General features: G+C 35.4%; 1 pseudogene; it reads left to right on the forward strand.

Moving 5' to 3' along the window:
- Positions 1-24,410: 24,410 nt before the first annotated feature.
- Positions 24,411-55,493, forward strand: LOC143683062 (protein TFG-like; annotated as a pseudogene).
- The last annotated feature ends 16,596 nt before the right edge of the window (positions 55,494-72,089 follow it).

Consider the following 72,089-nt stretch of genomic DNA (forward strand, 5'->3'; position numbering starts at 1 on the left):
CATCCCACTCATCATACAACTCCCAGGTATTATTTAATATTCCATTATTTCCCCACTGGTTAGACTGTCAATTTTGTTACATAGTAAACTCCCATTATACATGTCATCATCTCTGGGTTGCTGTTCTACTCTACTGATCTATTTGAAATATTTCCTTCCATAATACAGTATTTAAAAATAGCTGTATAGACACTCTTACCATTAAACAAAATATTCACTCCCTTTTCCCTCCTCTTCCCCCTCCCCCTTCTTAGCACCACCTTTCTCCCCTTTTCCTTCAAATCTGGCTACATTAGCATTAGTTCCTTATAACTCTGTATTTAGGGCTCAGCTTGTCAGTGCCATGAAACACCCTGTTATCATTTTGATTCTTACTACGATGAATGTGCAGATATACATATAGAGAGAAGTCATGTTTTGCACGTAATTTCTGTTAGGTAGTATACCTCTCCATTTATTTAGGCTTTCTTTTATTATCTCTTTTAACAAAGTGCAATGATTTCCTTTGAAATCCATGCACATTTTTGGCTATATTTATTCCAAGGTGCCTTATAATTTCATTTGTTCTGATAAATTCTATCAATTAAAATTTGTTTTCTAATTATTTCTTGATGGTGTAAATGATTAGGTTAAGTTCACTGAAATCTTCATACTAATAATTTATCTACACTTTCTCTTAGTTTTTCTATGTAGGTAATAATGTCATGTTTTCTGCACATGGCAATTTGCTTCTTGCTTTCCTTTCTTATAACTTTAAAAACACACATTCTTTGTATCAATATATTTATCAGGACCTCCAAAACAATGTTGAAAAGAAGTATTGATATTGCAAACCTTTGTTTTCTTTCTGGTTTTTGGTACAATGCTCATAAGGCTGCATCATTAGGGTGTGATGTTTTATGCAAGATTTTTATTCATATACTATCTGGCTAAGAAAATTCCCATTTAGCATTTTATGTTTGGGATGCAGGGGCCTGAAACCAGATCCATATAGCCTCAATTTGTTCATTTTTTAAAAATTTTTATTTGATTTTAAGACAAATTGATTTTAACTTTTATCAAAACCTCTTTCTCTCTGAATTGTTAAGATGAAAATATAATATTTGTCTTTATTCTATTTAATATGATGAAATACATGATTATATATTCCAGTGTTTGCTAATCTTAAATTATTCCTTTGTCATTGATTGTATTAAGGAGATGTTATGTATTCTGTTTATTGCTGCACTTGGTTTGCCACTGGTAGTTTTTATATACTGTTTCCATTTTCTTAATGGCTCTAAATTGGAATTTTCCATTTCTTCTAGTTTGGGTAAATAATACTTTTCTGAATATTGTTCATTTCAACAAAGTTTTACAATTAATAAACATTAGTGGTTCGTAGTACATATTTAAAAAATATAAACCAATCTTTCTGTAATTTTGTCTCCTTTGTCATTTCTAAATTTATTACTATTTATTATTTCCCTTTTTTTCCATAGGTTTTACCTGAGGAGCATGTATTTTACAAGTCTTTCCAAAGAAATAATTGCGGCTCCTTTGATCCTTTTTATTTTTTGTTTTCCATTCTAGTTTTTATAAAAGGAACTTATTAAGTTTCAAGTCTGTGGCTCTAAGGCTATAAAAAATGTCTAAAATATGGCATCCAGAGATAGATCCCTTAACTCAAGAAAACCTCTGTTTTCTGAGGTAACATCTGCTCTTCCTTTGGCTTCTGGTTTCAAACAGCTTCCCCAGGAACATTTTCTTTCTGCATTTCCAAACGTCTGGGAATCTTGATGGATCTGTTGCTTCTGAATTCTCTAAAATATTTCCCCTGTTAAAGGACCCCAGTAAACTAATCAAGACACACCTTAAGTGGGCAGAGTCAGAGCTCCAACTAATCAAAAGGTTGCACACACAATTGAGTGGATTATGTCTTCATATAAACAATAATCAAAAAGTTCCACCCTAACCAATATTGAATGAGGATTAAGAGAACATGGCTTTTCTGGATTACATAACATTTTCAATTCAGCACAATTTGGTTTTGTTTTTACTTAACTTACTTGTAGGTCATTGTGCTTATGAAACTGAGAATTAATATATTTTATCAACTCCGATAAATCCTCAGCTTTCACTTCATTAACCACAACTCTCGTCTCTTTTTCTCTATTTTCCCCTCCTGAAATTCCAATTTGATGGATGTTAGCCTTGTTATATACTTTCCCGTTTCTCTTAACCTCACATTCATATTTTCTTTGCACACTCTGCATTTCATTCTAGGCAATTTTCCCCGATATATACTATAACTTTTAATTTCTGTCTTCGTCATTGTTCAATTTTCTCTTTAATTTATACATTTATTTTTTATGTCTTTAACCTATTTTTATTTCTAGAATTTTCGTATTCTTGTATCATAATCTCTTGTTCTTTTCTTACTGTATCAATTGCTTTTTAAAAAATAATCATCTAACCCCATTGGTTTCATATTTTCTTTCAGATTGTCATTCATTCATCTCACATATTTGTTATTCTTATATGCTGTCTGCTGTTTCTTTGGGTTTCCTCATTATGGATTTATATATTTCGTCAAATCTAAAATGTCCTCAATTGTTAAGCCCGAACTTCTCTGTATAACTCCACCATCACCTTTTATCTTTTATTTTTAAACTTTTATTGTATAGTATAACATATACACAAAGCAAAGAAATAAAAAAAGCAGTAGTTTTAAAAGCACTCTTCAACAAGTATTTGAGTATGAGTAGTTGACTATGAGTAGTTGAATATGAGTCCTGGATTATTATACTGATATTTCGTTTAGCCTCCAGAACCTTAGAGCAATTAGAAATAAAAATGTAAAATTGTGGAACTGTAACTGATACCAAACTCTGAAATTGGTCTACAGCTAATTGTGGTGATGTACCTTGGCACTAATTGCTTTTATGCATATATGTTATTAAAAGAGAAGGAGGAGTATAACAGAGAAGATAGGATTTGACAAATGAGTATGACTGCTGAGTATTGATATTTCTGTTAGTCTCCAGTGTTTTAGAACAGCTAGAAGAAAAAGCAAAAAATCATGGAACTATAACCATACCAAGCTTTAAAATCTGTTTCATAACTACTTGCTAAATGTACTTGGAAATGTATTGCTTTTTTATATATATATGTTATATTTCACGATAAAAAAGTTTAAAAAAGTCAACAACTGTAAGATGAAACCGATCTTTCTGTATCCATAAGAGAAAAAAACCTGCTCATTATAATTTTAATACTCCATTGGTTCAGATATCAACAAATGTGAAAATGCATCTAAATGTGAATAAAGATGGACCAAACACATCTTATTTAGTTTTATACTTTTAATTTGGATTTATCTTTATGGAAGTTGTGTGTGTGTGTGTGTCTTTGTTTGTGCGAGTGACAATCATTGTGACTACTTTTTATGAGCATCTTTTCCAGAGTAGTTTTGTATATGCTTGTACCCAAATTTTCTGGAGCAATGCTGGTTAAAGGTAAATTTAAATTTCTGTGCTTGAATATTCTTAGGTCATGCAGGTGTCATAATTTAACCCTGAACTGGTAACGGTACACTTCCTCTCCAAGTCTCTTATTGTTCAGAATTCTCAGGGAGCAGAATCATCTCATCCTTCTGAGAACCAGATGTAGAGATAAACAAAATTACACATCGTCACTCTTCACACAAACCCCATGTCTTGTTTCTGTCCCTAGCGGGAATTGAAATCAATGCCCATTACTCTCCAGAGCATCAACAGCCTCAAGTAATCATTCTTAGTTCTTTTTAACAACTACCTCTTGAAGTCCAGCTTCCAGGTATTTACTTTATTATCTGTGAATTCAACAATGTGGAATATTGCCACTTTAATTGTCACTTCTTATGGATTGTTGATTCACTTTTAGGTAAACAATACCAGCCAACTCATTTTTAATTTTTATTTATTTGTTTATTTCACAGTACATTCTAAAGTACTAGTCAGAGTAATATTAGTGAGTTATTTCATACCTGAAGTGTTTTTTATTATTTGAACTATTAATTATTGCTTTGAAAGAATTTATAGACATAATTCCCTATTGAAATTCTCCTCTGCATTTTTCCTTACAATAAAACCTTCTTATTTCAGAAAATGCTTCTTTACATCTTTGTAATATTGTTTTATTTCATTGCCCTCTTTTTCTTACTCCCAGTGACAATAATGCAAATAGAAAGTATATTTTAGGTCTCATTTTTGGTTTGGTAAACATTTTTTCCTTTTTTAAAGATCTTTTGTGATTAGTCAAAATTTTATCGGTCATGTGTGTATGTATGTATTTTATTAAAGAAGTTGCAGATTTTCGGGGCAATCATGCATAAAATACAGGATTCCCATTCATCACCTCACACCAACACCATACATGGGGATGGGGCATCTGTTACAATGGATGGTAGCACATTTTAATAATTGAATTATTAACTATAGTCAATGGTCTGGTTAACGGTACACTGTGTAATGTGTCCATAGATTTTTTAATCTAAAATTTCCCCTTTTAATCACATATGGATATTTCAGGGCTGTTAATTGCCTTCATAGCATTGTGCTACCAACACCTCTGTCCATTTACCAAAACATCTCCATCATCCCAAATAAGAACCCTGTACATTTTAAGCCTTAACTCCCCTTTGCCTATTCCCACCCCATCCCCTGGGAACCCATATTCTAGAGTTTGACACTATGAGTTTGTTATTTTAATGGTTTCAAGTCAGTGAGATCATAAAGTATTTGTCTTTGTGTATGACTTATTTCACTTAACGTGCTGTCTTCAGGTTCATACGTGTTGTTGCATGGATTAGGACTTATTAATTTTTTACAGCTATATAACATTCCATTATATGAATATACCAAATTTTATGTATCCATTCAGTGGTTTATGGGCACTTGGTTTGCTTCCATCATTTGTCAATTGTGAACAATGCTCTATGATCATTGGTGTGCAAATACGTTTGAATTCCTGTTTTCAATTCTTCTGGGTTTATACTAAGGAGTGGAATAGCCAGGCACTTGCCACCAGAATAGATGAGTATTCCTATTTCTCTAAGTCTTTCCAAAACTTATTTTCTATTTTTTTTAAAATAGCAGCAATTCTAATGGGTGTGAAATGGTATCTCATTGTGTGTGAGGGTTGATTTCTGAGCCCTCAGTTAGATTCCATTGGTCTATATGTGTGTTCTTGTGCTGGTACCATGCTGTTTTGATTACTGCAGCTTTCTAATAGGTTTTAAGATCAAGAAGTGTGAGTCCTCCAAATTCATTCCTCTTTTTCAAGATGGCTTTAGCGATTCCGGGCCCCTTGCCCCTCCATATACATTTGCTGATTGGCTGTATCTTTGTCTCTTGTCTTTCTTTCTTAATTCCCCATTGCCTCCCTTCAGTCCGGACACTGAGCCATGCTAGTTGCAGCATTTCTAATGAGGGTTATGTTAGCCTTGTAGAATTAATTAGGGAGAATTAGCTCTTTAATTATTTTGGAAAAGTTTGAGCATGATTGAAGTTAAATCTTGGGATATTTGGTAGCATTCCCCTGTGAAGCCATCTAATCCTGAGCTTTGCATTGTTGGGAGGTTTATGATTACTGATCCATTCTCTTTATAAATAATTGGTTTGTTGCAATCTTCTATATCTTGAGTCAGCGCAGGTAGTTTGCATGGTTCTAAGAAGTTTCCATTTCATCTAGATTGTCTCATTTTTGGCATACAGATGTTCATACTATCCACTTATAGACCTTTTTATTTCAGCAGGATCAGTAGTAATTTCTCACTTTTCAGTTCGGATTTTCATTATTTATATCCTCTCTATTTTTATCTTTGTCAACTTAGCTAAAGGTTTGGCAATATTGATCCTTTCAAAGAATCAACTTTTGGTTTGGTTGATTCCCTCTATTGTTTTTTATTCATTTTCTATTTCATTTATGTGTGCTATAATCTTTGTTATTTCTTTTCTTCTGTTTGCAGTGGGATTAATTTACTTTTCTTTCTCTAGTTCTTCCAGTTTTGGGTTTGGTCTCTGAAATGAAGTCTTGATTTTTTTTTTTTAGAGTAATTATTTAGATCTGTACATTTCCCTCTCAGCACTGACTTCACTGCATCCTATAAGTATGGATATGTTGTGTTTTCATTTTCAGTCACCTCACGATACTTACTAATTTCACTTCAGATTTCCTTTTTAACCATTAGTTGCATAAAAGTATGTTTTTTGTTAATTTACATGTTTGTGAATTTCCAATTTCTCCCTCTGTTATTGATTTCTAGCTTCATTCCATTTTGGGTGGATAATATGCATTGCATAATTTCAATTTTTTTGAGTTTACTAAGACTTTTTTCTGACCCAACATTTGGTCTATCTTGGCGAATGTGCACCCCAAAAATATGTATTCTGCTTTCCTTGGATGAAGTTTTCTATACAAGTCTCATTGGGTGAAGTGCTCTATAGAAATCTAACAGGTTAGTTGGCTTAGTGTATTATTCAATTCCTTTATGTCTCTTTTGTTCTTCTGACTAGATGTCCTATCCATTACAGAGAGTGGTGTTTTAAAATTGCCTACTAATAATATAAGCCATTGGCTTCTCCCTTCAGTTCATGCTTCATGTATTTTTGGGCCTTGTTATTAGATAATACATATTTATGAGTATTACATCTTGTTCAGTTGTGCCCTTTATCAGTATCCAATAACTATTTTTGTCCCTCATAACTGTTTTTAACTTAAAGTCAGTTTTACCTGATATTAGTATAACTGTCCCAGCTCTCTTTTGGTTCCTGCTTACATGGTATATTTTTCCAGCCTATCACCTACAACTTTCTTGGATCTTTGAACTTAAGGTGAGTCCTTTGCAGACAGTATATAGTTCGGTCATGCTTTTTTTTTTTTTTTATTAATTAAAAAAAAATTAACAAAACATTTAGAAATCATTCCATTCTACATGTACAATCAGTAATTTTTAATATCATCACATACTTGCATATTCATCATTTCTTAGTACATTTGCATCAATTTAGAAAAAGAAACAAAAAGACAACAGAATAAGAATTAAAACGATAATAGAGAGAAAAAAAAAAAACCTATACCTCACATGCCGCTTCATTCAATGTTTTAACATAATTGCATTAAAATTAGGTAGTATTGTGCTGTCCATTTCTGAGTTTTTATATCCAGTCCTGTTGCACAGTCTGTATCCCTTCAGCTCCAATTACCCCTTCTCTTCTTTTTTCTTTTTTTAATTAACGGAAAAAATGAAATTAACCCAACATTTAGAAATCATACCATTCTACATATGCAATCAGTAATTCTTAACCTCATCACATAGATGCATGATCACCGTTTCTTAGTACATTTGCATCGGTTTAGAAGAACTAGTAACACAACCGAAAAAGATATAGAATGTTAATATAGAGAAAAAAATAAAAGTAATAATAGTAAAAACAAAACAAAACAAAACAAAAACCTATAGCTCAGATGCAGCTTCATTCAGTGTTTTAACAAGATTACTTTACAATTAGGTATTATTGTGCTGTCCATTTTTGAGTTTTTGTATCTAGTCCTGTTGCACAGTCTGTATCTCTTCAGCTCCAGTTACCCATTATCTTACCCTGTTTCTAACTCCTGATGGACTCTGTTACCAATGACATATTCCAGGTTTATTCTCGAATGTCGGTTCACATCAGTGGGACCATACAGTATTTGTCCTTTAGTTTTTGGCTAGAATCACTCAGCATAATGTTCTCTACGTCCATCCATGTTATTACATGCTTCATAAGTTTATCCTGTCTTAAAGCTGCATAATATTCCATCGTATGTATATACCACAGTTTGTTTAGCCACTCTTCTGTTGATGGAGATTTTGGCTGTTTCCATCTCTTTGCAATTGTAAATAATCCTGCTATAAACATTGGTGTACAAATGTCCGTTTGTGTCTTTGCCCTTAAGTCCTTTGAGTAGATTCCCAGCAATGGAATTGCTGGGTCGTATGGCAATTCTATATTCAGCTTTTTGAGGAACCGCCAAACTGCCTTCCACAGTGGTTGCACCATTTGACATTCCCACCAACAGTGGATAAGTGTGCCTCTTTCTCCGCATCCTCTCCAGCACTTGTCATTTTCTGTTTTGTTGATAATGGCCATTCTGGTGGGTGTGAGATGATATCTCATTGTGGTTTTGATTTGCATTTCTCTAATGGCCAGGGACATTGAGCATCTCTTCATGTGCCTTTTGGCCATTTGTATTTCCTCTTCTGATAGGTGTCTGTTCAAGTCTTTTTCCCATTTTGTAATTGGGTTGGCTGTCTTTTTGTTGTTGAGTTGAACAATCTCTTTCTAAATTCTGGATACTAGACCTTTATCTGATATGTCATTTCCAAATATTGTCTCCCATTGTGTAGGCTGTCTTTCTACTTTCTTGATGAAGTTCTTTGATGCACAAAAGTGTTTAATTTTGAGGAGCTCCCATTTATTTATTTCCTTCTTCAGTGTTCTTGCTTTAGGTTTAAGGTCCATAAAACCGCCTCCAGTTGTAAGATTCATAAGATATCACCCATCATTTTCCTCTAACTGTTTTATGGTCTTAGACCTAATGTTTAGATCTTTGATCCATTTTGAGTTAACTTTTGCATAGGGTGTGAGAGATGGGTCTTCTTTCATTCTTTTGCATATGGATATCCAGTTCTCTAGGCACCATTTATTGAAGAGACTGTTCTGTCCCAGGTGAGTTGGCTTGACTGCCCTATCAAAGATCAAATGTCCATAGATGAGAGGGTCTATATCTGAGCACTCTATTTGATTCCATTGGTCGATATATCTATCTTTATGCCAATACCATGCTGTTTTGACCACTGTGGCTTCACAATATGCCTTAAAGTCAGGCAGCGCGAGACCTCCAGCTTCGTTTTTTTCCTCAAGATATTTTTAGCAATTCAGGGCACCCTGCCCTTCCAGATAAATTTGCTTATTGGTTTTTCTATTTCTGAAAAATAAGTTGTTGGGATTTTGATTGGTATTGCATTGAATCTGTAAATCAGTTTAGGTAGGATTGACATCTTAACTATATTTAGTCTTCCAATCCATGAACACGGTATGCCCTTCCATCTATTTAGGTCTTCTGTGATTTCTTTTAGCAGTTTTTTGTAGTTTTCTTTATATAGGTTTTTTGTCTCTTTAGTTAAATTTATTCCTAGGTATTTTATTCTTTTAGTTGCAATTGTAAATGGGATTCGTTTCTTGATTTCCCCCTCAGCTTGTTCATTACTAGTGTATAGAAATGCTACAGATTTTTGAATGTTGATCTTGTAACCTGCTACTTTGCTGTACTCATTTATTAGCTCTAGTAGTTTTGTTGTGGATTTTTCCGGGTTTTCGACGTATAGTATCATATCGTCTGCAAACAGTGATAGTTTTCCTTCTTCCTTTCCAATTTTGATGCCTTGTATTTCTTTTTCTTGTCTAATTGCTCTGGCTAGAACCTCCAACACAATGTTGAATAATAGTGGTGATAGTGGACATCCTTGTCTTGTTCCTGATCTTAGGGGGAAAGTTTTCAATTTTTCCCCATTGAGGATGATATTAGCTGTGGGTTTTTCATATATTCCCTCTATCATTTTAAGAAAGTTCCCTTGTATTTCTATCTTTTGAAGTGTTTTCAACAGGAAAGGATGTTGAATCTTGTCAAATGCCTTCTCTGCATCAATTGAGATGATCATGTGATTTTTCTGCTTTGATTTGTTGATATGGTGTATTACATTAATTGATTTTCTTATGTTGAACCATCCTTGCATACCTCGGATGAATCCTTCTTGGTCATGATGTATAATTCTTTTAATGTGTTGTTGGATACAATTTGCTAGAATTTTATTGAGGATTTTTGCATCTATATTCATTAGAGAGATTGGTCTGTAGTTTTCTTTTTTTGTAATATCTTTGCCTGGTTTTGGTATGAGGGTGATGTTGGCTTCATAGAATGAATTAGGTAGTTTTCCCTCCACTTCGATTATTTTGAAGAGTTTGAGGAGAGCTGGTACTAATTCTTTCTGGAATGTTTGGTAGAATTCACATGTGAAGCCGTCTGGTCCTGGACTTTTCTTTTTAGGAAGCTTTTGAATGACTAATTCAATTTCTTTACTTGTGATTGGTTTGTTGAGGTCATCTATTTCTTCTTGAGTCAAAGTTGGTTGTTCATGTCTTTCCAGGAACCCGTCCATTTCATCTAAATTGTTGTATTTATTAGCGTAAAGTTGTTCATAGTATCCTGTTATTACCTCCTTTATTTCTGTGAGGTCAGTAGTTATGTCTCCTCTTCCATTTCTGATCTTATTTATTTGCATCCTCTCTCTTCTTCTTTTTGTCAATCTTGATAAGGGCCCATCAATCTTATTGATTTTCTCATAGAACCAACTTCTGGCCTTATTGATTTTCTCTATTGTTTTCGTGTTCTCAATTTCATTTATTTCTGCTCTAATCTTTGTTATTTCTTTCCTTTTGCTTGCTTTGGGATTAGTTTTCTGTTCTTTCTCCAGTTCTTCCAAGTGGACAGTTAATTCCTGCATTTTTGCCTTTTCTTCTTTTCTGATATAGGCATTTAGGGCAATAAATTTCCCTCTTAGCACTGCCTTTGCTGTATCCCATAAGTTTTGATATGTTGTGTTTTCATTTTCATTCGCCTCGAGGTATTTACTAATTTCTCTTGCAGTTTCTTCTTTAACCCACTCGTTGTTTAAGAGTGTGTTGTTGAGCCTCCACGTATTTGTGAATTTTCTGGCATTCCACCTATTATTTATTTCCAACTTCATTCCTTTATGATCTGAGAAAGTGTTGTGTATGATTTCAATCTTTTTAAATTTGTTAAGACTTGCTTTGTGACCCAGCATATGGTCTATCTTTGAGAATGATCCATGAGCACTTGAGAAAGAGGTGTATTCTGCTGTTGTGGGATGTAATGTCCTATAAATGTCTGTTAAGTCTAGCTCATTTATAGTAATATTCAGATTCTCTATTTCTTTATTGATCCTCTGTCTAGATGTTCTGTCCATTGATGAGAGTGGGGAATTGAAGTCTCCAACTATTATGGTATTTGTGTCTATTTCCCTTTTCAGTGTTTGCAGTGTATTCCTCACGTATTTTGGGGCATTCTGGTTCGGTGCGTAAATATTTATGATTGCTATGTCTTCTTGTTTAATTGTTCCTTTTATTAGTATATAGTGTCCTTCTTTGTCTCTTTTAACTGTTTTACATTTGAAGTCTAACTTGTTGGATATTAGTATAGCCACTCCTGCTCTTTTCTGGTTGTTATTTGCATGAAATATCTTTTCCCAACCTTTCACTTTCAACCTATGTTTATCTTTGGGTCTAAGATGTGTTTCCTGTAGACAAGCATATAGAAGGATCCTGTTTTTTAATCCATTCTGCCAGTCTATATCTTTTGATTGGGGAATTCAGTCCATTAACATTCAGTGTTATTACTGTTTGGATTATATTTTCTTCTACCATTTTGCCTTTTGTATTATATATATCATATCTGACTTTCTTTCTTTCTACACTCTTCTCCATACCTCTCTCTTCTGTCTTTTCGTTTCTGACTCTAGTGCTCCCTTTAGTATTTCTTGCAGAGCTGGTCTCTTGGTCACAAATTCTCTCAGTGACTTTTTGTCTGAGAATGTTTTAATTTCTCCCTCATTTTCGAAGGACAATTTTGCTGGATATAGGAGTCTTGGTTGTCAGTTTTTCTCTTTTAGTAATTTAAGTATAGCATCCCACTGTCTTCTAGCCTCCATGGTTTCTGCTGAGAAATCTACACATAGTCTTATTGGGTTTCCCTTGTATGTGATGGATTGTTTTTCTCTTGCTGCTTTCAAGATCCTCTCTTTCTCTTTGACCTCTGACATTCTAACTAGTAAGTGTCTTAGAGAACACCTATTTGGGTCTAATCTCTTTGGGGTGTGCTGCACTTCTTGGATCTGTAATTTCAGGTCTTTCATAAGAGTTGGAAAATTTTCAGTGATAATTTCTTCCATTAGTTTTTCTCCTCCTTTTCCCTTCTCTTCTCCTTCTGGGACACCCACAACACGTATATTTGTGCGGTTCATATTGTCCTTGAGTTCCCTGATACCCTGTTCAAATTTTTCCATTCTTTTCCCGATAGTTTCTGTTTCTTTTTGGAATTCAGATGTTCCATCCTCCAAATCACTAATTCTATCTTCTGTCTCTTTGAATCTATCATTGTAGGTATCCATTGTTTTTTCCATCTTTTCTACTTTGTCCTTCACTTCCATAAGTTCTGTGATTTGTTTTTTCAGTTTTTCTTTTTCTTCTTTATGTTCAGCCCATGTCTTCTTCATGTCCTCCCTCAATTTATCGATTTCGTTTTTGAAGAGGTTTTCCATTTCTGTTTTTATATTCAGCATTATTTGTCTCAGCTCCTGTATCTCATTTGAACTATTGGTTTGTTCCTTTGACTGGGCCATATTTTCAATTTTTTGAGCGGGATCCGTTATCTTCTGCTGGCGTCTGTGCATTTAGACAGATTTCCCTGGGTGTTGGATCCAAAAGTTTGGAAGATTTTTCTGTGAAATCTCTGGGTTCTGTTTTTCTTACCCTGCCCAGTAGGTGGCACTTGTGGCACATGTTTGTCTGCGGGTCCCACCAGTAAAAGGTGCTGTGGGTCCTTTAACTTTGGAAAACTCTCGCCCTGGGGGAGGTTCGCTAGCCGTAGCGGCTTGGAAGAGTGCCAGCCGGCCCAGGGTCCGAACGCGGGGAGGGTCACTGGCCGCGGCAGCCCAGGAAAGCACCCGTCAGAATTTCCTAGTCGGCCCAGGCGCAGGCATGGCGGGAGGGCGCCAGCCGCAGCGGCCCGCCCGGGAGAGTGCACGTTCCCGGGGAGTCGCGGGTTTGGAAGGGCCCCCCCCCATCACCGTTCTCTGCGGCATGGGGATTTCTGATCCAATTCTCTCAGTTGGTCTGGGGGGCTGCGTGTGGTGTGGATGCCAGCCGCCGCAGTTTGAGGGGACTGCCTGTCCAATTCTCCCAGCCGGCCCGGGAAGGGGGAAGGGAGTGACTCTGGCCGCTTGCCGCCACGCCCGGTGAAGCCCGCGCCCCTCGGCGATCTCACCAGAGAAGTTTCTCTCAGCCAGCCAGCCGTTCCAGGATGGGGTACGCTGTCTTTTTTATCTCTGTCGTGGCTTTGCGAGCTGTTCTGTATCGTTTCTACTTCCCTAGTAGCTGTTCTGCCATGCTGGAGATCTGGGTCCGATTCCTGGTGCCTGAGGCCTCACTTGAATCATCTTACAGGAGATCCCACTAGTGCAATATCCACGTGGCCCACGTACTCCACGAATTTTGAGCACCTCCTCTGTGGGTCCCACAGGAAGAAGTTGTTCCATGCTTTTTTATACATTCTGCCAATCTCTGCATTTTGACTGGAGTGTTTAATCTATTTGCATTTGAAGTCATTATTGATAATGCAGGACTCTCTTCTTCCATTTTGCTATTAAGCCTTTGTACATCTTTTAACTTTTTTATCCTTCAAATCTTCCACTGATGCCTATTTATATTTATTTGATTTCTTGTGTTGTACCATATTAAGTGCCTTCTTTTTTCTATCTGGATACATTTTTCATTTATTCTCCCTGTGGTTACCATGGGTTAACATGGAGATCGATTAGATTATCTCCACAGAGCTGTGACTCAATCAATTGTGGATATTAAACTTGATTAGATGAAGATATGTCTCCACCCATTCTATGTGGTCTTGATTACTGGAATTACTGGAATCCTATAAAAGAGGAGACATTTTGGAGAGCATTCCTTTGGAGAATAAGGAGAGAGCCACGGAACCATGACAGAACGATGAGCAAACTACAGAATCCACCAGCCAGCGACCTTTGGAGATGAAGAAAGAAAATGCCTCTCCAATAAGCTTTATGAAGCAAGAAGCCTGGAGAGAGAGCTAGCAGGCTGTCACTCTGTTCACCACGTGGCTTCCCAGCTGAGAGAGAAATGCCGAACTTATCGACCTTTCTTGAGTAAAGGTAACCACTTGATGGTGTCTTGGTTTGGGCATTTTTATAAACTTGCTTTAATTTGGACATTTTCATGGCCTTAGAACTATAAACTTATAACTTATTAAATTCCCCCTTTTTAAAAGCCATTCGGTTTCTGGTTTATTGCATTCCAGCAGCTAGCAAGCTAGAAAACTTCTAAGTATAAAACAATCATATTTGGTTTGATACTAAATTAACTTAAATAGTATGCACATATGCTTTTCCTAAACCCATCTGTCCCCCACTTTTTTTACTTATTAAAACTTATATCCATGTATATTGTATGTCCAAAAGCACAGATTTACTTTTTATGCATTTCTATTTTAGCACCTTTAAGAGAAGTGGAAAACTTGTAGCTTTCAGAACTCTTTCCTTGTCCTGTGCATATGACAGTGAGATTGACATATAACAGGATGGACTTTTCTTCTGTTAATCCTGTTTGGTGTTCTCTGGGCTTCTTGGATGTCCATTCATGTCCTTTGCTAAATTTGGAAAGTTGTCTGTCATAATTTCTTTGAATATCCCTTCTTCCCCTTTCTCTCTTCTCCTTCTGCAACTCCCATAAGACATTTATCAGTGAACTTGATGGTGTCTTAAGCTATTTTCAGTTCTAATTTTTCTTTTCTCTTTCTGCTCTTCATCTTGATTCATTGCAATTGTCTGTTCATCAAGGTTACTGACTTTTTTTTCTGACAGCTCTAATCTGCTTTTGAAACCCTCTTGGGAATTTTTCGTTTCAGTTATTGTTGTCTTCCTTTCCAGTAGTCCTGTTTGGTTCCTTTGTAAATTTCTCTGTCTTTAATTAGACGCTCATAATGCTCGTGCATTGTTTTTCTGATATTCTTTAGTTTTTTCTTATATTTTTCTTCATATTCTTGAGCTTTTTGAGGTAATTTTTCTTTGTAGGCTGTATGGTGGGGGTCACATTTCATTCTTTTTCCATTGGAAAAAATAATGCATTCCATTATTGGTGGCACCTTTTGTTGAATTTTTGTTTGTTTGTTTTTGTGAAGTGCGTGGGCCAGGAATCAAACTCGTGTCTTCTGCCTGGCGGGTGAGAATTCCACCACTGAGCTACTTTTGCACCTCCCCTGAGGTGAGTTTTTTTAAAGACTTTGTTCAGTAAGTTCACATTCTCAGCTTCTTCACTGGTGCTTCTGGGATTTCATCCTCTTCCTCTGAGCAGGTCAGCATATACTATTTCTCTGTTTGTCACATACTTCTGGTTGTACACTGTACATTTTAATAATTCAAAATGTTAAATCTGAGATTTACTCTCTCTCATGTCTTATTCTTGATTTTATAATCAGCTAGTAATGAGATGGAGATTTTCTCGAGCTTCAGCCTTCCTATCAGGAAGATCTGCCCAAGGCAAATTCATGTGCAAGGTTTCCTGTGTCTTTCTGGGTCTTTGTCTTGTCCTGGACTTTTGATAGTTAATTGTTGTGGAGTTCCTTTATTTACAAGGATTTTAGCCATCCCTTCTGTTTCCCTGGAGACATACCTCCCTTGCCCAGGTGCTTGGTGCTGGTAGTCTTTGATCCATCATTTTTTATACTCCTTTCATTGTGTCAAGCTGGCTTTGCCTGGAGGGAAAATTCTCAGAATAGTGGATACTGGAGAGAGTTTTCTCAAGTCAGTCCTTCCCAGCCAAAACAAGGCCAGGAATCCAGGAAGGTGTCACAGCTGGTTCCAAAGTTCCCTGTGGAGGGGGGATCAGAAAGCGGTCCCTAAAGCTGAGCTATCCTAGGCTGTCCAGCAATTGCAGCCCTTCAGCTAACTGTCCCCCGCATCCCTGACGGGGATTCCCTCCACTACCGCCCCTGCATGGGGAGAGTTGAAACAATGGCTGCTGTCATCTCAGAGCCAGCCTCCACGATTCAAATATACCGATTAAAAGCCATACTCAGGGGTGCAAGGGTAGTTCAGTGGTAGAATTCCCACCTGCCATGCAGGAGACCTGGGTTCAATTCCTAGCCTATGCAATTCCCAAAAAACAAACAAACAAGCAAACAAAGAGAAAAACCAAGCAAACAAAAATGCAACAAATGGTGCTGCAATAATGGGATCCTCACGGTGGAAAAAGAATGAGATGTGACCCTAGGCATATAGCACAAAAAAAAAAAAAGCCATACTCAACGATCAATGCACCTGCCCTGCCCTTGGGAAATGGGATTTTCATGTCCCTTTCTGTCACCAGTGAGCCAGCCTGGGGCAGGACACCTGCTGTGACAGTAGGTTACAGCTGCTTTGCCGAGAGAGCAGTTTACTATTGTCCTTTACCTCAGTTTATCAGCCTATTCTTTCTTCTCTTCCTTGGATGCCATTCTGTGTTCTTCTAGCCTCTGGAGTTTCAAACTAGTTGGTTCAAACTGTCCCTGCTTGTTTACTAGTTGTTTTGGTGGAAGGACTGAGTCCTGGATCACCCTATTCCACCATCTCCCCACACAGTCCTACCTGTTCATGTTCTAATTCCTTTAATTTAGTTCTCAATTTCACACTGGCTTTCCCTTTCTCTTCCATTTATTTCCTGAGATACTCTGAGTTTTCCTTTTCATTATCTTATCACGTCTTCTTTGTTTCAAAGAGGCCATATTTCTTCTGTCTTTGATTTTATTGGGAAATATTTTCTTTTTTTCATCTTTTTCATGGTATAATTATTCTATTCTGTATTTTCCATTTGTCAGTTGTTTATCTCTTTCTTCCATTTTCTCCTTCAATATCCTTATGGAGCTTCTTTGCTGGTCACTTTCTGATAGTTACTCATCTTGCATCAGACCATTTTCTCTGGGTAAGCTATGTTTTGGCATATGTTGTCTGGGAGAAGCTTGGAGAATGAACTGAGAGCAAACATTTTCTCTTCAAAACTGTAAACTTGGAGTTTATCTTTTCTTTAGGATAGGTGAATGTTTACAAAGACTAACAGTGTGTCCCGGTCTCAGGCTTAATTGTGCGCTATGTGTTTGCTTCTCTTCAGCTGACTTAGATCTATAATTATATAGCTTACTGCTCCCGATCATTTCTTGTTTTCCTTAAAAACCTACAGCTGCACCCTGCAAACATAGCATTTCTGTCCCATCCTTCATTCAGTCCCACATACTCTGTTAACCCACAAATTCCATGAGATTTAAGACCCGGTTGTTCTAAAGAAGGGGGCATACTTTATACAGCTCAAGGAATGCTGCTTTCTTGAATAGTATTTTGCACTCTGCCTGAAGTCTGCAAGTGTGTATAACTGTGAGTCCACTTTGAGTGTTCTGCATCATATACAGCTTCTAATTTTAACCATGCTTGGCAGCTTTTCTCATAGTCTGTAGTTCAGGATCAGTGCATCAGGCAACTGATGGCTTGTGTAACAATCCCCATCCAATGTATCAGATACAAATTCAGTAAAAAATAGGGACCTGGCTCTGTAAGTACAGTTTCAAGGCATTTCTCTAGTACTCTAGGCATATCCATTTAAGTTTAGCCCTTAGGATTTCCCAATGCCACAGTTCTGACTTATGGCCATTCTCTTAGTCTTTTGAAAATAATTTTATTTATCTTATTCTTCTTGTGTGTTTATTTTTTTAGATAGAGAAGAATAAGATTGAAATATTTTACTCAAAATTTAAAAGACATATCCCTTGAAGTCACTTGAAATTGATAGATGTATGTGGGAATATTTCATGTATTAATGCCTTATTATATTTTTGCCATTAAATCAATAGGTAACACTTTTGTCCTTTTACAATAACTAACAAAAATGTTAGCAGAGTGTGTGGTGCTAAAGCAAACACTTTTCTTTATAGAGCCATCATTTTATTGATAAGTAGTTGTTTTATATTTTTGTGAAATGAAAGATAATTTCAGAATCAATCAATCGCTTCATAATTCAGTTAAGCAGTTCTGTGTTAAATTATTGGTCCTAAATCTTGCTCCCTGTCATTTTCTCACAGATAGTAACAGAATACCAGCTTCGGTGACTCAGAAATTTCATTGTATTGCTCTTGCTGGATCTCAAAGTCTTTAGTTCGTCTTATTGGTAGACTTTACGGTCTTTGTTTCAACGAGTACTCCCAGATTTCAGAACAGTGGTTTAATAAGCTAATTATCACCTCATTCTCCTGTAGAACTACTCCCACTCAGTTAAAGTGCTTGCTATGATATCATTTCAAGGCCTATAGTCTCAAATCAAAGAGAAACTAAACCAGACTGAAGCCGTCATCACTTCTTCTTACCCACCTGACATTTTAGTCCTATGAGGAACAATATAAAGCCAGTACTTCATATCAGAATAAATGCAAGGCTCAGTACAATCAAGCTGCTACTTCACAACCAGAAAGGAAGAGCCTAGCAGCTATGCAAAATTAAGATAAATGAAACATTGCCCCAGCATCACCACTCTGTCCCTGCTTTAGTCTTTTAAGCCAGAAGCCAATGCTTGAGCAATACAGGAAGCACAATATAGAAAAATGGACCTCTGATTCTCATATATTTTTCACAGTTTCTTGTCCAACTTGTGCCAAACCCAACCTGTATTCAGTATCATAATCTGATCTCGTTTTCCCCACATTCTAAAATGCTCATTTTTCCTGTTTATGGTTTTATTTTATTTCTTCAGTGACATGTAGATAATCTTATGGATCACAATTCATTCTCAGTTCTTTGCTTGACTGTTTCTAAAATTCAGTCTCTTAATTGAAACCCCTATACCTCAAGAGAGACCTCTATGGCTGGCAACTCCTTTTGTTTTTCTATGGCACCAATGTTGTCGTTGACTATCAATTCTCTGTCTTTATAATCATATGCAACATCTGATCTGACCCCAGTTATTTATAAAAAAATTTGCGAACACTCCCATACTTCTTTGTTTGCTTCTCCTTTCCACTCTGCTAATTGATTTCCTTACCCTCTAAATGTTTTTCTATTTGAGGTTCCTTCTCTGTGATGTAGGATCTAATCAGAACTTCATAAGGGTTTAGAAATGACAACTCAAGGTTTTACCTAAGTATCATAAAACCTATTCCAATTATTGTGAAATTAAGTATTAGGGTGAGAGAAAGAGTGATTTTCCAAAAGTGTACCATTGCTTTACTTCACTTTTTAAAATAAAAGTTTTTGAGTTGTGTGAGTAATGGGATTTTCAACTACAGTTGGGATACAACGTCCTAATTCATGCCACCCTATAATTATAAGAATTCCTAATGAACACGGACACTGATGTTAAACCACGGTGTCACTTTGAGCCTCACTTTTGTTCGATAACATGGTCTTTTCACCACACGAGAACATCCTTTTGTGAAATGGGTCCCTATGCTCTATGAGCAGCTTTAGAAAGATTGGTGACTTTGCATCAGCAGTTACAGTAACTAGAGAAGAATTATTGCTTCCTTAACTTTGTGGCTCTGTCTGTCCAGAGAAGAAATAGCTAAAAAAAAAAAAAAAAAAAAAAAAAGAAAAAGAAAATCAAAGCCAGATGGCTCTAGAGGAAATTCCTCTAATGTTTCAGCTGTTGTTAAGACACCCCAGGAGGAACTCTTTTATGGCTGGTCACCATGGCCCTGCTTTACTGGCCCATCTGTTCCCTGGATCTTGTGTAAGAACATGTGAGTCCCTGTTAACTTTCACTGAGCAGCAAGGTACATTATTCTGGTTCCATGGTGCCTAACGAAAAAAATAAATAAATTTGGGGGTATAAATGAGGAAGCAGCAGGCAAGGCAACATCTTGAATATGTCCATGGATTAACAGGACCTCAGCTAAAACAGAAGGCAGAAACTCAAGACAAACCTACAGATCAGATCATTTATAAACCAGTGAAACCATCTCCTATTTCTTCCTAAGGAGAGACCTCTTGGCAATAAGAAACCTACAAATATTGCAAAAATTAATTTCTTTCTCCGCAACTGCAGCAAATCTTCCCTTACAATTTTATCCAACTACTAGTAAGGATGATAAGTCGGCTGTATATTCTTATACAGGTGGCAGCCTGTATAAGATTCACAAATTCCTTAATTTCGATAAGGTGAATAACAGCATTTTAAAAAATTGTCATATCTGGTAAAGCCAGTGACAGACTGGGGGGAAAAAGACCCTGATTTGTAGTGATTACAGATCTCCATGATGTAAATACTCTCACAATGGACAATTTGAAACTATCAATGTTTTAAGAACATGCTTGAAAAATTATAGAATATTTATCCATCAGCTCTTGGAGTCTTGAATGAGCAGTCCCCAGTTCACCTCTGGACATGGCACAATTATGATTTATGGCAGGCATGTCTGAGATGGAATAGGTGTCTTATAAAGCCATGACAGGAAAGAATATAAATATACAATCAGCATGATATTCCTTGTAATGGTCTTGAAAACACAAATGAAAGGTATTTGGTTCACAGGATTTTTATTGCTTTCCATGAAGTAGTAAGAACATTTGTTAGATTATGTTACATAAGACATTTCCCATACAATTTCAGTATTTATAATAGCTTTAAGAGACAAGTAAGATTGTAAATAGAGGTGATAGTTTAAATCAGCAATGGAAGGTAAGAATGCATTAAATTTTCCTAATATAGAATGATAGAAATTATAGTAGGAAAGTGGGCAATCTCACCTTTTGAATAGCTCTCTCTTCTTCTAAATTCAGCTCTTGATCTTACTGGGCCCTTTTCTATGTGTAATGAAATTTAGGAAGAAATGGGAAGCATGAGATAGCTATGCATATTTGGAGCTGCTGGCATGTAAGAACTGGAGCAGAAGGAATGCAAGAATTGATAAGAGATGTAAAGTATAAAGCACCTGAAAGTCTTCAGATCCTTTAAAATGGAACAGATGAATCTAATTCCATAGGTTTTGGGTGCTTCATTTTCTGCTTCACAATAATATTCTATGAAGATCTTCTTCTACATAATCAGTAAGCAAAAACCAAACAAACAAAAAACTAGAACCAAAACAGAACAGGTAGCACTTTTTATATTGCCATATTGTTTTGATGGATCCAGGGTCTGTTCTCCTAGAATACAACCCTTACATTAAAAATGATTGACAGGGGTGGGCTATGGTGGCTCAGCAGGGAGAGTTCTCGCCTGCCATGCCCGAGACCTGGGTTCGATTCCCGGTGCCTGCCTATGAAAAAAAAATATATTGACAGGAAATGTTTATAGTTTGGTATGCAGTGAGTAGATTTTCCTTGCTCATGCCAATTCAAATCTTTTTGTGTTTTAAGTAAAATGACTTATTTTATTAATAATATGTTATAGCATATAATCAAAATCATTCAAAACATATATGATTTGATACACATATATATATAGATTCTGTTTTCTTTCCTTTAATTCACTGATATCTCTTCCAAAACAATCACAATGAGTAATGACTGGTCTAGGAAAATTGCCTTCTAGTACCAGATTGCCTGTGTTGAAATCAAACTTCCTTGGAAGCTTGTGTTTGTTTTATTTATCTTCTCTGTGCCTCAGTTACCACAACTGTAATTAGGTATTATGATAATACCTATGATAATACCTATTTCCTATGGTTGTTGTGAATATTAATTATGTTCATATGTGCTTTAACAAAAATAGGCATGCTAAAAATACTCTTCTGAAATTTGCTTTCCTGCCTTACTAATAAATTTCATTTTATCATGTCAGCCTGATACTTTGTAAAAATCATACAATACTTGCATTTGATGTGAACTTTTCCAATCATTTTCTATTATGAACAGTGCTGACATCATCATTCCAACTTAAAAATCCTGTGATTTAATTTCTGATAGTCTGATGTACTTGGAGGCAACATTCAATTTATATATTTTTTAATACTATCAAGAAAGATGGTATTTACTTAATTGTTAATCTTGTACTTGTACTTTAACTAGAAATTTAAGGTGTATAATATACTATTACCAAGAAATGGATAATCAGTATTGCACTTGTTTCACTTGGATGTGTTTGGGAGAGTTCAATACAAGGTGTTTGGAATATGTAATATGCAGTCATATTTTCTTGTTCCATAGAAAGGTGATGCATAATATTTTGAAAGTTGTGCCATTGATCCATGGATGACACACATGAATACTCCTTACCCTCGCTAGATGCAATATCAGAGACAGTACCCCAACACAAGGTAAATCCTATGAATCTATTTTGCTTCTAGTGAATTATGCCTCCGAAGAGAACTTATATTAATTTGGGATTTCTGGAGCCCTGTTTCAGTCGATCCTATGAAATACTGAGTCGCGTATTTGGTGAGCTAAGTTTTCTTTTTAGTGATGATGCCTGCTGAACGGTTCTGTAAAGCAAAACTAATAAACCTTCTAGGATGAAATGCATTAAAAAAAGGAAGATTGCCAAAAGGGTCTGTTTTTAACAAGCATAAAAGAAACTAGCTTGTGCATATGTTGAAGGCAGTAACGTACAGAACCTCTTTGTGGTTTCACAGGAAAAGGTGGCAACCTAACCTCAGCATGATAGCAATTATGTATAAAGAATAATGCATTCTCAACTTCAGTGTGATAGTGTTTATATTTTTAGGTACAGTGTGATTTTAACTTTGTTGGGTTGGTAATTAAAATTAAGGTAGGTGCATGAATAATTCATGATGAATAAAAATGGTTATTATGAAGAGAATGGCACTACTAGTCAGGTATTAAGAAATTAAAAAATTTGTTCTATCCTTTCAAAGATCCATTACCTCCAATGAAAAGAGTTAAAGAGCTCACTTTTTAAAGCAAAAGTAAGTCTGTTTCCTGAAACATTTCAGTGTGTTTGGAATTCATTGATCCATTTACTCCCAGGGGTTCCTACTGGGCAACTCATTATTGAAGAATAGGATAAAATGCAATCTGAAGATAATTTTATTTATGTCAACAGTAAGAAGAATTTTGTAGAATGTAGTTTTTTAATGTCCAGTAATACATTTTAACTTAAGATAACTTTATATTTCTTTTTACATTAATGAATTTTTGCATCAAATTTTAAATCTCAAATAAGAGTGTATTCAGCCATTTGAAGTAAGAATAGCTAAATTTAAAATAATGTCTTTAGCTGAAACACCAAATGTGAAGCAGAAAATATTCCATCTAGTCTCATCATTTTACAGTTACTCTGCTCAAGAGGAGACAATGCTAGAGATAAATACAGGACTATATCCTTGTGTACTAATTTCACTTGCCTGGTTTTCTACCTGAAACACAGCCTCATTGCAATTCATGTCTAAGTGGAGCACATTTCTCAGAATAAGCCGCAAGAGACTATCTGCAGCTGCAAAAAAAGCATTAATCATATAATCTTATTGAGTATCCTTATGCCATATTATGCTGCTAATCCTGCTAAGCATAGCTCAGTGTCTGAAATTCTGCTGAATGAGGTTGTTGTTAAAAATTTTTCCATGGTAACTTACTTGATCTTTGATCTGGGAAAGAGATTCTCCTCATTTGGGATATTTAATTCTCTGAACTGATGAAATGTTGATTAATCTCTGGCTCTTTAGCTACAATGAACTATGCAGAACATCTAAACAAAATGAAAGGTTCAAGACTATTGCTTGTGTTTCTTATAGTGTCATTTAAAGGATACTAAGCCTACTTATAAAAATGAGAATGTAATCATAACACTATTACATACAAATTTAATTTTCTAGGTAATAAATAACAGGAGTCCTAAAAAAAACCTCAAACAGATGCTATGTGTGTCTTTTAATAAAATAAGAAGTGATTTAGAAAACCAGAAGATAAGTTGCTGTCAAGGTTTGAGAGATGGAATTAATATAATATTATTTATTGATCTTTTCTATTACTTTTTTTTTGTAGTATTGAGAGATAAAAAAATATGTCAAAACACCAGTAATGGGCATACAAATATCTATGGTAGCAAAATCAAGACCAGTATAACTTGAGAACAAATTTGCATCACTTTGACCCAGAGATAAGTTAGTGGACAGTTGCTAAAGCAGAGGAGAGCAGATCACTGGAGGAGGGAAGATTCTGCAACTGACTATTTCTGAAATCAGGAGCAAGGGAAAAGTTCCCAGCATGCAGATTCTTGAAGAGGTGGTACACATGTACGAGTCCTTTGAAATCTGAGTATTCACAAAGTACAGATTGCCTGACTATCGGCTCATTATATTACAGTGGCAGTTTTGGTTTGGGGAGGGGATATGGACAACTTCATTGTGTCAAATCATCTCCTTGTTTAGCAATGCTCACCTTCCCATGGCAGGAATTTTGCTGCCTGCAGCCTGACTTTGGTTAAGGCCCAGTATGTGATATCACTACACAGGACACAAGCAGGGCCTTGAAGTCTGGTTAGCAAGAGAACTTGCCTGGCCTTCTCGCATTCCAGCCTTTCTTCCTAAGAAGGTGTGTTGGGTAGCTGATGGCTTTAGAGGACACACTGGACAGATTGAGGCAGTCTGCATCTCGAAATTACTTCCATGTCAGCCTGGCTCAGATCGACCAAACCCCAGCTGTTGCATCTATGCCAGGTGAGAAATACATGCTTGCTGTTAAATATCACAGAGTTCTGGTATGGCTTATTATGCAGCATCATTCTGGCAGTAGCTAACTGATCTATTCTTTAACTCAGCAAATCTATTATTTTACCAAGCAAATTTGATGTAGAATTAAGCTAACAGCGTATAGATTAAACCTATAGGGAATAAAAGCTAAGCAGCATCAGAAGGAACAGAGATAATGAAATTGATGGTAACCACAGTGGAAACAGAACTAAATGTTTCACTCGCATTGTCTCATTTTATAGAAAAGACACAATTCTCACAATTGGAATGCCTACAATTCACAGTTTACTAGTTTGGAAAGATGAGATCAGTAGGTAAATTGAATTCAGCATTTCACTCAAATCGGTTTAACCCTTTATGGGGTCGAGTTGCTCCCACCTGTAGATATGGGAGTAAATCCTCACCTAGTGTGAAATAAATTGGTCTTCTGGATGAAACAGAAGTGACAACAAAGGCAGAGCTCCTTACCACTGATGCTGTATCACTCTGCCCTTGTGACAAACGTCAGTGTTCTCGTCTTTATTATTTTGTTTGGGCCATTCAGTCCTTAACTCTTCAGACAAATGACCTTAGAAAATGACTATCCCTGCCTCATCATTTCTAGTATTATCGAGAGAGAGAGAGAGGGACAAAGACAGAGACAGAGAGACAGAGAGAAGACAGAGATATATGTGATTAATATGTATGATCATAATATATTATAAATTTTTCCTAGAGTTAGAGGAAGCTTCAAAAACAAGGTACTGTCTCTGCTTCTTAAAAAACATGAAGATTTACCTGTGGGGATGAAGTTCAGTTATCCTAAGCAGAGGAAAGCGAATGTTTGGGGCTATGGAGCCGTGTGACTGCTGGAGAACTGGGAGGAAGGTGGTGAGATTAGGGAACAGAGGTAGCGTGTGTGGGCAGGCAGGGGGTGGGGGTGGGGGTGGGCAGTGGAAGGGGTTGCAGATGGTGAAGCCTTAAAGTGGAAATGCATTTACTGCCTCACAAGTCACATTAAATCAGGCATCTATCATTCAGCCAATGTGTAATTTTTTTAGGGCGAAAAGTGAAATTTAATCTTATTTGTGTGTTAGAAACAAAACTCTTGGCGTTAGTGTGGAAAACAGATGGGGGCAGGAAGAATCTAGAGATAGAGACTAGTTAGGAAGAGAAAAGGTTACCTATGATATTTCAGTTGAGAGGTGGCACTGTGAGACCAGAGTCAGTGTAAATGGAGAAGAGGGAGGAATACAAGACACTCCAGAAGGCAGTGGGAATTGCTGGACTTAGTAGTTCCTTGGTCTAGCATCAATCCTTTCTGTGGTTCCCACTTTAATTTTAACTCATCCAGACCTGGATTCCTCTCTGACTTTGTGATATATCACCAAATATAATAAAGAAAAAAAATATGGTCATCAAAGCTGAGCAATGCTAAAGTTAAGTTTTATTTGTAATCATTGGAGTACTGGTTCCATTTGACCTTATCTAACTTACTATTTTTAACAGTTAGTGGTTTAACTGTTGATGTGCAAATGGTGCCAATTACACTTGAATTTGATTCATACATCATAAGCTCAGAAGGCCTTACTTGAAAATACTATGTTAGCTAGTGCATTATTGAATGCATTTTTTATTGTATGCTGCATGACGGGGTCCCATTTAATTATATTACCATGTGAGTATCCTATTATTGCAGCACTGCTTGTTGAATTTTTGTTTGTTTGTTTTGATTGTGTTTTATGGGGGAAGTGCATAGACTGGGCATAGAACCCAGGTCTCCTGCATGGCAGGCAAGAATTCTACTGCTGAACTACATTTGCACCCCCTTGACTATATTTTGAAGAAAAATAAACTGAATCTTTGAAAAATGTAAAATTGTTTAAATGCAGGCTTTTCTATTTTAATTGAGACTTTCTCAAAATCAATTTGTCATTAGTGAAGAGGCTTCAACATAAAGATACATTATCATTCATCAATAAATAAGCATGGAAGATACAGTTCAAAAGGAAAAGCACAACATCCTACCACACATAGCTCCAAGAGTGTTTTATTCCTGCATTGTTAATCATATGCAAATACGGAATAGAACTATTGACACATTCATCTTCATAATGTCTTTTCAGCTTGTTAAAGTGAAGTTGAAGACATTCCTGGAGGAATAATAGGCTGCACATAATGGAATGGGGGGTAAAAAGTTTGGTTCTGTCTGCTTAATTAGTTTCTAATTTCTCTGTAATCTCATCAAGAGTCTCTAACAGAAAATAATACTGACCATGCATATGGTACAAGTGGGTGCTGACATTTTAGATCATTCTCAAGGGAGTCACTAAATTATTTACTAAGTTTAGTGTACTACTAATTCAAATTAGATTTCACCTCCAGTGTAATTTTAAATTTGATGAGTAAACAACACTCAATGAGCATCATAGTCTTATTGGAATTAAGTGTAGTAATGTGCCCGGTGCAATGCTGGTGAAGGAAAATCTGAGAACTTGCCCTGCTCTATTTTAAGCACGTCTTCTCATCACATGCCTCAATCAGATAAAAGGAAAAAAAAGACAGCAACACACTTTGCATCCTCAGATAAAAACAAAACACACAATCAGCAATGACGATTTAAAAACTGACTAATTTCTGTAGTGCCCAAATTAAACAAAATTGTGAGTTTTTCTTGTGAGTTACTGACAACTTAGCAAAAATAACGTTTTACTGATGTTGGCAATGTTGATGTCTGGAGTTATGTGACATTTTGTGTGTGTGTGAATAACATAATCCTGTAGAAAGTTACTGTTTTTCCACCTCAAAACTCACTACAAACGGGATAACTTTGATACCTAGTCTATTTTCTTTTTTTAATGTAAAGCGCTAGTTCTAATAAATCTTATTCTCGAATGAAAATTTTTCTGCAGGGAACTCATTATCTTTTCTAAATGTCTTTGTCTTTGAGTTCTCCTTTGACACCTGATTCAAAGTAAGGCTCAATAAACTTTTGCTATTACTGCTGTTATTATTAGGGCAGGCATTTTCATAGTGATGTTACGTACGTAGTTCCATTTACACATAACCTTTTAAGCTGAAAGTGTTCTGGGAACTTAGCAGAAGTATGACATTGAATGGACAAAAGACTTGAATAAACATGCATTTATATGAAACAGTAATGTATGTCTCCCTAAGGTTCAAGTAAGCATAATATTCTATGCCTATTCCATCAATGAACATGCAAGAATCTGTATTCACATAAATCACGCCTAGCTGAACCATTAAGGAAACATCCCTGAGAATTCTGAATATCTAGCTGTCATTTAATATATATATTTACTCTAGAGGCAGTGCCAACCAGTCCTAATGGACAAACCTTCAGCAAAGACCGACCGTTGCCGATAGTTAAGCTTAGATAATCTGATCAGTTTGAACATGTTGATAATTCTAGACACAGCTCATCCATCGGCCCAGACTAACAATTCCAGGTGAGACATAATGACTGACCCATATAGTTAACCCTAGAAGCAGATGACAATTCCAAACAAATCAACTAGGCTGGTCATTAAGACACTTCCCCTAATGTCCTAGGAGAACCTGGCCTGCCAACACCCTTGAAAAAATGGAAATGGTCAAGTTGTGTTATAAAACTTCTCTAATAGGTCACTTCTATCTTCAGTGTCAGTGCTTTGAAATGTTTTCTCAAGGTTCAGTTGGGCAAGGTCTTATGTAATGAATTCCAATAAACTCTCAGGAATCCTGTGAGTCAGTGAAAACTGTATCTGTTGATTTATAAATATTGACTCTCTGTAGTGAAGGATAGACAATACTCTTTTTTAATTTTTAAAAGCATTTCTTAGTGCTCATTTTTTTAACCTTTTCAAAATTAATTCAGAAAATATTTGTAGTAAGTAATGTTAATGTGCACCCTCATTGGAACTCCAGAGAAAGAAAACTGTATTTCATAAATGCTTTTGCTATTAAGTCTCTCCCAAGGACAAACTTGGACAGAATCTATTCATGCCTTATAAAAACATCTATTTAGTAATAAAAATATATTGTGCCCTCATATTAATTTTATCACTGAAAATTTATTTAGTATTTGATCTGATATGAATGAGGTTGTGTTTACAGTAAATTATTTGAATAAATAAAAATAATTAATAGTTTCATTTTAACAATTAAAATCTGTTAGAATGATGAATATATGTTACACTAAGTACTGTCAAGTTTCTAAACATTGCACTTAATCTTATTCATTCATCATTATATTCAAGAAGGATATGTTGAGCTGTACTGCCCATTTGGAAGTTGAAGATCAATATGTTGACACAAAATATGTGGAATTAGGGTGGGCAATGGTGGCTCAGTGGCAGATGTCTTGCTTGCTGTGCTGGAGACCTGGGTTCTATTCCTGGTGCTTGCCCACGAAAAAAAAAAAATATGTGTATATGAATTTATAGCCTCTGTCTTCAAGTATATCCATTTTGAAAAATAAACCACACTGAAATATGAAATGCAAACATCATATCAAAGCATACTTTTAACAGTTCTTTACAGTCTAAACTGTCCTTAAACAAGTCATTCAAATCTCTTTATAATCTGAATCTAAAATAATTTTTATCCTATCTTCCATTATTATTATTATTATTAGTTTTTTGCATGGGCAGCCACCGGGAATTGAACCTGGGTCTCCAGCATGGCAGGTGAGAATTCTGCCACTGAGCCACCTTCGCATTGTGCTATTTTCTACATTAATTTGTAACTCAATATTTTATTACACTGTCTACTTGATATTTCATGCTCCCCTACATCATTTATTTTCATGCTAAAAGAAAGTTATACAAGGTAAAGATGAAAAGACACAATGTAAAATGGAATATGAGATGAACGGAATCCAACCAAGTACACAAAGGTCTTGGCTGTCTGCCTTGACTTGATGGTCATCTCAGAGCCTCTGTGTTTTCTTTCAGTCTTATCTTCTTTGTGAAAGGTCTTTCTCTGGTTCCAGGTCTGGGATAAACCTTGGTTACCTGGTTACTTTGGTTCAGAGGTCATTCTGAAATTTAAAAGGAGGTTTGGTCCAGCACTTAGGAGATGGGATACGAACAAGAAAACAGCAAGAACTGTTTTCTTATTGTCCATTTTCATGGAATTTAGTTTTAAGAAATCTTCATCTTTCCTAAGGCCAACACTGAGCTTTAAGGTTTGGAGGTAAATAAAAAATCAAGCATTACCTCCCCTCTCGCAACAAACAAAACAAATCTTGTAGCCAGAACAGCAGGAATCTGGCTTTGTAAAATTGCAATCAAAGCTGCTCTGTTGATCAGCCAGCAATGGATCTCAAGTGGTAATCTGGGAGCTTGCCACCTCCATGATGCTTCAGTCCTAGTTAGCAGATACCCCCTCCTAGGCTGAAATCTGTCTCCTGTGAGTAACTCCGAGAGCCATAAGGTCTATAAACCCAACAGAAAGTGTCTATTCTTGTCCAAATCCCATTATAAATAGGCACATTTTAGAGACAAATATTGTTTAACTTAACATAGTTTTAATCTAAAAACAAAAACCATAGGAACACATATTCCGATATATCTTCTGCTCTTAATGCAAAATATTTGATGGTGTGTTATTTGCGTTTTCTAAGGTAAAATGGATATAGACTTATAGAAACATACAAATAACCTTCAGAAGTATACAGAGATAGACAGAAAGAGACAATTAAACCATCTGACAACTATAAAGAAATGCAAAAACTGTGAGAAAAGTCACAAAGATTGTAGCAATGAAAAATGTTACTTTCTGAGTATTTGAAAATGTGATACTAATTCCCTTAATACCTAATACTTCGAACTTTTCTTCCAAGGTTTTCACATTACTTAGTTCAACCAGTTTTAAATTAGCTCAGGCAAACTTTGTTTTAAATGCAAATTTATTTAGCAAATACTACTCTGGAATTTTAGAGGGAGATTTTAAACAATAATTTGTTCATTTTTGTCAAATTAAAAACTTAGTGGAAATTTTGAGTAATAATTCCTGTGAAAAAAAAATAATCCTATTGGTGAGCATTGTATCCAAAACATTATCGCTTTTACCCTTCTCCTCAAAGAAACAAAACTAAAGCATGACAAATCAAAGGCTTTTAAAAGTATAATCTTGATAAAAACAGACATTTAAGGAAAATGTCTATATTTAAGAGAAAGTCATTAATTTTATAATCCATAGTATATATAGGAAAGCCACTACAAAAGTGGGTTTTAGGGTTTTTACTTTTCCTTTTATGTGATAGAGTTTAAAAAGATGAAAGACAAGCTTTTGTGTTTACATCTGGAGTATAAAAGCAGCTCAGTATGAGAAAAGGACATTCCACGAAGTGCAATGTCAGAAACATTCTCAGTCAGAATTCCAGAAATAGCAAGATGTTAAATAGATAATTAAAATGTCTTCAAGGTTTAAACCATAGGGACTTAGGGTTTTAATCATGTAGTGTATACTCATCAGAAGTTTTTGCTTTTATCTTGATCATATTTTGATGCTCTCTTTGGGGGAAGAAAGACCAAGCTCTGCGCTTCTGAAAGTTTTGGTTTGATAGGATCTGATATTAGCATGCTTAACACAAAATAGCTACCATTTTATTGGATGGCTGGCAGAAGCCTTCAGCAATGCTGTCTTGCAGAAACATAATGGGCTTCTCCATTTCTGATGAAATTGGAAAGCTGTGGGAACTTCTGTGTCATGACATAAGAATTGTGTTACCCAGGGGTAAGAATTTCTTTTTTTGTCAGGGAAAGAAGCAAACAGAAGGTTGTATTTAATTTAGAACCACAGCTTTAGGTTTTATTCCAAATAATTTTTAAACATAATGCAAATATAAGTGCATGAGTTTGGTAGCAAGGTGCTTATTGAATAAAAGAACAAATATCTAAATATGTTAAAAGCATTGACAACATTAAAGATATATACAGCTTGGAATTTTACCCATTCCCTTCTCTTGGTGTGTGTAGCATTATTATTTTTTTTTCTGTTTCACTTTCTACATCTGAAAAAGGCATTATCAGCATTCTTGATAACTGTGGGAATAAAAATTAGTACACACGAAAATGTTCGTAACAGTGATATACTATCAGTTTCACATTAAATTATGTGATTCCTAAAGTTAGAATTAAGACCTAACTTTGCAATAAGGTTGCATATAACCTGCATAGTACAAAAGATCATATGGTAATTAAACATTTTTCTATACCAATATTTATATCTGTCCTTTTATCACATTTAGGGAAAATATATGTATGTGAGTTGAAATTATTGTATCCCTTTAATATCTTACACTAAAAACAAAGAATATATTTCTCCATTATATTAAATGAAGACCCTTAAATAATAAATAGTCCTTCATATAATGCTAATGAAATGGGTATTAAAATAAGATTTCATTTTTTCATAAGAAGTCAAAACTACATATTTTATAAAGAATAAAGAAATTAAATCTTCTAATTTGACTTTTGCATTGGATGAGAAAATCACAGTAGCTATAGAAATCATATCAATGGAAATGTTCTTATTTACAAATGAGTTTTAAGTGGTAAAACTGCAGATGCTGTTTATACTTTGACTTAATTGCTTGAATACACACGCAGGTGGAGAAAATGCTAACTTGTACGTATTAGAATATTTGCTTGGTGGCAAAGCAAAATACCCTTCACTTTATAAAAAGAATTTGCAGAGTAATATCAATTAAATGAAGAAAATATAATTGATGCTTTTAAAGCATCATTTGCAAATTGAAATAGATTTTTAAAATTCACTATTTCTTTGTCAAATATATATATATTTTAAAGTATATTTCAATATTTTAATTTTAAATTAAAATTTTTTATTAAAAATAGAACATATTTTTAAAATTAAAATGGAACTTTTGATGATTAATTTAAATTTATTTCAAACTATTTTAATGTCTGAATGCACTAAGCAACTTATTTTTTCTACTGACATCATTATCTGATGTCAGTAGAAAAAATGTAAAAGATTTACATTTAATCTTGTAAATGTAGTAGAAAAATGTAAAAGATTTACATTTAATCTTGTAAATGAAGCTGAGGCACAGTGAAATTTAGATTTCCTTTTGGACATTACGTTTTCAGCTATCATACCAAAAGCATCAGGTTAGAAAAAGAATATTTCTCTGGTGATGTTATTATTAAATGTGTTAAACAAAAATCAGATCTAGTATATACAAATGAATAATTTGAAAAAGCCCTCAGATAAAAAGAGGAATTCTTTTCAGTATTTACTAGCTCGTGGTCAAATTGTAATGTGTCATCGATGGTATCTCTCTCTCAAAGTCATAGTGTTTTCTTTAATTTGTGATTTTTTGGTATCTCTATAAATAAGGTATTATAATGCTATAGAACTCAGTATACCCAGAGGTACTGGAGACCCATTCTTTATTCTATAAGTACGGAATCTTCTATTTCTACTAATATTAGAAAATGTTCATCAGTTCATCTGTTTCTCCCCAAATTACTCAAATCATTTAAGCTCCTTACAAAATCTCTCTCAGCATGCAGTCTTGTCAGATTTTTCTAAAAGTATTTTGTACATAATTTGGAAATCCTTTAGAAAACAATATCACTCTGAGGTTTTAGCTGAAACAAAAAAGACCTAGGATTAAATATTTGAACACAAAATAAATTAAAATAAATATGTTATTGTGTTTCAATTCCACTGAATTATTGAATTTATTGGTCTCAGATGTTCAAGATTACTGCAACATATTTAAAGCCTGAGGCTGTTTTTACACACATACATGTATCCACACATGCATGCATACTTTTAAAAATTCAACCGAATAAAGTAACATTGAAAATGCTTTTTTAATGAGCAAGATATTGATCTGAATTTACCTTATATTAAAAATAATTCATCACTGAACTAAATTTTTTATACTTTAACAAAATTGTCATACATGCACAAATCATAAAATAAAATTTTTAATGAAACTTTATTCAAATAAAATCACTTTGGAATAGCAATTTACCTACAATATCAAATATTTAATATTTTAGTTCATGTTAATGGAAAATAAAATTGGTTTATTACCCATCAACTCTTCTACCCCAAATCAGGAATTTTAAATAACTAAGCTTGAATATTTATAGCACAAACTCATTCATATCAATCAGACATAATTTTTATTTTGCCTTTTTAAGAAATAATCTAAATGCTCAATCATTTAGGAATGGAGATTGTAATTAAAACAGTATGCAATTTAATGTTAATCAGAAATTATATGATGTACAGTAGCAGCTAAAATGATTCAAATGACTTTCAAATAAGAGAAGTAAAGCTGAGAACAGTCTTTTAATAAAGGCTATTTTGCCTGGTAGGAAAAGATTGTTAGTGATAAAAGGAACCCTTTTAAACTAATATGATGAGGTGCATGTAAAAATTAATATTATGCTCTAATGTTCTCTCTAGTGAGTAGCCTAGGTTGATTTATTCATTTAGGTAATTATGTTCAGCAATATTAGTAATTCACTGTTAAATTGAATTTGGAGAACGCACAATAAATTGAAACTGTACTCATATTTCTTTCTCAATGTGTAACAAACAGAGATGTATTGATGTAAGTTCTGAATGTACTACATAAGTTATATTCCCTAGACTGCAATTTGATCAAAAAGCTTTAGACAGTCACTTGAGCTATATTAGGCAGCTGCCATTGGATGGCAGTAAAATTCTACATCAATCACTTTAAGCAAAGTGAAACTGGGAAAATAATGGGACTTTTCTTTTATTATTTAACAGCAGAATGCTGATTTAAAAGGCAAAGCTCAGGGGGTTGTGTATATTGTTGCAATAACAAGCAATTTTTAAAACTGTTTTCTTTTCTTCCTTCTTTCATTTAAGGGGAAATTCAATTTTGGAAGATATATTTATAGTAATTCATCATACCATGAAAAGCTTTTGCTTACATTTATATAAGAAAAAGTCATTTTATATTTTAAAAAGGTGTTCATGGGAAACTAACAAATATATATGTTTTGAGCCTTTTGAACATTATCAATATCTAAGTCCATTTTTTTCCTATTGCAAAGCACTTGGATTTTTATTACATGTAGGCTTTGGAGGCTGTTTTATTGATAAAACTATAAACATCATAATACTTAAAATTTATATTTGTAAAGTTTTAAATGAAGAACAAAAATTTTAAGTCACCTAGGAACACTTTGCTCAAAGATATTAAGTAAGATATCTTTTCATTAAGAAAGCCTTAAATTCTATGTTTGCATACCATTAAAATCAATCGATATTTTGCTCTTGAGCTTTAAAGACAACATTGAATATGTGTCTGAAATTGTGTTAATTTTTGGTTACTCAAGAAAAATTCACAGGAGGGACAAGTTTGAAAAAGAAACCCCTTGTCATCTTAAACCTCTTATGTTTGTCATATAAAATGAACAGGAACCAATATGGCAGAGAGCAAATAAAATGCTAGATGATCTAGCTGTAATCTGACATATAGGAATGTATATTCTTACGTCACCACTCCTTCGTTTGTTTCTGTTTTTGTTTTTGCTTTGTTTTTGTTTTTTGGTTTGAAGTTAATAAAGTCAATTATAACTTATTTGGAAATAAAACGAACCAATTGTTATCAGAAAATATTCAGGGTGGTCTGACATAATCTGAAGGCTATTAATCAGGATTTCCTGGGATCAAACCACAGACTTTTCTGCTATTTAGTCTCTCCCTCCCTTTATGTTTAAAGTCTATTAAAAGTTTATAGTCTGCCAAAGATCATATTAGGCATTAAAATTCAGACATCTCATTCTTGCCACAGAGATTGTTAAAAGAAAGAAAATAAATGAATTATCCTGAATACATTCTCATCATGAATGTACAAAGCATGCACAGTGGAACAATATTCATTTATTTTTACGACAATGCTTGGGAAGAGAAAAAAGGAAGTGAAATAAACCTAGGGACCTGTCGTATTATTATTTCTATGCACAGGGAATTAGGAAAGCCGGAATGAAATATCTCAGCCTGTAGAAAAGATATATTTAACCATGTGTGGGCTTATGTATGTTCGTGATTTTTGGAGATACTGGTTAATAAACCAGTCAATAAGTTTATTTGTGATGAGAGAAATTTAGCAGTATTGTTAATATCTATCCCAAATTTTGTCAGAATAAAAAAGACATTTACATGTTTTTCTGCATGTGCCATTCCCAAACAAGACTGTTTGAAAAAATACATATATGTAAATGAGTCTCAAATATTCATAGATATAGACATAGTTGTTTTTTAAAATATGATTACTTTTTCATTTATATATTTTGCATCTTTGGGCAGAGTGAAAAACAAAAGCTTTTCTCCCAATGCAGCGCAAAATTAATACTATAACCTTAATCTCTCTTTGGCTATTTATGCCTATAAATTCAAAGAATAAGATGGTTTTACTCTGAAATTTAAGAAAACATTTGCAAGAGCATAAATTAGATTATTTGTATTAACAGATACTATATACACAAATGTAAGTACTTGAATATTTCTATTAATTTAGAAAAATACCAAATGGCAGAATACATCCTCAATAAATGAGGTATGTTGCAAATATTTTCATAAATTGAATGTTAAAAAATATTGGAAACACCTGTTTGCTAGTCTGTAAATATCATAAGATAATCACTATAGATCTTGTGGAAATTTTGTGGCTTTGTTCCATTAACTTTTATAAATACAGTTTTTTTATATTAATATTGAAATGGATGTATAAAATATAGTTCATGTATGTTTTACATTCTTCTGATGCATATTCACTCAGTGTTATCAAGTTTATACTATAAGCATAGTATTAAGCGTACATGTTCTGTAGCTAAATTCTCTGGGTTTGTGTATTGGCTCTGATTGTGACTTAGGGAGTTTACTTAATCTCTTTTTGCCTTCATTTTTCTTCCCTTTAAAATATAGAAAATAAAAATTACATCACAAGATTTTTTTTGTAATGAGTAAATGAAGGAAAAAACCTATCACTTAGAAAAAGAATATAGCTATATATCATGTAGAAAAGTGATGAGGTGGTATAAATATTACTGTAACTATTTATGTGCCAGGAAAATAGTGCAGAAAGAAACAGAGACTCTTCTCTCGAAGAGCTCCCAGAACAGCTTAAGATATATTCAATCAAGATTTTGACTTCACAGACATGGATGGAGGACTTACAATCATATTGCAGTAAAGTGAATGAAGTGATAAATCTATGCTCTGGCTAGAAAAAAAACATATAGAAGGGGGCACTCAATCTTGCCTGCAGTATGCACAGTTGGGGGAGGGTGGACTATAAAGGAACAATTCCATGAAGAGGTATGGCTTTTAATGGGTCTTAAAGAAGAAAAGGAGTACGCAATTTGCATATGAAATATTAAGCACGATCCTTGCCCTCAAGGAGATTTTAATTCAACAAGAAAAATCAACTGCCGATACCCTGCATGTGTATGGTCTTACACTTTTAGTGGAATTTAATTTCTGCCATTTAATTTGATACTCAGATGATCCAATGAGGAAAAATAAGGCTAAGTTTGTTTAATACATTACATCCGTATTGTAAATCCAGAAACAGAAACAACCAAACATCAAATGACCTATCCAATTCTTACAGCCAAGAATAACCATGTCTAAATTAAAAAAACAAACAAACAAAAGAAACCACCTAACATTTAATGCAAATTCCACTTCAACAATTCTACCCCTGTATCACCATATTATTAACATTGATGTAACTTTTATAAAATACCTGTTAGTATAATGGGGAAATATAAAATGCAACTGGCTTTACTAATAGGTATGTGGAAATTGGGCCAAAATGACACATTGCGTACAAATTCACTTCTCTTTCAAATAAAAAGATCATGCATCTGATTTTGAAAAAAAACTGTAAAGAAATATAAAACTAAACCAGAATATATTTGTATACCGTCAATAAACCAGAAAAGATAAGGAATTCCTAGAAGATACTAATAGAATTGGGTTAATAGAAATACGAGGCCTAAACAAATCACAAGAAAAATATAAGCAAGAAAAGGCTTCAACAAAGACAAAATGAAATGTCTACTGTGGTTGTAGAAAAGGCACCACTTAAATTGGAAACTTAAAAACTTATTCAGCATTTGAGGAAAAAACAATACCAAGAAGAAAGGAACCAAACCAGTGAATATAAGAACTATCTCTCAATGTACAAAATAAAAGGGAAAGCAGAAAACTTAAAATAGAAGGAGTAACCTTCAAGGGAGGCAATATGATAAAATGTCCATTAACAACAACAATAAGCTGTGATAAAAAGAAAACAAAAGCTATGATCACCAAAATGCAAAATTCTATTATAGACTAAGTAACTGAGCTGTCAACGCAGAAGATAAAATTTCTGAGCTGAAAGATTATACTAAGGAATTAGAGCGATATTCCACAAATTGTCTTTAGTTTTTAATATCCAAATTGTATGGAATTTAATATTTCTTAATATAATTTATTAAGATGTATGTATAGTAAAAATGAATATTTTATATCTGAACTTATTAAAGCATTTTTAACAAAGTAATGGGGGAAAAGTTCTGAGTCACAATTTGGTAATTCATCAAAATCAGGTGTAGATATTTTGAAAAGCATACTGAGTGTTGCAAAGGGGTATGAATCTATTGATTACTATGAATGCTTTTAGAGGTTACTAAAAATTAGGTTTTGGTGTCCAGTTTACTATTTTCATGCAGAACACTTTTTTTTTTTTTTTTTTTTTTTTTAAAGGAAAGACAGAGAGAAGGAAGGAAGGATAGAAGGAAGGAAGAGAGGAAGAAAGGGAAACATCTTTTAAACATTTTCTTGTTTTTTTATTGTATTTTGTTTCTCCGTTTTCGTTACATGGGCTGGGGCCGGGAATCGAACCGAGGTCCTCCGGCATAGCAGGCAAGCACTTTGCCCGCTGAGCCACCGCGGCCCGCCCCAGAACACTTTTTAAAGGAAAAAAAATTTCCACATTAAATTGGAAGGTCTGTCTCTACAATCGGTAAAAAAGCACAAAGAGATTATGTATTTGTATCTTTATATATTTTGAACAGGCTATTGCTATTAGACTAAAATAACTTTATTTCCAGTTGTGCTTACACTGCAACTTTTGCAGGGTGCATTCCATTTTTTTTTCAGAAAGCCCTTACAATTATTTCTGACTCTTCTGAAAGTCCCTGTCACTTCTTGTTAAAGGGATTGCTCCCAGCAACACCAATGTAGGCAGCTAACTTCTTTCACTTAATACTACAAAGGAGCAAGAATCATACTTGCTTCAGATTTCCTCTTAGCAAAACTGGATGTGAGAAAGCAATGAAGCCATATTTTTAAAGAGGGAACATTATTTTGAACTTTAGTTCTCTGACAAGCAAAATTATATGCATATGCGCATAATACATGCAGTTTTAGAAATGCAACCTGTGGAAGAGTCTATTTTCCAAAACATCCATTACAATATTTATAGTTCCACATACCCCTGTAGAACCTCAACACTCCTTACCAGGAGGTGAAGTCTATAGTCCATCCTTTTGAAACTGGACAGGTTTTTTTGACGCCTTGACAAAGAGAATGGGGCAGAGGTGACATTGGTTTACCTCAGGGTCTAAATTATAAATGGCATTAAATCTTCCTCTCCCTCTCTCTTTGTCTCTCTCTCTCTTTCTCAGTGTCAACTTGGGAACCCATCTACCATGCTGGAAGAAGTCAGACAGCACATTGATGGGCCGTGTTCAGCTGTTTCATCCTCATCCCCTAGGTAATGCCCCAGCCAACAGCCAGAACGAACCACCAGAATGTGAGTGAGCCTACAGAGACACCAGCACCAGCATCCAAGTCTCTCCAGCTAATGCCAAATGAAACAAGGAAAAGCTGTTCTGCCCAGGCCTGACCCAACCGAAAATTTGTAAGTGAAATAAATATTCTTGTTCAAAGCTACTTACGTTTTAGGGTAGTTTTTTCTTTTTTTTTTAATGCAGCAATAGTAAACTGGAACATACCATCTCGGATATTTTACTTCCCACAAATTCCTTCTGAGATACTCTGGGAAGTGCCATATGCAAATTCAAATTAATCTGTATAGGAAGAAGATGGAGAAAATATGAATGATTGTTAACCAAAGGAACTAGTAATTTAAAGAACTGAATTGCTTATGAATAATATAAAAACAAAACAGAAAACAAAAGAAAGCATATTCAAGTAGAGATCTAAAATCCAAATGATATCAACATGAAAGACATAGAATACATCATGTTTTGTGTAGTATCAACAAATATGAAAATATCTCATTCATTATTCAGAGACTCACCTGAGAGCTCACTTAAGTTATTAATAGATATTCCAGTTTCCTGCTTCCTTCACTCCCCAAACTCTCAGGATTACTCAGACCAAAGGAGTTCTTTCAACTGCCCTAGGCCAAACAAGTAGAGAACTGGACTTTGGTCTGCCCACTAGTGTCTCTGCTTCTAAATGTTCTACGGGTTCCCTGTCAGTCACTGTGCAATATTGTTTCGATGATGACGTTCAAGGGCCTAGAACTCTGTTCGGTAATTTTTGAAAGGTGGGTGTTTCCAGCTTTGTTGCTTCCTGTGAAACGGAGCTCGAAGGATATTAAGGAACGACGAGAAAGAAAGAATGAAAGAAAGACAGACACAGACAGATTCAGGGGGTCTGAAGCTCAGCGATAACAGACCACAGACATCAGACAATCTTATTCTTAACCAGATCCTGCTTATATACTGCGGGATGACAAAAGGAGTGCATGCATTTCCTGTGGCAACAAAGTTCTTATCTTTCAGTGTTCTTCCTCCATACCTAAAATCACCATTTGGGGTAAACAAACATTCTCTTCCTCCCAGACTGTTCTACACAAACCAGATAATATAAAGCAGCTTACTGCCACCACCCTAATGCCATCTACTCCCAAGTAGTTCCGCAGGTCTTATGTTAATCCTATCTCCTATACAGCTTCTCTACTAAGTTTGATCAAATTCTTTACCTTTGGCCTCCCAGGGTTATAGCTCTTAGCCTTTTGTACCTTAAAATAGTGTCTCAGTTTGCCAAGACTGCTATGACAAGTACCACACACAGGTCGGATTGACAAACAAAAATTTATAGTCTCATGGTTTTGGAGGCTAGAAATCCAAGTCAGGGTCTTAGCAAGGCCATGCTTTCTACAAAGTCTGAAGCATTCTGGTGATGGCAGTTCTCCATCATATGGTGGTCTCTTTCTCTCTGGTTTCTTTCCAACTGGATTCTTCTGACTCATGGCATCTAACTTCCTTTATTTTTAAGGGCTTTAGTCACATTAAGTTCTGCACTAATTGTTAAAGGATCCTAGTCATGGATGAGTGTACATCTTAAATAATAACAACACCTGCAAAGGTTCTAAATACAAATGAGTTCACACCCAGGAGGTGGGTTAGTATTTGATATGTCTTTTGTGGGGGGCATGATTCAATCCCCCCAAAATCATATCCATAGTCATTTTGTGAGATTTAAATCAGATCTTGTGGGGATGGGTCTCTGCACTCAGTACCCCTCTGTCCTGGAACTCTCATTGCTCTTTCATTTGTGGTTGCCACAAAGTAGTTGATAAAAAATGAAGTTAAATTCTTAAAACACAAACATTGATATTATCAGAGCATTTTGCTATGTCTATTTTCTCAGGTATTCAAGTTTATTGTCATGCATTCGCTGTTCCAAAGGAGGCTAAACCCAACAATTCTAGGGTGATTTACTCTATTAAGGGACAATTGCCACAATGTCAAATGTGTCCTAGACTTACCCACTTAAGGATGCTCAATGCTTCTGCTCCAACATATATAGTGAATTATTTAAAAATGTTCTTGCCATATAAGTGGGAAAGTATATTTAATACCAGGTAGGGAACCCCTCAGGTAGGTTATACAACAATATATGTATTTGTAGGAATTTCAAATCAGTGTTTACAGGCTATTAATGGAATGAAACTGAAAGCACTGGTTACTGATAGAAAAAATGTTAGGTCTCTATCTCACACAACACTGAATGGTTAAAAAACTGGTATTAAAGTTATATAAACATAATTGAAAAAATATAAAAATATGTTTACAACCTTGAATTGGTTAAAACCTTCCTGAGGACACAAAAATCTGGAAGCCATATAGGAAACAATGTAAACATTAATTATACTTTTACATTTGAAGATAAAGGACACCATCAACACAAATAAATGAATTTGGAGAAAAAGAATTACAATTGTAAACAAAATTTGTTTAAAAGTTCTTAAAATTAATAGAAAAAATGCACAATTTGAAATTAGAGACAAATTTAAGTCTGAACAACTCATACAGGAATAAATGCATAGGGACAATAAAATACAAAAAATGCATAAATCATTGGAAATATGTGTTCTAGTTTGCTAGCTGACTGAGTGCAATATACCAGAAACGGAATGAACAGTTCTAAGGCTGAGAAAATGTTCCAATTAAAACAAGTCTATAGAAATGTCCAATCACAGGCATCCAGGAAAAGATACCTCGGTTCACAAAGGCAAGTGAAGTTCAGGTTTCTCTCTCTCAAATGAGAAGGCACATGGTGAACACAGTCAGGGTTCCTGTCTCATCTGGAAGGGCACATGGCGAGCACAGCGTTATCTGCTAGCTTTCTCTTCTGGCTTCCTGTTTCATGAAGCTATCTGGGAGGCATTTTCCTTTTTCATCTCCAAAGGTCGCTGTCTCGTGGACTCTGCTTCTCATGGCTATGTCATTCTGCTCTGCTCTGCTCTCTCTGAATCTCCTTCATTCTCCAAAATGTTTCCTCTTTTATAGGACTCCAGAAACTTATCAAGACCCACCCACATGGGTGAAGACCTGTCATCACCTAAACCCGCTTAACAACCACTCTTGATTAAATCACATCTCCAGGAAGATGATCTGATTACAGTTTCAAATATACAGTATTGAATAGGGATTGTTCTGCTTTTATGAAATGGGATTTAGATTAAAACATGACTTTTCCAGGGGACATACATCCTTTCAAACCAGCACAACATGCAAACAAGTTACAGTCACATGTCACTTTTGCTTCTGTTATTGGCATGGCAAAAAATATTGAAAAGTTCACAATCTACTTTTAGTAAGAATATGAAATATTATAGACTCTTACATAGGATCACTTTTATAAACAGCCACTTACAGTATCAAAACTTTAAAAGCTGAAAATTTAAGAGTTGCACTCATAGGGGTCTATCATGCCAAAACATTTGCACAAGTATGTGTGTATTTTTGTATACACATCCATATGAGGAAGTTTATTAGCACAATATTGGTAACCTCAGAAATTAAAAATAACCCAAATGCCTACATACTTATCATTAAATTTTGGTACATTGATAATATGATATATAACACAAAATAACACAACAGATAAATCAAATATAATAAATGAATTTATATCTATAGAGGTACAAAAATAAAGATATTTTTATTTTTTATAATTAAAGAAGATGCAAATCATATTTATTGCATAACCTGAGTTACATTATAAATGAACATTTACCACCTTATATAAAGGCATACATATAGACAAAATCATCCAGAAGGACACACAGTAGACCACGCCTCCCTGGAAATCAGTTTGGAGGAGTTATGTGTGATGAATGTTAATGAGGAATTTCATTTTTTTATTTTTATGTTTCAGTGTTGTTTGTTATTTCAGTGTTCATGAATGTGAATATGTTCATATTTTTTCATAAAAATGTTTATAAGAAAACAAAATTCTACAAGTTGAGTAAGGATCAGTGGAAACACATTTTCGTTGTTGCATGTACTGTCAGTATGTATCCCATAGACAGAGATATCTCTGTCTATGGGATACAGGTTTTACTTCAAAATTTCCTTACACAGTTGGCTGGCAAGTTGGTGCTGATTCTCATTTGGCTCTTCAGAGAAGCTGAGTGGAAATAAAGCTGGAAGGCAGAAATATCTGAGCATAGATTTCAGGTACTTCTTACTGAAGAGGAAAAAAAGGATTAGGGTTTGAGTGCCACCAAGTTAGAAAGCTTAGCCAAAAGACAGACTTTTTATAGAAATCTCTGAAAAGACACAAGGACACACCATAGGAAGAAATTCAATATCTCCAGAATAAGGTATTTATCACCAAAGTAATAAGGGCAAAACACAAACAGTCCCAACATATCAAAGTGTAAAACCAAGGCACCACAATATCACCTTTGATAGTCATTGATTAGTCAGTAATTTAATCATGTTATAGAAGAAATGCCAAAATGTTTCAATGAAAAGTAAAAGAATCCAGAGTCTCTAAATATGTCCCTTACAGACCAGTATATAATAAAAATACACTATATATACACTTTATATAAAATATATATTCATATTATTTATATAAATTATATGTATATATAATATAGCTCATATATATATATAAAGAAACAGGAAATTATAACTCATGGTAAAGAATAATAATCTCAAGATGATCCAGATATTGAAATTAGTAGGCAAGGCCTTAAAATAGCTCTTAAAAATATATGCAAGGGACTTCTGGTTTACCAAGATGGAAGAATAGCATGCACTGTTCCCATACAGAATCTATGAACAACTATCAAAAACTAGCAGATATATCTTTCTCAAAAACTAGAAACGAGTTAAAAGGTTGCAATAACTGGATGAGTACCAAATCAAGAAAACACAACTTAAAAGGTATAGGAGAAACTTGCAATACCCTTGCTAGTCTCTCCCCTACTCTTCCCTGGCACATTATGGAACAGTCCTGCACTACCACTGTGTTCTGTTCTCTGATCCTGTTCTAGAGGGATCAGAGTAACCCTTATGTGCATACTGGGATGCCTGAATGTCATAGTATATCTATCAAGTGGCATTCTCCTGAAAGAATAAACAGGACAGTTATCTCTGGCTCCCACTCCCAGAACTTGTCCTGCAGGCAGAAGCAACTTAGGCACAGCTAAAACACTGCCAAGAAACTAAACCAAAACTGCTTGGACCAAAGGATTACTTGCTTTAAGACATACAGTAGAGCCCGTGGGTTGGTGGGAGGAGACTATTTCATAGGGACTAAAAGAAACATCTGGACTCATATAAATGGGAGAATTCCTGAAGCAACTAGGGAAAGTCCAGGACAAGAGTCAGGTTCAGAAAAAGCTGAAAGTACTCCTCATTTTTGCCTTCAGTTGCTCTTCTTGATGGGAGGACTAACTCTGAAGTAGAGAACAAACCAAAACAGAACCAATTTGGAAAGACTATGAAAGGTGATTTATATGTTGACTCATATCATTCAAGAAAATGTCAGTCTAATCACTGGTTGGATATAACCTTAAGAAACACACAGCTCAGGGACTGAATCCCTGAGTTGATATATTAAAATAGTAGGATGTACAGTGTGCAACAAAAGATTACAAAAGGAAATGAAGATTACAATAGGAAATGAAGGTCCATCCAAAGAAACAAGACAAAACTTCAAAAGTCATCAACAAAGAAGAGCAGATTTGGACACACTAGACAAAGTCTTTAAAAACATTCAACATGCATAAAGAGACAAAGGAAAACATTCAACATGCATAAAGAGACAAAGGAAAACATAGAGAAACAAATAAAGGATAGCAGGGAAATTATAAACGAGCAATATGAGAATCTCAATAAAGAGAAATAAAATTTTAATAGGAACCAAGCAGAAAATACTGGAGTAAAAGAGCACAATAAGTAGATAAAAATTCCCTAGAAGATTTCAAAAGCAGATTAGCTGGAAGAAGAAAGAATCACATCCGTGAACTCAAAGTCAAAACAACTGAAATGATTCAGATTGAGGAGCAGAAAGAAAATAGAATGAAAAGGTCAACATGGTTTAATGGTCCTGTGGGAGGCCACCGAGCATATCGATATATGCATTATGAGTCCCAGAAGAATAAAGAGAGAAAGAGGCAGAAGGAATACTAAAGAAATAATGGCAAGAAACTTCTGAAATTTAGTGAAGGATATGGATATGCACATTCAAGGAGAAAAACAAACCCAAAACAGGATAAACTTGAAGAGAAGCACACCCAGGCATATAGTAGTCAAACTGTCAAATGCCTTGGACCAGGAGAGAATTCTGAAAGCTGCACAAGAAAACAACATGTTAAGTACAAAGGTATCCCGATAAAATTACATGCTAACTCTTGGTCATATGATCGTGGAAAGAAAACAGCAGGACAAGGTATTTAAAGTGCTTAAAGAAAAAATACTACCAAAAAAGTGCTTTATATCCAACCAGATTGTCTTTCAAAAAATGAAAATGAGCCCTTTCTGATCAACAAAATCTGAAGGAGTTAGTCACCACTAGACCTGCCCTATAAGCAATGCTAAAGCAAGTTCTTTAGACAGGAAGGAAATGAATGAGAAAGTGAGTAAAGGAGCAATCCGCAAGTATGATCTCCATTGAAAGTAACCATATAAGCGATTATAAATACCTGTATTACTGAATTTTTTAGCATGTAACTCCACTTCATACAGGTTTTAAAATGAAAATGCATTAGAAGTAATGATAAGGGTCAACCTTTCCAAGAACATCACCTAATTCCACCCTCTATCCCATATTATTGACACCCCTTTCCAACATGAAAAATTTAGAATGGACAGAACCCAAATACCCTTAAAGATTGGGGGAAGGATCAAAGGAGAAGGAGGAGTTATAACAGAGATGATAGGATTTAGCAAATGAGTATGATTGCTGAATCATTATATTGATATTTCTTTTAGTCTCCAGTGTCTTGAAGCAGCTAGAAGGAAAAATCTAAAATTGTGGAATGGTAACCCATACCAAACTCTGAAATCTGTTCTATAACTATGTATTTCAATGTACTTTGGAATTTATTGCTTGTTTGTATATATGTTATACTTCACAATAAAAAAGTGTTTTATAAATAGTCATGATGAATCTATGATTTGGCATATACAGTATTCAAGATATAATTTGTAGCAATAATAGATGGGAATGCTCAAGAGAAAATTGTTCCTATTTTTCTCAGTTAGGTACTAAATTCTGAGTTATGAGGAGATAATTGAATCCAGTGTTCAGTTTCCCAAGAAAAGTTCGAACAGTGACGTGGGAGAGGGGCTGTCTCAGAAAAGAAAGTGCAATAAAGCCATGTGCTTACAAGAAGCAGAGCATGGAATATTATACTTGGTGAATAAAAAAGTCATCATTCCTCTTTGACTATTTTCAGAATAATTTATGACTAAAGATATGATATCCAGTAATTTAGTGCTATGAGATTTTAAAAATATGCTCTTGAAAATTATGTTTCAGCTAAAATTATTTGAGTACATATTTTATACCTTTTAAAAACAGTATAGTGCCTGCCATGCAAAAACAGACAAACCAAAATCAGTGTATTTGCCACAAATAATACCAAGCAACACTTTTTTAAAGAACAGGTAGTTAATTCTATTCTTTCTGTGAACACTTGTTGTTTGCTAAGTACACACATATTAGAGGTTGCATCACAGAATATTAAAGATAGAATCTTCCAAAATTGAGAATTTATCAAACTCTCAACTTCAAAAGCCATTTTCCCTAAAACAATTCACTGATTTTGAAGGATGATTTACCTTACATCCAAAATTTATTTTGATACTTGATTTTCCAGGTACCTAAAAGGAAGCAGAGTGTTCTGTTGGAGTGTGATAGAGTAAGCTTCATTTGGGTGATACTGGATGACTCTGTGAGGAAGTAAAATTTAATAGAACAGGTGAAAAGTAAACAAGTACCTGAGACACCGAAGACTTTTACCCTAGTTCCAGGTCTACACAGCCAAAAAATATAAAGTGGAAGAAGGTATATCCAATTTAAATCACCCAATGGTGCCATTCTGAAAAATCTAGTACATGCACCCACATATACACTCTCACATGCATGCTTGAGAACCAGTGGAACAAATTAGAAAGGGCATGGATTTTGAAGTCACAAAATATCTGTTTTTGAGTCTCATTACCAAAATTTCTGGTATGTGTCATTGAACAAGTCATTTAAATTTTCTGAAGTAAAATGCAAATATTAATACTTATAAGTATACTAATCCAGTTATGCTTGCAATTATGAATTGAAACTGGAAATATTTAATCATCTTTTATCCAGTGATCTAAATAACAAAAACCAATTAATATAACATTTGAAAATAACCAGATGTGTCTAAAATAAAGTTAATAGTTTTCTTCTCCTCTTCCAATGTCAAATATAGCCAGTATGAGCAATGTTATGTGAAACTTCCATACATTTCCTTCTGCATAGTAATCATTTGAAAATTTGTGTTCATATTTTATAAAAGTGAGATTGCTATACAAACACATGCAATAAATATAAGTTCTATGACTTGTTTTTAGGATGTAATACAATATATGTTAGGTATCTTCCCATGGCAAAACATGTACCAACCTCATTTATGTTAATATAGTCATAATAATCAGTGTTAAATAACTACCAAGGTATCAATGGATATAGTATTTAATTATTCCTATTTTTTTTTTAACATGGGCAGGCACCGGGAATCGAACCCGGGTCCTCGGGCATGGCAGGCAAGCATTCTTACCTGCTGAGCCACTGTGGCCCGCCCAATTATTCCTATTTTGAGGAAAATTCAGGCTGTCCCAAGTCTTTGCTATTACTATCAAAGTTTAAATAATAAATATCGTGGAATCTTTATCTCTTAATCCTGTTAAATGTGTTCTTATTTGGCAAATACTAAGAAATGTGTAAGCTGGTTCAGAGGTTACATGCAGTTTAAGTATTAATTATTCAAATACCAATTTAAGTACTAAGTTAAAGTACAGTTAAATGACAAATAATAATTATTTAAAAGCTGTTAGTTTCTAAAATATGTGTAATAATTTGCATCCCTAATAATTGTATTTATTAATGCCCACAACTTGACCAACATTGGATCCTGCTATCATTATTTTCATTTTTGACAATCCAATAAATGTTGTGTCTCTTATTTTAATTACACTTTCCTGAGAATAGTAACAATATGCCCTATAATTTTAATCTTTAATTTTAAACCCTATAAATGTAATCTTACATTTTAATCTGTACTTATTTCAGGGAAATACCTGTTTTTTTCTCTCTTAGTTTGCCAGGTCGACTGTAATAAAGTATCATAGACTAGTCAGTTTAAACAAGAGAAAATTATTTTCTCACCATTCTGGAGGTTGTAAGCGTGAACTCAAGGGTAAGCAGAGCCATTCTTCCTCTTCAAGAGGAGACACCTTCCGTGTCTCTCCACTGGCTTCAGGGAGGTGACCAAAGATCCAAAAATTATTTGGCTGGTGGTGGCATAACTCAGTCTGTGTCTCTGTCACATGGCATTTCTCTCTCTGTCTGTTGAGATTTCCTCTTCCTATGAAGACAAAAGTGATATTCCATTAGGATGTTCCCTAATCCAGTTTCTTTGAGAAAATCAACAAAATTGATGGGCCACTAGCAAGACTGACAAAGAAAAAAAGAGAAGGAATACAAATAAACAAAATCCCAAGTGAGAAGGGGTGTTTCTACACAGACCCTGAAGAAATAAAAGAAATCATAAGATTTCTTCTATATGCCAACAAACCTGACAACTTAGATGAAATGGACAATTCCTGGAGCCACTCAAAAAAGCTAAACTGACTCAGAAAGAAATAGAAGATTTCAACAAACCAATCACAAGTAAAGAAATTCAATCAGTCATCAAAAATCTTCTTACAAAGAAAAGCCCAGGGCCAGATGGCTTCACAGGGAAATTTTATAAAACATTCCAAAAAAGAACTAACATCAATCCTGCTCAAACTTTTCCAAAAAAATTGCGGAAAAAGAAACTCTACCTAACTCATTTTATGAAGCTAATATCATTTTAATACCAAAACTGGGCAAAGATGCTATAACAAAGGAAAACTACGGGTCAATCTTCCTAATGAACATAGATGCAAAAATTCTCAATAAAATATTAGCAAATCAAATCCAACAACACATTAAAGAATTATACACCCATGCCCACATGACCAAGTGGGGTTTATACCAAGAATGCAAGGATGGCTCAACACAGGAAAATCAATTAATGTAATACAGCACATAAATAAATTGAAAGGGAAAAATCACATGATCATCTCAATTGATGCTGAAAAAGCATTCAACAAAATTCAGCATCTTTTTCTGATAAAAACACTCCAAAAGATAAGAATCAAAGGTAACTACCTCAATATGATAAAGGAATATATGACAAACCAATAACCAGCATTGTACTCATTGGAGAGAGACTGAAAACTTTCCCCCTAAGATCGGGAACAAGACAAGGATGCCCACCGTCACCACTATTATCCAACATTGTTCTAGAAGGTCTAGCTAGAGCAATCAGGAAGGGCAGAAATAAAAGGCATCCAAATTGGAAAGGAAGAAGTAAAACTCTCATTATTTGCAGATGATATGATACTATATTTGGAAGATCCTTAGAAATCTACAACAAAGTTACTTGAGCTAATAAATTCAGCAAGGTGGCGGGCGGGATATAAAACTAATGTGAAAAAATCAGTAACATTTCTATACACAAGCAAATGAGAAGGGGTGTGTTACCACGGATCCTGAAGAAATAAAAGAAACAATAAGAGGATACCAGACCCACTTTTAGAGGGTCTAGAAGTAAAATTACCATATTGAAGATGAGCAAGATTGAAAAGGGTTGGATAGACCTACGTGTCCCACTGATTCACGCTAGAAATATGAATGAGATTTTATAAGAATTACTTCAAAGATATGATTCTTGTATAAAGAGTGTTTAAGTCCAGGGGAAACTGCTATTGTATGTTATGAACACTGTTCAAAGCAAACCATCAGCACTACCACAGCAACAGCAGAGATAAATAATGGGGGAGGAGAGGGACAAGAGTTAAGAGAAAATTTAGATTCCCTATTTGGTGAGGGTGTGTTTATTGGTTTTCTTCCTCTTGCGAACAATGAAATTATCTAAAATTGAGAATGTTAATGGACTGTAGACTTTGGACCCTCTGCATGATGCCCAATGAATGCAGATGGTTGAAGGATTCACTGACAGAGAAGTAGATTGATGAATGATGGTGTATACTTAGGATCGAAGGTTGTGCTGCTTCAAAATGGAACAGAGTCATGCAATGATGTGAATGAACATGTGGGAAATTTGGTGAGAAAAAATAAGCTAGGAAGAAAAGAACAAGAATGGTATGATCACTTTTAGAAAAGGCTCATAAGAAAACAGGGACCTAGACTGTAAGCTTTTAGAGCAGACACATTTGTGCCTTAGTCCAGAAGGGTGATTATTATTTCTGGATTTTGAGAGGCTGTTTTATATATATAACCTGATATTTAGAGATAAGAATGAAGCCAAACAGGTTTGGGTTAAAGTAAGTTAGAACATAGGGGTAAAGAAGACAGTGTCTATGTTTTAGGACCGCACATACTCTTTGAGACCATTAGAAGAAAGTTTTGTTTGGTCTGAAACTGAAATTTCCTATAGTGCATAATCTAATTCAACCTATCTATAGCTCATTTGAACAATTTTAACATAGGAAGCCCAGAGTAAGAAAGAAGTCTTTTATTCCTGTATAGATTATTATAATGCCTGGAAACATCCTAGAGTATATCAGCAGTTAATCAAAAAGTATTGGCAAAGTCCCATAACGGATAGTAGAAAGGATATGGAACCATTAAACCTTACCACCAGGGAATCCCCTGATACTGTGTCAAATTTTAGGGACACCAAAATCAATAGACCATGACCTCCAACATGAGGCTTACTCTTGTGAAGCTTATGTAGGTAGCAGAGAAGCTTAGACTACCTATAGGCATGCCTAAGAGTTACTTCTGGAGACCTATGTTATTGCTCAGATGTGACCTCAGTCTCTCTAAGCCCAATTCTGCAAGTGAAATCATTGCATTCCCCCCACGTTGGACATGACATCCAGGGGTGAAAGTCTCCCTGGCAACATGGGAGATGACTCCCAGGAATGAATCCAGACCTGGCACTTAGGAATCAACAATTCCATCCTGATCAAAAGGGGGAAAAGAAGTGTAATTAATAAATTATCAGTGACAGAGAGAGTTCAAATAGAGTTGAGAGGTTATTCTTGAGGTTGCTCTTATACTACCCATCATAACCTGCCAACTCCCAACCAAGACCATTCAGTCAATTTTAAAGAACACCTAGGGCAATATATAAGATTCCACAGGGGTTCCAGGCACTAGAGTAACTTTCCAGAAACCTACAACCTACAGATGGGTCCCTGGTCCAGATAAGTCCTGAAACTTAGCCCAGCCTCTCCAGATAGTTCCATCTCCCTACCCCTGATTAGTGACAGATCCTTCCAATGCAAAAACTTTAGAATTGCCATAGCCCAAACACCTCTAAAGAGAGGGATGGAAAGATTAAAGGTGATAGTGGAGTTATACATAGAAGATAAGATTTAACAAATCTGGAGGCTAAAAGAGATATCAATTTAATGATTCAGCATTCACATTCATCATTAAATTGATACCTCTTTTAGTCTCCAGTATTTTAGAGCAACTAGAAATAAAAACCTAAAATTGTGAAATTGTAACCCATGTCAAACTCTGAAATATGTCCTACAACTAATTGTGGTGCTGTGCTCTGAAATTTAGTCTTTTGTATTTATGTTATTTTTCACAAAAGAAGAAGGGAAAAAAGTCAATTGTGATGATAAAAAAATATTTAAGCCCTTTAGCCTCTTTTATTCTGGAACAGCTGAAAGGAAAAATCTAAGAGGATCACATGGTAGCCCATGACAAACTCTGGGGTATGTACCGTGACTACTTGTTGAAGAGTGCTTTGAAAATGATTGTTTTTTTGTTTCTTTGCTTTGTATATATGTTATACTATACAATAAAATAATTTTTAAAAATGAAGCTCTGTAGAGAGAAAAAATACAAGATTGCCACCCCTAAAAAAAAAAAAAAAAACACTTGTATAACTTCTTTTTATCTGGAGCCTCTATTACATTTTTCCTCTTATAGTTTTTTCTCACAAATTAATATTTAGATTGAATTTAAATTAAACTAGCATTTAAATTTTAGATGCTTCTTCTTCTTTACTGCTCCTACTCATGTTCCTAACCGTGGGATGGCTAAGACTTGTATGCTCTTGAAGTAAAATGATTTATGCAAAATGCAGGAGTACTACAATTTTATTTTAATTACCAGCATTTGTTTGCAAATGGAATAAAAACATGCATGAGGCAACATTTATATACTTATTTATCTTCAAAGATATATGCACATGACTGGACTTGGTCACATCTGAACCCTGGGAAAACAATTTTCAAAATATTTAGTTGTATATAAAATCTATCTAATATAAAACATATGAGTTTCAGTATTATTCAGTTTCAGTTGGAACATGTCCACATAATTTATACTATTGAGTAAAGCTTGAAAAACATGAATAGGGAAATAATTTAAATGGTTGAAGTCTGAAGTTTCATTTTGAAAGTGAGGACAAATTAGGTGTTATATATGAGAAGCATTCAATGGGACATTGAACATATATTTTTGACTGAGTGGACATTCCTATGACTTTCCTTATGCATCTCCTAAAGCTATGCATTTGGGAAAAAATGAGACTACTCAAAATATTAGCTAATTGCTTAAGTATCATGTCATTTTAGAAGTGACAGAATTCTAGCATTTACTTTTTTCATGAACAAAAATATGCCCATCAGAAATCATTCCCTTAAGGTACAGGAGTGATAGAAATACTATCAGAGCCTCTTTAAACCATACACGCAACTTTGTTTTCTCGGTCTACTATAATTCCCTGGATCTTGAATTCCTTCTTGACTAGATATTTCTTGCTCTTGGAAATTGCCTCAATATCTTTGTTTAGTAAATCATTGCCAATCTTAACCTCTCACGACTCCCAATTCAGAATAGCTCTTACGTAGTCTTACTTGCCTTGCCAAATTCCTATTCTCCATTCTTTCCACCTTCTTGCAGCCAGTACTATGTGTTCCAGCTGCTTTCCCGAGGACCTTGACCTTGAATGTCATGCTCCCATCCCTCTTTAACTCCTACCAGAGGATTCACAAATGGATTTGGGAGGAGTCAATGACATCTACTTTAAAGAAGTTGAATTTTTTGCAACTAAAAAAAAAACACACCTTCATGTGCTTTCATAATGTAAAAGCCATAGAGCGATTGAAAATCTATATGTTAACACACAGCATATATCAAAGTGATTGTTATTTTATGGTACAGTAATTTATAAAGTTACCATATTCGAAGCAGCTTTTCACCTCCAATAATATCGTACGTATTATATAATTTTATTATTCATTCTTTTCTATAGTGTCTTCAGGAAGCCATTAATATATATTGTGGATTTACTTGTATCCCCAAAATGTTGTGTTAAAGTTGTAAAACCTGGTCCTGGGAATGTAATCTTATTTGCAAACAGAATATACGAAGATGTGATTGGAGCCAGCGAGCGTGGTGCGGCGCAGCGGAGGGCAACCGAGAGGATTGTGGCCGTGGCATTCCCCTGGGGCCTGGGAGCCCGGCGGCAGGGGCAGCAGCCGCCTTGCATCCCCGTGGCCAGCGGGGAGACAACGGCACGGGCCTGGGCAGACCGTCTTTATCAGAGCTGTGTGCTCAGAGCCACCCGGAGTCCACCACGTACGGACAGTTGGACCTAAGTGGGAAGCTAATTATCAAATCTCAACTTGGGGAAGACATTCGGCAAACTCTCATTCATAATGAAGATATTACCTATGATGAATTAGTGCTAATGATGCAACGAGTTTTCAAAGGAAAACTTCTGAGTAATGATGAAGTTACAATGAAGTATAAAGATGAAGATGGGGATCTTATCACAGATTCTGACAGTTCTGACCTTTCTTTTGCAGTTCAGTGTAGCAGGATACTGAAACTGACGTTGTTAATGGCCAACCAAGGCCCCTTGAACCAAGCCAGGTGCAATATCTCCATCAAGAACTGATAGAACTTCGGAATAAAATTAATTGCCTCTTGGATATTGGGAACCACCTGGAGAAACAGGACCTTCCACCAATATTCCTGAAAATGATACTGTTGGTGGGAAGGAAGAAAAGCCTGCTGCTTCTGATTCTTCTGGAAACCAGACTACTCAGGTTATGGCTGCAAGGATGTCAGCCTTTGATCCCTTAAAAAACAAGATGAAATCAATAGAATTGTCATTTCTGCATTTGGCTTAACAGATGCTCAGGTGTCAGGGCCACCCAGTGCTCCTGCAGGGGATGGTTCAGGAACGCCTGACAGCACTGCTTCCTCTTCCTCAGGAGCTCACCCTCCAGGAGCTCAGCCACAGCAGCCACCAAACACAGGAGCTCAGACACAAGTGGGTCAGGTGGAAGGTATTTTTACCTCCAATAATATCGTATGTCTTCTATAATTTTATCATTCATGATTTTCTATAGTGTCTTCAGGAAGCCATTAACAGGAGTACCAACAACAGGCCGGCAGCGGTGCTCAGCCGTAGCCACTACAGTACGGTATTCAGTGCTCAGCAGGCTACAGCCAGCAAACTGGACCCCAGCAACCACAGCAGCTCCAGGGACATGGCCAACCACCAACTTCCCAGGCGCTGGCTCCTGCCTTTTCTGGTCAGCCTCCACCACTGCCTGCCCACCCACCACAGCAGTGCCGGGCGAGTGATTATCCTGCGCCAGCTGACATCACCCAAACTTCTCAGCCTACGGTTGCACGGTGGCCCCTGCTTCACAACCTGGAATGGCTCCAAGCCAAGCTGGGGCCTGTCAGCCAAGACTGGGTTTTACTCCACTTCCTGGAAGTACCAGACCCCTCCTCCAAGAGGGTCTAACGGGTATGCACATAGCCATCCTCTCTTTAGTCAGCGCTAAACCCAGCCTGGACCTGGTTATCCATAAGGAGACTCAGCTACACTGACAGATGTAGCTGCTAGCTGTTTGCCTCCCAAAAGATTCCAATATTGCTGCTTTATTTTCATTCATATTGAAGTTCAGAAATTTAAAAAGCAGAACTTTTTATGTCAATATCATTGTTTATGTTAAATGCAAGTATGATGTGCTTGAACATGAAAAAAGACCAAGATAAATTTTTTTTTGCCCCTGCTTTGAATTGTAGCAGCTTCCTAGTTATTTTTATTTTGGGACACTACTCTTAAATGTGTATAAAGTGGCTGACTTTCTAGCTTACCTTGTCCAGAGGCTATTAAATATTAGATTGAGGTTTAGCTATCTTACTTGGCTTTTGATGTACTGAAATTGAGCCCTTTAAGAAGACAACTAGATATTATGTGCAAAATGTAACATTGATAGGCTAATAAAGATGATTGAAATGTCCCCCTACCCCCCCAAAAAAGATGTGATTAAGATGAAGCCAAACTGGAGTAGAGTTGGCTCTAATCCAGTATGACTGGTTTCCTTATAAGAAGAGGAAAGTTGAACACAGAAAAAGTCTGACATGAAAGGGGATCTGCTATGTGACTACAGAGGCAGAGATTGAAGTGCTGGAACCGCAAGTCAAGGGTTCCTATTAAAAAACAAAAATCAAAACAGAAGCTAGAAGAGGTAAGGAAGGACACTTCCCTACAGGCTCACGGAGACTGCGGTCCTGCCACCACCTGGGTTTTAGACTTCTAGACTTCAGAACTGTGAGACAGTAAAATTTCTGTTATTTCAAGCCACCTCGTTTGTAGTAGTTTGCTGAAGCAACCCTAGAAGATGACTACAATATCATTTGATTAAAAGTATTCTGGTGCACTTGTCTGCATCACAACAGCAAAAAGTTTTTAGGAGTAAGTATTTTTGTAGTATTACATGCCAATAATTGAGCTCTCAAAAGGTTGCCACTGGATTTATAATGTTACTGGAGTACTATTTCAGCCACTGGATTTATAATGTTACTGGAGTACTATTTCAGCCACTGGATTTATAATGTTACTGGAGTACTATTTCAGATCTCAATATATATCACATTTTTTTTAATTTCTAAGAATTATTCTAAGTGGCAGGTTCATTTCTCCTTGTTAATTTTTTTCTACCCAAAATGATTGATTTTACTTTTTGTCTATGTGTATTGTAAAAATAAAATTTGATGCTGAACTTTTGAGAGGACTTTACTCTCCTTCTCTATTGATGAGGCTTGTATATAATAGTAGGAATTCTCTCAGCTTACACAATGCCATATTGTTGAATGTTATGAGAGGAACTATTTACTATATTTGGGTTATAATTTTGATAACGAATAAAGATTTTCTCAAATGCACACTGGCATATAGCTGAAGTTTAGTTTATCTCATTTTTTGTTTTCTTAAACAAAATCTCTGGGTCTTTGAAAAGATTAATCAATGGGCTTAATTTCAGTAATCCTTGTAGTGTATCCAGCACATTTGTTATTGAAATAAAGTCGTGAGGAACTAAAGCTTTCAGGAAATAGGAAACGTCAGAGAAAACACAATACATGAAAAAGTAAATAACATACTCCAGACTTTTAAAGTCATATGAGCTTGGGTGGGCCACGGTGGCTCAGCAGCAGAGCTCTCGCCTGCAATGCCAGAGACCCGGGTTCGATTCCTGGTCCCTGCCCATGCAAAAACAAAACAAAAAAGTCATATGAGCTTGCACTAATAAAGAATAGCAAATTGTTCTCCCATTCAAAAACTATTTCACCCAATGAAATACCAAAGATAACTTTTCTCCATGTTCTCTGAGAAGAAAGAGGTCATCGCTAGCTAATTTGATTTAGAAATAAAGCCGTAAAGAACTAAGAGTAACACTGATACACCTATTTAACAAAAATGATAACAGCAATAACTGGATTACATCAGAGTTTTAATTTGCAGAAATGGACCGAACTATCCAGATGGCATGATTGGATTAAATGTTAGAGAAAAGACACTGATGCTGTGTGACAACAGCACATGGATGGTGCTGAAATGTGACAATGTAAACAGAAGGAATCCCTCTCCCAATCTGCTCTTCTCTCCTCCAACCTCATCAAGCCTGACATTTGACAGCTGGCTGATACCTCATCCCAAGAAGCAGGGCCAAATATTTCATTTGAACAATCACATGGAAACTGTCTTACTGCTAGGCCCATGACCAACGTGTCTGCAGTTCCCTTCCTTGGATTATGTGAAGAGGTGCACTAAAAAACCGTGGTAACTTTGCATGGCTTATCAGGTTCTGAATGAAGAGAATCTAGGGTTCTTTTCAGGGTTTGCTTATCAGTATAGACAAGGTCAGCTCATTTATTTCACTTAAAAAAAATTGCTCCATTGAGAGAACAGACTTTGAGAACTGTTGCTTTATGTGTGCTTCTGGCTTTTGGACAATCTCTAAAATTTTCAGAGATGTCAGTTTGACAGAATTTGTCAGTCAGTGGACAAGGCTGTTATTTTTATGCAGTTTCTATTCATTCCATCCTTTTGCGTGTTTAGTATTGGGATAATATTTGTTGTTGGTATTGAAAGTGGAGATGATATTTATGGTGAAATAATTTACCATGATGCATATGAGCAAAGTCATATCCATTTTTGGATGAGAGGAAACTGTTGCTTAAGGATTTATTGATTGAAACCACAAGAAGGAGCACTGACGAAACACAGATATTAGCTCTCTGAATGTACAAGGGTATATGTACCTACAAAGCCTTCACTCATCATTTATCTGTTAAGTCCTGTGTATAGTAGGGAGTGAGGAACCAGTACTCCTCCCAGAAGGTTTACAGTAAAGAGGGAACAGTAGACACCAACGCCTTCTGGTTTCATTTATCCATAAGAGCAAAAAATCAATTCAAAAGTGAAATTTAGAAAATGTAGCATCTACATTAGTGTAACTTTAATAAAGATGTACAAGGTTTTTTATAGAAAAACTACCAAATATTACTGAGATAAATTTTTAAAGATTTAAATAATAGGAAATATATACCATGTTTATTGATTGAAATGCTCAATATTTTAAAGATTTAATTCTTCTCAATTTATTCTAGATTCAATATGCTTACAATAAAAAATTCTTGCATATTCTCTCGTTTCCAGTCCATCTGCTCTTGAATGTGTACTCCAGAGACACCTGTAGAAAAGATCTTAGAAAGATCTTAGGGAAAGAAGCATGAAGATGTTTATCACAGCAGTGTTTGTGATGATAGGTATTTGGAGCTAACCGAGATGTCCATTACAAAGGGAATGAATTTGTGGAAACAGGTGCATGAATTATTTAGACGGATGTGCATAATTTGGAAACAATGAACTAGCAATATACTCAACAGCATGGACAGATCTTAAAATCAAATATCAAGAGAAAAGTGTAAGAAACAGAATGAATGCTGTAGAATGAAGCAATGTGTACCTTTAAAGAACAAGACACCACATATTTTCACGACTGCATATACCCAGTCAAAGGCTTTGTATCAGATAGGATAGAGTCGGTGCCCCCAGGAATGGGGATAGACTCAGAAATGAAGGGAAAAATAAGTAGAAAAAACAAGAGGTGTGCTTCCATGGATCAATGGTGGCAGTGTGCCACAATCAGAAGAGTATCGTAGTCAGCTCTCTGTTCATCAGTTAAATACATCCAGCCATCATATGAATTATTACATAGGCAGAGGGAGTCATCACTTAACTTCACTTCTTCTGAAAGCCTGAGAAATATCAGAAAAATATTGCCTCTTGAATTTGGCCTTGTGGAGCTCTTTAATCACCTCAACAAGAACAATTTCGGTACAGTGGTGGGGATGTAAGCAAGACTAGAAGGCGTCAGTGATAAGTGGAAAGTGAGAAAGTGAAAACAGTTCATGGCAAAAACTCTAGAAGTTACCCATGAAGAGTTAGAGGAAATTCCTGTTGATTCTCTCAGTAGCATTTCTTAAATCTGCATGACACTGGTACTCATTTCTCCAGGGCTAATATTCCAAAATTCCAACAGAAACATTTTGGAAAATGTTAATGCTAGTCAAGTGGTGACTGAAAGGCATAAAGATTTGGGGAAAAAAATAGGATTCTTTCAAAATATCATTGCTGAAATTACTATTTAAATATATGTACATTTGATCTTTATAATCTTTTTCATAATATGAGATTCAGGACAGGAAATATTTGAATGGAAAGATAGCTGTGCATGATGACATGTGTGGCTTCAAACACATTTTGGAACAGCTTTTGAGATTGGAATGAGCAGTCGTTGGTGAGAAGGAATCCTCAACTCTGCACTTCAACAAAGTGCCAGAATTAATGGGTTAAACAATTACAATTTATTCTCTTAAGATCTGAAGATCATATTCTTAAAATCAAGGCACTGTCAGGGCTGAATTCCTTCCTGATATTCTGGTGAAGTATCCTATTTCTTACTTTTTCCAGCTTCTTGTGTTTTCAGTCTACTTTCCTCACTTGTGACCCTTTCTGCATCTTCCAGTCCAGCAGCGTAACATCTTCCAATCTCTTTCCCCCTCACCTCTGCTTCTGTTGTCACGTAATCTTTCCTGATTCCGACTCCCCTGCCTCCTTCTTTTAAGGATGCTTGTGCTTACAATAGGTCCACCTTGATAATCCTGAATAATCTTTCTATCTCAAGAGGTTTAGCTTGATTACATCTACAATGACACTTTTTATCACATAAGGTACCTTATTCACAGGTTTTTAAGGATTAAAATGTGGACATTTTTTGAAGCCACTATTCTTCCTTTCACAGTCTAAAGCTGTGTGTCCATTCTCTACTGATATTCGTTTTCAACTCTCTGAGCCTCACTTTACTCACCCACTAAATAGGGTAGTGTATTTTTATTGCTTTGGTGTTATAGGAATATAACACCAAAATTTGGGTGTTATAGGAATAATTTTAAATATGGAAATGATTTCCAAAATGTATATTATTTATTCAGAAGAGAGTGAAAACAGTGTTATCCCTTCTACCTACTCATGTAGAAATATCCATAAGAATGATTGTTAGGGGAGAAAAAGAATGCATATATTTTTAAATGCCCCTTTTTTATTTCTAATGCTAAAGTTTCTTTTCTTGCTTGTTTTCTTTTATCCTACAAAGCTGTAACAAATTGTGCTCTGTTGTATGGAAAACAGTACTAGAATAAAGGCGATCCTTGCTATAGAGTGGTAGAAAATTTAGCCTGGGTATCTCAGTTAAATACTCAAGTTCATCCCTTGTGAGTTCTTTCTCCATATAGCAAGGATTTACTTTCCTTCATTTTCACCAATGACATGTTCCTCATTTCTTTCTAAAATCGTGTGAGCAACGACTCTTTTTTTTTGCATGCTTTATGGTGGGGGTCACATTTCATTCTTTTTCCATGTGAATATCCCGTTATTGCAGCACCGTTTGTTGATTTTGTGTGGTGGGGGTGGGGAAGTGCACGGGCCAGGAGTTGAACCCGGGTCTCCCATATGGCAGGCAAATAATGTCTTTAATATTCAGATTTCTACCAATAGTCCATTCAAGGCCAGATTTAGTTTTTGCTATCATATGCCTCTAGTTTCTTCCATCCTCTCCCTATAGTCCAAATCCAAATCCACTTTTACATTATTAGATATTTGTTATAGGAACAGCTCACTTTCTGGTACCAAAGTCTATATTAGTTTCCTAGGGTTGCTCTAAAAATGTCTCCAACTTGGTAGCCAAAACAACAAAATTTATTCTCTTACAGTTAGAGGTCAGAGGTTTGACGTCAAGGTGTTGGCGGAGCCCCAGTACCTCTAATGTCTCCAGGGGAGCTCCTGTTCCTTGTCCCTTACAGCTTCTTGTGGCTTCAAGATGTTTCTAGGCTTTGGGCAGCATAACGCCAAGCTTTGATTCCATTCTCACATGGCCTTGTCTGCTGTATCTCTCTGCACCCTTCTCTTCTCGTATAAAAAAATTTGCCATTGAATTTATTTATTCATTTATTTTTTGGACGCATGGTCCAAGAATTGAACCCGGGTCTCCTGCATGGAAAGCTGGCATTCTACCACTAAGCTACCTGCACACCCCCTTTCCATTGAACTTAAGCCCAGCCTAAATCAGGATGATCTCTGTCAAGATTTTTCATGAGCAAAGACCCTTTTACTAAAGCACCGTTACAGTTTCCAACACATGGACGAAATTTGGGGAAAATCACCTTTCCACCACCCACTGTGCACATGTTCATCAGTTAAACACATGAATTTGGAGGTCATGTTGAGGACAGAGACTATTATTTCTTCATCTTTGTGTTATTACATATTTTATGATATGTCTGCAAAAAGTAGGTACCTATTGATCATTGTAAGAATCAGTAATGTGTTTGGATTAATAATTGACGTTTCTTTATAAGAGTGTTAAATAATGAGGTTAAACTAATTTTTTTAATTAATAAATGTTACACCAGCGGTACACCATATAATTTCACAACATTTAAAACGTGAATCCAGATTCTGCTTACAAAAGAAATTACCTGTCTCTGTTAGCACAATTCTAATGGTATGAAAAAGAACAAGACCTGTGCATGAAGTAAAATATGTGGATATAATAAAAAAAGATTGTCTCTAACTATTGGTAATCACTGATAAACATTGCTTTATAAGCCTATGTCGGAATTAGCTCAATTTACTACCATGGTCAATTACATAGCCAAATACATTCTTGATGGGACTTGTGTAATGGGCCATCATTCTTTCAAGAACAAAATTGTTTCCTATTCTTGTGATTTGATAATAAGTAATAAACGTGTAATATATCAATTTTCAAAGTCAATTACATAATCAACAAGAGTGCCAGCAGCAATAACCAAAATACTCTGTACTGTATTTACTTTCATTTTCTCCACCTTCCCTAAGGCACCAGGCCTGGCATTTTTCCTACTTTCTCAATTTTCTTTGCATAATTTTCCACTTGGTGGACTGCCATTGTCAACAGCAACACTCTTCAGTTTCTGGAGGCTTGGTAAGAGCAGTTGAAGAGAGGGGAACTGTGTTTAATTAAATCCTGGTTGCCGAATGTAAATGCGAGAGTGCTTAATTATTCAGCATTGCTGGTGGTGAAAGTCACAGAAGAGGCTCCAGAAGAAATTTGGTGTCTCATGAGCTTTAAGATATAATCCTGAAGAATATCAATCTCCTCTTAACCTCCTTTAAATGAAAAAAAAAAAACCATCTTTTCAAAGAATGCACATCAAAGTATGCATAACTCATAAAATAACTTGCTGAATAATTCCAGCTGCTGGGAAAGATGCATATAGAAATAATGTGGTTATAGTAACACATAGAATAGCTTCATGAAAACATCAACAGGCTTTGTGATTCATGTATGTTTAAGGGAAATTAAATAGGAGCCGAAGAAGAAAGGGGGAAAGTAATTTGGATTTGGGGACAAATGGCTATTCCACTTTGAAATTTAATTTTATGCTTCTTTCAAAACGTGTACTAGTTTTTAGAATCTCACATAGATGCTGCAGATTTCAAATTGTTCAGAATTAAGTAATTCAATAATATTAATGCAATTTTCATTACTAAAGTAACTCCTAAAATGTTTTTTTAGTAAATGTGAATTAAACAGCCCTCAAAAGAACTGCTAATAAGATATTTAGTAAATGTTAGCACAGATATATTAATCATTTATTTTAATAGTCTTACAGTCCAATTCCTTAAATATGGATGCCCATCTTGAAAATGGAATTCTTTGGGTAAATTTCATGTTTTACACAGCATTTTATAAGAACTCTTCATTCCTTTTCTTTTTGAGTATTTAGTTTTTACTGACAACATTGTTAATAACATTTGGATAAGGTGGTGTTTGAAATTTGACTGTAGAAGAGCTAACCAGAAATACTTTAAATTGTATACAGATGTGGATATCCCCAGATGTGAATATAAGAAAAACTTAGTTATGTCTCCGGGTATTTACTCGCCATATAAATCTACCAGCACATTCTTATCTGTTATGTAAATAAGATGTGGAATTCCAATAGTGTATCAGTCCTCTACAGCAGATGGTACATGGAGATTTACCACACCATTACATTTAATGGGTTTGAATTCATTTGGATTTCTTGATGTTCTCTCTGTCCTTCTCATAGCAGCAATGTTGCCAATGTTCCTGATTATATATGATTTGAGAGAGTGCTTAAAGAAGAAAAACTCCTTTATTTTAGAAATATGAGTATTTCATGTCAAAGTTTAAAGTGCGTATGTATCGAATTTCGGAGGATTTATATGCCCTGTGAGGAAAGGATAGTTAATGAATATTCAACAAAGTACTTACAGACATTACACTCAAAGATATTTTATAAAATGGAAATACTCAATTAACTATTGTAGTGCTAGTAGGGAGTATTCATTTGAAAAACAAAAAGACCTTTCCAGTTTCCCTCATCATAAATGAAGTAAAAAGAAAAGGTTTAATCTGAGAGAACACACAGGCTCAGGAAGACGTGCGTCCTCGTCAAATTAAGTATAGATGCCCATGTCTGTTTCTAACTGATCATTGATAGAGTTTTTGGTTCATTAATTACTTCAGACCCATAAATAATATCTCTAGCATGTTTGATCTATGCAGGGTCAGACCTCGGGGATAATTGAAATGGCAACATAAACCATATGGACATTTTCATCTCCGACCTTGCTCTATTTAGGAGCACAGGGAGTGCTGCTGTGACGTTAATAAGTTACAGAAGTTACTGTTGACTAACGTGGAATGTAACAAGAAAAAAGAATTCGATATACTGAATAACCTGGAATTTCTGAATCAGTAAATCCCCCAGGGTGGCCAACACACCACTAGTACAAAATCCTACCATAAAAACTTGTTAACAACAATCCAGATTCCTGAACCTTACCCCAGACTAAGTCAGCCAAAATCTGTGGGGCTAGAACCGGGTAGAGGAACATTTTTTAAAAATTTTCTGAGTGATCCTTTTTTTTATTTCAGTTGCATGGTCTGGAAATCAAACCCGGGTCTCCTGCGTGGAAGACGAGCATTGTACCAGTGAACCACTCATGCACCCTTGAAGACTTCTGGGTGATTCCTATTGCATACAAATTGACATATATGGCACAGTCCTTCAAATCCAATGCTCTAAATCCAGCTACCTGGGCTTAAATCGGGGATTCACCACTAATTGTGTGGTCCTGAGCTAGTTACTTATCCTAGCTTTATCTTAGCTCCATCAACATTACATAGAGCTATATTAGTGCCTAGTTAACGGGATTGTAATGTGTGAGGAATGAGTTGATATTTGTAAAGCTATTGGTACATGTAAAAAGCATGTAAAAAGCACAAAAAATAAAAGATTTTAAGAATGATAATAAAAAAATACACATGCTTATTGGAACCGACAGATTATAGTTAACACTTCAAGCTTTCTATTGGAAAAAGAAAAAATAAACTCATGGAAAATATTCCCTGTTTGAGAAGAATTAATAGAAATCAAGTTATATTTCATATTATATTGCTTTCTTCATTAGTATAACTTTATAATAAATATTTTAATATTGTTATAATCAGCTTCCAGTCACACACTGAGTAAAGCATCCTTTCAATATTTTTCAGTCATACAGAATACTAAATCCAGTGACGTATGCATTCTCATAAACAGTGACAACATTTTTCATTAGCAGGAGACTTAAAGATCGTATCTTGATGTATATATGTGTCATGCAATTGCCAGTAAATTATTTCAGTAATACCACACAGCAGTCACCTTAAAGTGACACTGTAGACACAGTATTACAGGCACTTTGTTTTCAGTTCATTTGTGGGATATTGGAATCATTTGGCAGCAGTGCTGCAGTCATATTAGTTTATAGGCACTTCAGAGGCATCCACACAACATCCCCTAATTGCATTACAATGGCCTGATATTGCCATGTGTTTATGGATTTCCAGTTCTTCGAACCCTTTTCAATTATTATCTGTAAACTCCTTAGCTGTTCCGTCAATTGTCAACATTTAGAGGAAGAAAAACTGAGTGCTAAATCAGATAGGAGAATGTGATTATATTTCAATTAACTAATAGCTAATTTTTTTACCTAATGACAACCAATTCCAGACATGAACCACAGTTTTTAATGCAATATGATACCATCATCATCCTACACATTGTATCATCCACATCTTGAATTTTGCATGTGTCCCATCAGAATCAGTTGACAAGGTCCTCATATATTGACAGCAGTATTTCTGGGCAGTTCCTAGCTGTACTCACAGCATTATTCACACAGGCCTCTAGTAAGTCTAATTACTTATTCAAATTGGCCTGAAAAACATTTAGACAGTAGGGCTTTCCATTGGCCCACAAGTCATTTGATCTCTTTATGATTTCCCTGAGCTAGCAGCAGCCATTTCAGATTGGCTCTGACTGTGAAACAGGCAATGGTGCATCTGTTTTTTTGTTTGTTTTTTAATGGGAAATACACTTTCTAAAAAGGTAAACTTCACATATGTAAGCTTGTAAGGCAAACTTCTTACTTATGTAAGAGTTATGTGTAATCTTTTAAAATATGTAAATGAGTGCACCCCGGGAAAAAGACGGTTCATCCAAATCTAATTTGGAAACTGGAAAAATGTAACCAAGTCAATGTTAGTACCATAATATCTGTTTATTTGGCACATGGATGCAGGCACGCAAACATGTAAATATGCATCTATAATTATAAAAATATTACCAGGTTGTTTCAGGTGGACCTTCATATTCTGAATATAGAATTTTAGAGTAATTTGAAAAGTTATCCAATTTTGTGTTCTATAGTGACAGATAAACCTGACATTTATGCTGGGGTTACAGACATAATCCTTGCCTTTTGTAGCTTACAAAAGTAGCCACCCAGGGTGAGCCACGGTAGCTCAGCAGGCAGAGTTCTTGCCTGCCATGTTGGAGACTCGGTTTTGATTCCCAGGCCTGCCCATGAAAAAAAAAAAAGTTGCCACCTATATATTTTTTTTAATTAGCAGATGAATATTTTACTATTTTCATAAATGAAGTTCTCTTGCATTACAGTTAGTTTGGAAAGCATTCAAAAATCATTTTGGTATATTTCAATCACAAGAAAAATTAAGGTTCACATATTATAAAATTGAAAAAATAGTACAGTTGAAAAGTACTAGAGTCATTTATAAAAATTATTTTTACCAATTTACTTTTCCCATTCTCACCATTTATAAAATGCCAAATTAACATTAAATTTAGGGGGAAAAAACTCAAAAAGGGATTTGTTATCAAATGACAATCTATTCGAATTGGGATTTGATATACAATTAATTTGAATACATCTTCAAGAACTTTCCAGTTACACTAAATCAATTGGTAGTAACAAGTCTATTCAATTACTACAGTAATTTTCCCTTATTTACTTATGAGAGCTGCTGACAATATGAGAAAAAAAGTCATGACAAGTGAGCAAATTAAAAAATAGAAAGAATTTTAGAAGGTTTATTTTAGTATTACGTGGAGTCTGGGATTGAATTCTGTGTTTATTTCTGTGATAACATTGATACTTACAGATAATTAAATATTCATCACCCAATTAATATATATATGTAAAATATTAAAGTGTCCAATTTAATCACTTAGATTTAATATTTTAACATGGGTGATAAACCTCTCTCTCTCTCTCTATATATATATGAATATATTTATATATTCAATATAAAAAGTAATTTATGTAATTTATCCTTTTCCCCAATATTTATAGTTAGGGAAACAATATATTAAACTTAATATTTGGCAGAGAAGGGCCACGCATATAATCCTTCCATCCCTTACAAACGTCTTTGACTTCTCTATATTCTTTGTATTTCACATCTGATTAAGTGCAAAATCATCTCACTATTGCTTGATTTATTTGAAAAATAGTTATTGAGCATTCATTACATTCCAGGCACTCTAATAGGTGCTAGCAATATAATAAGGAAAAACCAAATAGAAATGATTCCTACTCTCATAGGAATTGCACAAATATTAACCACAGTTTGTATTATATGCTGTGAAGGAAAGTTAAAATGATCTATAATAAAGGGAATATCATATAGAATGGTGAAATCAAGGGAGGTTTTCCTGAAGAGATATATTCAAGTTCAGATCTGAAGTAAGAGCTAGAGGGATTCAGGAAAAGTGAAGAAAATCATTCCAAGCTCTGAAGCCCTGAGATCAAGAAAGTAAAAATTGTTAACACGGGTAAGCACAGCGACTGAGGGGGAAACAATATGAGATGAGATAGGAGTTAGGCAGGGAGAGCCTCATACAGCAGGAGGTTTCAAAGAGCACTCGAGCTGCATGTGTAGGATGAATCCTTGGCAGGCAAAAGCAGATGCAGGAAGAGCACCTAGGTAGGGGCTACTGCAAGGGTCCAGGCAGAAGGTCCTGATGCCTTGGACTGGAGTGGCGGTGGCCAGAGTCATAGAGAAGTGGATAAAACTGAAAGGTACTTAAGAAGCAGAATCAAAATTACTTGATGGGGTAGGGAAATGGGAAAAGATAGATGTCAAGGATGATTTCTAGATTCTGGTGTGCCTAATCAGATGGGAAGCATGACCATTCATTGAGATACAGAGACCTAGAACAGGACGAGAAGAAGGATGGGGAAAATCAATTTCAGTTATACACAGATTATGGTTCTCTTGAGACATCCAAATACAGATGTCGAGGAGATGATTAAATGTAAAGATATGATGAAAGATAAAACTTGGGCTTAAATTTTAAGGTTAACAATTCAGAGATAGAAATCGAAATCAGTTATTTAAATGATATTGCCTACAAAATCTCAGTAATTGGAAAAACAACATGTGACATGAATATTGGAAAGGAAGAGATAAAGGAAATCATATTTATATTATGGTGATTTATATAGAATATTATATAGAATCACCTGAAAGTTATTGAAGCCCAGCAGAGAGCTCATGAAAGTGATGAAACGTGACATCAATATATATTTTTCTCAGAATAAGGAATAATAATAATTAATTTAAAGATGATAGAAACCTGCAGACAGAAAGATCTGTTATATAAAATTAAAAAGACTATTTCTGGGCGGGCCGCGGTGGCTCAGCGGGCAAAGTGCTTGCCTGCCGTGCCGGAGGACCCCGGTTCGATTCCCGGCCCCAGCCCATGTAAAAACCAAACAAACAAACAAAATATAATAAAACAAGAAAATGTTTAAAAATGTTTCCCTTCCTTCCTTCCATCCTTCCTTCCTTCTCTGTCTTTCCTTCCTTTAAAAAAAAAAAAAAAAAAAAAAAAAAAAGACTATTTCTATAGTATATAAAATGCTATAAGCTTCATATGCTATTAAGTGTTCAGATTACTGTTTATATTGTTCTCTGAACAATATAGTGCCTTTCAGGATTATGTTGTTAGTATGTATATAGCTGGAATCATATTTTTAAATATCTACCCAATTAATATCCCAATTAATAAGCCATTCTTTTTCTCTCACACCCTGTTTACCACTGAGTTTTATCCATAAAGTTGAAGGAGGTCAAAGAATATTATGTGCAGCAAATAAGAAAGATTCTTGACCCTTCTGGTAAGGAAAAGTCCTGGAAATAGAATAAGAAACACAAGAAAGGGAGAAGATGATCTAGGTATATCCTGGCTTCCCTTTTGCTTTGTAGACAGGAGAAGGAAGATATATTTAAAATATTGAGATAAACAAAAAAAAAAGAAGACTTTTGCTGGGTGAAGAGTCAGGATTTGAGGACATTTTTCTTTGGTGTTAGCGTCTCTTTCTCTTGTTCTCTTGCCCTCTCCCTGACCAATCCTGAATGAACTTGGAGGGCAACCCCACGGCACATAAAACTGGCATCTCAACATAGTTTAGAACAGGCTGGGTTAATAACTGTCTTAGTTAGCCTTCAACCCTGTGTCCTTCACAGTATCCTTCAACCCTATAGATAGGATTCAGGGGTTCTTATGTGCTTCTCAGGGACAGAGGGCGCAGGAGGTGGTTGGAGATTCCCAAGGACACAGGAGAGGATGGTGAGTGGACATCTTGGCCAGGAGCTGAACAAAAAGGGCACAGCATGAAGAGGCTTTTGTCAGCTATCAGTGTCCAGAGAAGGCCAGGTTATCTGAAGATCAAGACCAGACTCTGGCAAAGTTTAGAGGAGCCAGACTACACATTTCACTGGAGCCAAAAACAGCAAGGTGAGCACGGACTCAACAGACAGACTGGATAAACCCAAAGAGGCTGAAGCGATGAGGAAATACCACAGGGATTATCAATAACAGGGGCAAAACTTTTTCCATTAGTACAAAGTCCCTCTCATACATCAGACACCATCCTACTTAAGAGGAAGAAGCAGGGAAATCTGAAAGATCGAGGCTTAAAGTGGCTGCATCCATTATGCTCTACATTAAGATTATTTGATTTAATCATTATGATTTTTTTTCCACTCTTGTAGTTCAAAAGCCTCAAAGGAAAGTCAGGTAACTTCAAGACATAGTAAGGAAGCTATTTTTTTCTTTAAACATATGAGCACAGTGCAATTAAATTTAAGCCTTTCTTATATTAAATATGCAATTATATTGTGTTGAAGTTGATGTTATATAAATACCTTTGAAGTATCTTTAAATATGATGAAACTAGGAGTGTGACGATGCCATGGTCAGAGACAGAATTTTTTTTTTTTTGCGTGCTGTTTGGCGGAGGTCACATTTCATTCATTTTCCATATGAGTATCCTTGTATTACTGCACCATTTGCTGAATTTGTGTAGTTTTTCATTCCTTTGTTTGCTTGTTTGCTTGGGAAGTGCACGGGCCAGGAATGGAACCCAGGTCTCCCGCATGGCAGGCGAGAAGTCTACCACTGAAATATCCTCACACCCTCCAGAGGCAGAATTTTGACTTCAGTTAGCAGTAGCATGTTTTAAAATAGTGTGCATTTGTCACGTCTTTATGTGAAATCTCTAAAACCTGATGAACAACGAGATGATAGGGTTAAAGTCTATTCAATGGACCACTTCTTTTAACACAGCTGATCTTAATATACTCTTGGAGGCACGGCTCCTGCCGGTGGGTGTAGAACCTTTCTAGAACTACACACATTTTTAGTTATTGTGTTTTTGCAAAAAAAGAAAAAAAGAGAATAATATGTAAAAGTAAATGAGGGGAATTTCGTGCTCAAAATTCTATTCCAAAAAGACACATTGATTTATCTCCTTTGCTTTCATATCCATCTGTACATGTGCATGTAGTCCCCAACTAGGCGCATACTTTCTAGGTCTACAGGTGCAACGAGAAGCAAACTCTTGCCCTCAAAATTCCTGAGACTTCACTCTGAAGCACAGATTCACAGTGTAGGTTGAAAGGGATACAGGCTTTATGGACAGCTCCCATCTTTCTGATATCTAGCGGGAAAAAAAAAAGGCAAAAATCCCTAGTCAAAGAAGAAAGCAAGGAATCGCAAGTTCCTACTCTTCCGGGCCATTTTAACAGTAGCAGAAAAGAACATGTAGAGGGACCCCACAGTTGCCTGGTCTCGTTAAACCGAAGGAGCAGCTACACTCCCATCAGCAATTCCAGGTCAGAGGGCAGTGTATTGGGAACCGTGGTGTGTACAAGCCCTTTCAATTTGGATGGTGGCAGAAGCGTGGTCACTGGGCCCTTCATTTTCAGGGGACAGCTGGATATAGTCCCATATGCTTTTTGAGAATGGCAAGGAAACAGAATCCCAAATCACACCAGAAGGAGCCCAGATGCTGTTGATTTCAGAGCAAAAGTAATCCCCCAGGCCTCCCAGAACATAACTTGCATTCGGACCACTGCACTGGTCTTTTAAATCCAACTGGCTATATGGTAGTCAAGTTATTTAGACCTATTTAATATCTAAGTTTTCCGGGCTTGAGCTTCTTCAGGCTACAGTCTAGTGACCAAAAAGTCACATTAAAAGTTGATATTTGCTTAAGTAGACGTAGGCTCAGAGAAGCGATTTGTTCTAGCTAACCATAACTGAGAATACAGAAGCAGAGAAAAATGTATACGAATGTAATTAAAAATAAGTACATAGATAGTTGTGCACCTCCTTTTTCCCCTACTTGGATGCTGTGAGCATGTTCACAAGTAAATTAAATTTCTTCAAATAAGCCAGTAGTGAGAGGCTCTAAAGAGTCCATAAAAATGTTAGACACCATAAAGTTGTTAGTTGGATAAACGGGAATTTTCAACTTGTACATATTACAGACACTTTTATGCAAATGTATATTTTAAAGTATATGCATTATAAATACACGTAAAATGTCATTATCTGTATAAGTTCTAATAGGTGTTTTGTGTGTGACTCATTCTCAATGTCTCTGAATATTTTATTTTATTTTTTATTTTTGTGGCATGGGCAGGCTCCGGGAATCGAACCCAGATCTCTGGTAATGCAGGTGATAATTCTGCCACTGAGCCACTATTGCACCATTTAGATTCCTAAATGTTAAGATTCCTGGGCCAAATAATATATCTTTTTTGAAGTTTGTGAAGCATATAGTTAAAATGCTTTGAAAGGTTAGTCCAATTTTGTTCCCTTTATTTCTGATAGCAGTATCTACTTATTTT

Source organism: Tamandua tetradactyla, chromosome 5 (genome assembly GCF_023851605.1).
Source record: "Tamandua tetradactyla isolate mTamTet1 chromosome 5, mTamTet1.pri, whole genome shotgun sequence".
In the NCBI taxonomy this organism is placed as follows: Eukaryota; Metazoa; Chordata; class Mammalia; order Pilosa; family Myrmecophagidae; genus Tamandua; species Tamandua tetradactyla.